This window comes from Apium graveolens, chromosome 3 (genome assembly GCF_009905375.1).
Source record: "Apium graveolens cultivar Ventura chromosome 3, ASM990537v1, whole genome shotgun sequence".
Lineage (NCBI taxonomy): Eukaryota > Viridiplantae > Streptophyta > Magnoliopsida > Apiales > Apiaceae > Apium > Apium graveolens.
In genome coordinates this window covers 169,162,333-169,234,421 of record NC_133649.1, presented here as the reverse complement: position 1 = coordinate 169,234,421, position 72,089 = coordinate 169,162,333, and the positions used below count along the sequence as shown (strand labels likewise).

At 35.6% G+C, this 72,089-nt stretch overlaps 3 protein-coding genes and 1 non-coding gene across 7 annotated transcripts; 3 read left to right on the top strand and 1 right to left on the bottom strand.

The window, feature by feature from the left end:
* Positions 1–39,825: 39,825 nt before the first annotated feature.
* On the top strand, positions 39,826–41,516 carry LOC141714709 (uncharacterized). The gene is made up of 2 exons (XM_074518211.1): positions 39,826–40,075; positions 40,669–41,516. Exons 1-2 carry the CDS (start codon positions 39,826–39,828, stop codon positions 41,514–41,516), a joined length of 1,098 nt encoding a protein of 365 aa, XP_074374312.1.
* A 218-nt stretch (positions 41,517–41,734) lies between these two features.
* LOC141714708 (uncharacterized) lies at positions 41,735–42,220 on the top strand. The gene has a single exon (XM_074518210.1). The coding sequence runs from the start codon at positions 41,735–41,737 to the stop codon at positions 42,218–42,220; it is 486 nt and encodes a 161-aa protein (XP_074374311.1).
* A 2,261-nt stretch (positions 42,221–44,481) lies between these two features.
* Positions 44,482–44,588, bottom strand: LOC141715933 (small nucleolar RNA R71). Its single transcript, XR_012572673.1, has one exon. It is a non-coding gene; the product is annotated as a small nucleolar RNA R71 (small nucleolar RNA).
* Positions 44,589–53,794: 9,206 nt separating this feature from the next.
* Positions 53,795–56,777, top strand: LOC141710919 (uncharacterized). 4 transcript variants are annotated; one of them, XR_012571140.1, is made up of 9 exons: positions 53,795–53,896; positions 54,026–54,890; positions 54,975–55,071; positions 55,205–55,436; positions 55,537–55,653; positions 55,730–55,878; positions 55,952–56,034; positions 56,284–56,489; positions 56,578–56,777. XR_012571140.1 is itself a non-coding variant. In XM_074513407.1 (9 exons), exons 6-9 carry the CDS (start codon positions 55,609–55,611, stop codon positions 56,325–56,327), a joined length of 321 nt encoding a protein of 106 aa, XP_074369508.1. In that variant the 5' UTR covers positions 53,795–53,896; positions 54,026–54,196; positions 54,784–54,890; positions 54,975–55,071; positions 55,205–55,436; positions 55,537–55,608; the 3' UTR covers positions 56,328–56,777. The 4 variants fall into 4 exon arrangements, 3 of the variants coding, with proteins under 3 accessions (XP_074369508.1, XP_074369509.1, XP_074369507.1); XM_074513407.1 differs by having other exon boundaries at positions 54,026–54,196; positions 54,784–54,890; positions 56,284–56,777; XM_074513408.1 differs by having other exon boundaries at positions 55,205–55,289; positions 55,356–55,436; positions 56,284–56,777.
* The last annotated feature ends 15,312 nt before the right edge of the window (positions 56,778–72,089 follow it).

Below are 72,089 nucleotides of genomic sequence, written 5' to 3'. Positions count from 1 at the left end.
TCATTGTGGCAGCATTCTCCTAATACATATGTATAAAATGTTTAGAGCATTCAATTTTCTTATACATTACTGCTATGTTTCAGGAGAATGCCACCTAAGAAGAATCCTCAACCCAACTCTTCTAACAACGGATCTGCTAGGGATCCTACCATGAGTGAATTGATAAATCTATTGGGTCAGCATTTCACTTGCTTTAGCAACAACAATAACAGAAGCAACTCATACAACAACAGCGAATCCAACCGCAACAGCTGCAGATCCAACAGCAGCACCAGTCGAGGGGGTCAACCCAAGCTGTCAATTTTAAATATTTTCAGGCCGTGAAACCTCCAAAATTCAAGGGTGAAGTAGATCTTGTTTCTGCCAGGATCTGGTTGAAAGAGATGGAAAAGGATTTTGCTCTCACCAAGGTAAGTGGTGACTTAAAGTCGGTCTATGCTAGTTACTTCCTGAAGAATGATTTGAATTATTGGTGGGAGTCTATGCGAGCCTTAGAAAGAGAAGGTCCTATTCCCTGGACCCGATTCATGGAGTTATTTTTGGAAAAATATTTCCCGCACTGTCTCCAGAATCAGATGGCGAATGAAATTTTAGAATTGAAGCAAGGAGATATGAGTGTTACGGAGTATGAAGCCAAGTTCACGGAATTGGCTCGAATAGTACCGGAGTATGTAAGCTCAGAAGCCCAGAGAGCGAAGCTATTTCAATAGGGATTGAAGCCAGAAATTAGGAGTAGAGTTGTAGCTTTGCAACTCAAGACATATACTTCGGTAGTTCAAGATGCCTTAGTGATAGAAAGTGACCAGAAGATGGCTGCTAAAGAAAGAGGTGAAAAGAAGAGGAAGTTTGAAAGTGGGCCTGATAAGTGAAAACAAGGAGAAGCGAGTCAGAAGTTTCAGTGACGGTTCAGAAGGAATAGAGACAGGAAATTCAGAAGACAAAATTTCCCACAAGCTAGGCCCAGTACCACGTCAGTCAGTTCCACTCCGATGAAGTCAAGCAAACCAGTGATAGATTGTAAGACATGTGAAAAGAGGCACAGTGGCCAGTACAAGGAGAATGTTTATTATTTCAAATGTGTCCAAAAGGGTCATTATTCCACAGAGTGCAAGACTGAGAACCAAGGAGTTACCTGTTTCAGCTGCGGTAAAGTAGGATACATGGCTAAGAATTACAAATCAGCTACCAAAGGCAGTGTAGGAGGAAGTGCGTCTCAAGGGCCAGCAACAAGTACAACTAGAGCCAGAACTTTCAAAATGACCAAGAAATCCATGGATCAGGATTTCGACATAGTTGCAGGTACGCTTTCTCTTAATTCCGTGCCTGTTAACGTTCTATTTGCTTCGGGAGCGTCTAAATTTCATATTCTTGAACTGTGTAAATAAAATGCAATTAATGTTGGAAGACTTAGATGAACCCTTGACCATAGAAGTGGCCAATCAAGATAAGGTACTTGTAAGCCAATTTTTCCCTAAGTGTTTAATAGAGGTTTCAGGTCACTCTTTTCCAGCTGACCTAATACCTTTTGAGTTAGGAGAATTTGATATCACTCTAGGCATGGATTGGTTGTCTCTATATAAGGCAAGTATTGACTACAAGAAGAAGAAAATTGTCATGTATACTAAAGATAATGCAAGAATAAGTTATTAAGGACAGAAGCAGGACAAGAAGTTTCTCTCAGTATTGCAGGTAAAGAAATTGTTAAGACAAGGATGTGATGTAATATCCGGGACATGACGTGTAATTATTTTTATCAATAAATGATTATTATGTGACTATTATGCGATTTTTGGTGAATTATTTGATGATTGGTAATATTATTTGAATGTTCATATGTGGTAAAGTCTAGGTATGTTAATTTTATTATGTCAAGAATAAAATATAGATAATTAAGGTATTTTTATGGTAATTTTTGGAGTATTATATTATTTTATATTGATTTATGAATTTATTAATTATTTTTTGAATAATTACAAAATTATCTTATAAAGCAGGGAATCGTCCAACCTCACCCGTTTTTACGTTTTTGTAACCCGAAACTCTTCCGAAAACTTCTTCCTAACCTAATATGGTAATTCCGGACATTTTCCATGTTTCGACTTTTTCGATTCGGATTACGGTTTGACTCGTGTGCGTCCCAATGCACAATTTTCGATACGATAATCATTTCGATATATTAGCAAAACCCGTATTCTCAAAAGATGAGATATTATTACATTATTTTCATATAAAGTGTTTTATAAAAAGCCCGGTTTGGATAATTATCCAATACGGGTATCAAAACGGATCGTTTTTGCAGTTACTTAGCGGTTAAACAACTAATTTAACGATCCAACACGATCCAATATTCTATAAATATATATACCCCTTTTATTATTTCATTTTAATCGTTTAATCACAATCAGTTAGTCAGAACCAGTAATTTACAGAAAAAACCCTAAACACGATACGTTCCTGAGAATCAATCATACAAACGAAGGCGTTATCAAAATCTAATTCGGGCGTGCAGCATATCAAAACGAAGCTCTCGAAATCTTCTTTCTAAATCAACCATTTGTTTTTGCCCAGAAATCAAGGTATTTTTCTGATTAATTATTTTATTTCGAATTAATTACGGATAAAATTATGAATTTTTGTTCTTGATATTTTTGATATGATTTGATAGCATAATTATGTAGATAATAATTTTCTGGTCAATTTGGTATATTCTATGTCAAAAACTGAGTTCAATAACATGGTTAAATTTGAGTTTGATTTCCGGATTATGAAATTAGGGTTTTAATACTTTGAATGTTCTTGATTCGATTTGGGTATTTCGTTTTGGTTGATTCTGGGTTTGATTAAGTTACATCAACTGAAAGATCGTGTTATGGGAAATCAAAACATGTAAAAACATCAAGGATTGGAGGCCTGGAACAACTCGTCGGAAAACCTCGAATTCGTCGACTTTAATGGCGACGTTCGCCAGACTTCGTGTTAGAAGCAGTTTCTGCTATGTTTAATGATGTTAATGGCTTCCTGGAAGAGTTTAGAGTACGAACCACACCAGAATCAAGCCGAACGATCAAGTTTTGATCATTGTCGGAGCCTCGTCGGAGTCTAGTTCCCGGCCACCGGAATCTACACCGGCCAATTTGTTCTTGAACGACCCGGTCGGGTCAGTTTCGACCCGGGATACAACCCGGTTTCAATCCATATTTTCCCTAAATCAAAAATCAAAAATTGTTTCTGATTTTTTTTATTTTAAAAATTATTTTAAATTCTGTTTTAAATTCGAAAATTCATTTTAAAATTCTGAAAATTTAAATTTAGTTTTGGAAAATTATTTTTAAATTCAGAAAAAATTATTTTCAATTATTTAAAAATAAATCTGATTTATTTTAATTTATTTTAATTAGTTTTTAATTATTTTAATTAATCGATTAATTTGATATTAATTGATTAATTAATATAATTAATTATTAATTGAATTTAATTAATTTAATAATTAGATTTAATTATTTAAAATTGATTTAAAAATCCTGAAAAATAATTTCGAGCTTTAAAATATTATTCTAAATTATTTTCAAGGCTCCATAATTATTATAAAATTATTTTAAAGCCAGATTCGGGTATTCGAACCCTATTATTTAATTATAAAATGATTCGGAGTCCCGTTTAAATTCCGAAAAATGTTTAAAAATTCGTAATAAATACATGGAACATCATTTTAACCCCGAATCTTCTTTGATTAAATATTTTAATTAAATATCTTACATGCTACGTGTTATATGTGATCTGATTGATGCGTAATATGATTGTACGTGTATTATTTGACTATTTCTGCTATAACTTTTAATCCGTACGTCGGATTTGGGTGAAACGAAGGGTAGATAGAAGCTTGTATCGAATAGAATGAGTTGAGAAATAGTGTTGATGAGTATATATGATGTTTAACAGAGGAAGCGAGATGTAGAAAAGGAAAGCAGGTAGTCAGTGAGTGGGAACCAATTGACAAGTGCTAGTAAAATGAAAGCACTATTTTAAGGCAAGTATCCTTGAACTACCTTGTACCATATTTGCAAGTATTCTCAAACCCTCTTCTTTATGTTGCAATTATTCAAAAAAAAAGTGATTCTATATTGCAAGTACTTTGAAGTACTTAACCCTAACCTTGATTCTTATTGATCTTGAGCCATAAGCCTTTTTATTTGTAAACCATTAATTATTGAATTCTCAAATATAAAGCACACCTATACGATACTACTCCATAAATACATATATACAACGCATTGATTCTTGATACTGAATTGCTTGATATACCAACCCTTTTGCTTTGTTCAACAGAAGACCACTCCTTGTAACCCTTGAACCCTTGGTCTTCTACTTTTGATTCCTCCTTTGATTGAAAGCCAATTCTTATAATTCCATTGTATACCTTCTTTGAAATCTTGAACCACCTTACACTTCGAGATAAAGATTGTTTATGATTCAGTTATTGATTTACATTGTTTATCATATTGTTATTCTGGAATTTGATTGTTTTCAAATATGGACCAGATTCGTGGTCGGACCAGATTCATGGTCATAGTAGGCCAATATGTGCCTTGGATCCACTATATAGAGCAAAGCTAGGGAGTCTTGCTCGGGGGTTAGTGCGTGACTGATCAGCAGCCTAACCTTGGTTTTTAAAATAAAAGTGAATATCCAATTCTAATCATTATTTATCGGTAAACTTGATTTCTTATATCATTTCAGTTGATCATTGTTAATATCAGTTACTGTCATTGTGACTTGCTGAGCTAGTTAGCTCACTCTTGCAAATCTGTTTTATACTCTTTTCCAGTGAAAAAGGAAACTGGTGGTAGCGAGGATCCCCAGACAAGTGTGCGAGCTAGGTATCCAGGTTGAATGGAATAGACTAGCAAATGATGTTTGGCTTGGTTATGTTAATAGTTTGTAATAAAGTTTGAACTTCAGTTGTAAGATAAAATAAGTTGGGATTTGGAACGTTTGTAATATAAATAAGGTTGTGGCTTATGGACATACTTTAAACTACGTCGATCCGTGGAATATGGTAAGTAGGGTCATTGCATAGATATATCCTTATATTCATAAACATGTTTAAATATAGTGAGTGTGTGTGTTGTGGACCCCCAAACTTCTGACCCGGGTTTGGAGGGCATTATATGTGAGGCATATTTAGCACATGTGGTGGATACCAAGAAAAAGGCACCTACTCTGGATGAGATTCCAATAGAAAGGGAATATCTCGACATCTTTCCAGAAGAATTGCCAGGATTACCACCTGATCAAGAAATAGAATTCTCCATTAATTTGTTACCAGGGGCATTGCCAGTTTCCAAAGCAACTTCAAGTGGCTGCTAGACAAAGGAGTTATCAGACCAAATATTTCTCCATGGGGTGTGTTAGATATATTTATGATGTCATGTCTAATCTGATTTGTTTAGTTTCAGAACTTAGTATCAGAACTTAACTGGAAATCAGAACTTACTGAAGACAGGAAGTTATCAGAACTTAAGTCATCAGAACTTATATCATGACTTAAGTACAGGTACACTTCAGATAAGAAAAGCAGCTGATTTACAGGAGAGGATCTGGATTAAACAAGTAAAGATATGCATGAAGAATTGGACAGCTATAGGACTGCAGTAGATAATCTCTGATTAATATATTCTAGGAAACATAATTATTATCATATCAATTAGGAGATATCTTGTAATTGTGTAGTATATAAATACAGATTAGGGTCTACACTATATGTGTTATCATTCACAGGAATATTATTCATTGTAACCCTAGTAGCTCTTAGTGATATCATACATCACTGAGAGAGTAGATAAAACCTACTGTAACAGAGTTTGATATATTGAATAAACTTGTTTTCTATTACATACTTGTGTTTATAATCGAATTGATTGTACATACTATATTCAACCCCCTTCTATAGTATCATTGAGTCCTAACAAGTGGTATCAGAGCCAATCTATTAAGCTTATAAATAGTTAAGATCCAAACAAACAATCAATCATGTCTGATCAATCAAAAACACAAGACCCTCATGAACCTGCAAATGTTCAACCCATTCAAAACACCAGTAGATATGAAACCATCAGGGTTCCTATGCTCAGGGTGTCTGAGTACCCTGTATGGAGTGTGAAGATGGCCATGTTTCTGAAAGCTACAGATCCAGAATATTTAGACAAAATTTATGATGGTCCACACCACAAAGCTTTCTGTTGCAGTTGGGAATGAGCCACAAAAGATAATTCCAAAAAAAAGAGAGAACTCACCACTAAAGACATCTCTTCACTAGGCAAGGATGCAAAAGTAAGACACTAGCTTCATAGTGCACTTGACAATGTCATGTCAAACAGGGTGATTGGATGTAAGACTGTAAAAGAAATCTGGGATGCATTGGAATTGAGATGTCAAGGAACCAATGCCATCAAAAAGAACAGGAAGACAATCTCTCAAAATCTGATGATTCACTAACTGATACATATGATAGATTCACAAAGTTGTTGAATGATCTGTCACTAGTGGATAAAGAATATGATCCAGAAGATTCAAATCTGAAATTCCTACTAGCTCTTCCTGAAAAGTGGGATTTGAAAGATACTACAATAAGAGACAACTATAAACTTGCTGATATGTCTCTTGATGAAATCTATGGGGTGCTCAAGACTCATGAACTTGAGATGGAGCAAAGAAAGAAGAGGCATGGAGGGAAGTCTAAGACAGTTGCTTTAAAGACTAAAGAAAAGCCAATTATCTCTAGGAAGGCAAAATGAAAGGCTCTCATCATACAGTCTGATTCAGAGACATCGGATTCTGATAATGATGATTCAGAACCTAAAAATTTATCTGAAGTGGATGTTGATGCAGAGATGATGCAACTGTGTGCTCTTATGGTGAAGGGTATCAGAAAGATAGCCTATAAGAAATTCAGAAAGGGTAAGAAGTTTTCCAGGAAAGGTGGAAGTTCTGACAAGAAAGGGTTCAGAAAGACTGAAGGCAAAGGAGGAAAGTCTGACAGAGGAGACAACTCAAATGTCAAATGCTACAATTGTGGTGAAAGAGGCCACATCTCTCCTGATTGCAAGAAAGGAAAAGGTGATAAAGGCCATGCACTTATCACAAAGAAGAAAAAGTGGGCAGACACTTCAAAATCTGAAGAAGAGGTGAACTATGCCTTAATGGCAAATACTGATAGCAGTGCTGATGCTGTTGAACTAAAGCTACCTCTATCAAATATTGCTTTTGATACAGAAGATATTACTGAGTTGAGATTATTTCTGAAGAACATTTATATTAGCTATAGAGATTAGACTTTAGAGAATGAAAGATAAAAATCTGAAAATCTAAAGTACAAAAACAGAAATTGCTATCTTGAAGAAGAGTTAGTCAAGATGAACACTATTCAGACAGAGAGAGATAATGCTGTGTATGTTAAGAATGAATTGTTTAAACAGAATGATTATCTAAAAACTGAATTAGAAAAGGAAAGAGAAATCATCAGGACTTGGACTAACTCAGGCAAAACAACTCAGAATATTCTAAGTAGTGGAAACTGGAAAGAAGGGTTAGGTTATAAAGATGGTAAAAGTGAGAAAGGGACTTTGCCAATTAAGCCAATTGCTATCAAACAGACTGAAAAGCTAAAGGTAAATCCTGTTAAATTTGTTACAAAAACTGTTGTGTCTGAAGAGATGAAAGACTCTAAAACAGAAGTCAAAGAAGTCAACTTCTGACAAATTGAAACAGGATAAACCAGCTTTGGTAAACATTGACTTAATGACAAAGAAGCAACTTAAATATAAGCTGAAAGAGATTAAAAATGTGAACAAGGTAAAGGAAGCTAAGAAAAATAGGAATGGAAAGGAAGGTGTGAATAAAAGTAATAATTATATGCCTGTTCCTAATGCTCCTAGAAAGAAATGCTATAATTATGGAAACTCTAACCATCTTGCTTCTTTTTGCAGGAAAAATAAAGATGTAAAATCTTTACCTCCTAGATCAGGAGTTAAGAGTCAGTCTGTTAGGTTTAAACTACAAAATCCTTGTTTTCATTGTGGTAGTTTATGGGATTCTATTTATACTTGTAAGGAATATCATAGTTTGTACTATGATTATTATGAAATAAAACATTCTTTAAAGAAAGTTAGTGTAATTCCTTCTAGTGTAAATTATGATGCAAAGTCTGATAAAAAGCATGTTAGCATAAACTCTGAAACTAAATCCGCTGCAAATGCTAACAAACTTAACAAGGCCAAAGGATCCAAGCAAGTATGGGTCCTTAAAACTAATCAATAGTGGTCTTTGTGATTACAGGGCAATAGGAAAAAATCCTGGTTCTGGACAGTGGATGTTCAGGACATCTGACTGGAAATAAAGCCCTGCTATCAGATTTTGTGGAGAAAGCTGGCCCGGGAGTTTCTTATGGAGATGACAACATGGAAAAGACTCTAGGATATGGAAATATCAATCTTGGGAATGTCATAATTGAAATAGTAGCTCTTGTCTCATGACTTAAACACAATCTGCTAAGTGTAAGTCAAATCTTGTGACAGAGGTTATCATGTGGATTTCTTTGAAGAACATTGTGAAGTTGTAATTAATTCTACAGGCAAAGTGGTTCTGAAAGGTTACAGACATGGTAACATATATGAAGCCAGACTTTCAACAAATTCTGATGGTTCTACAATCTGTCTATTAAGCAGAGCATCAATTGAAGAAAGCTGGAATTGGCACAAGAGACTCTCTCATTTAAATTTGAACAACATAAATGAGCTAGTAAAGAAAGATCTTGTGAGAGGACTGCCAAAATCAATATTTGCTCCTGATGGTCTTTGTGACTCATGTCAAAAGGCAAAACAAAGAAAATCTTCATTCAAGAGCAAAACTGAATCCTCAATTCTTGAGCCTTATCACTTACTGCATGTTGATCTATTTGGTCCAGTCAATGCCATGTCTATTGCAAAGAAGAAATATGCTATGGTTATAGTGGATGAGTTCACAAGATACACTTGGGTGTATTTCTTCCACAAGAAGAATGAAACGACATCTACTCTAACTGATCATGTCAAACAGTTGGATAAGTTAGTCAAAGATTCTGTTAAAATAATAAGAAGTGATAATGGCACTGAGTTCAAGAATTCAATCATGGAAGAGTTCTACAAAGAGCAAGGAATAAAGCAGGAATTTTCTGCACCTGGAACTCCACAGTAGAATGGAGTTGTAGAAAGAAAGAACATGACTCTTATTGAAGCTACACGAACTATACTTGATAAAGCAAAGCTACCGACCTATTTTTGGGCTGAAGCTGTGAATACTGCTTGTTTTACACAGAATGCTATACTCATAAACAAGCATGGAAAACACCATATGAGATGGTGAAGAAAAAGAAGCCAAATCTGAAATACTTTCATGTATTTGGATGCAAGCATTTTGTTCTTAAGACTCATCTTGAACAGCTGTCAAAATTTGATCTAAAAGCTGATGAAGGAATTTTTGTTGGATATCCACTTTCCACAAAAGCCTTCAGAGTCTACAATTTAAGAACAAGGGTTGTCATGGAATCTATCAATGTATCTTTTGATGATAAAAAGATAATTGGACTTGAAGATGAAGATGTAAATTCCGATTCTGTAAATTCTGATGACCTAAATCCTGATCCTGTAAGTTCTGATGGGTTAAATTCTGATGTCATTGAAATTGCTGTAATTGCTCCAAAGGAAAATGCACCTGTTCAGGGGGAGCAAGCTAATGATCATAACACATCTCAAGACTCTCAAGAAGCATCAGAAATAGTCACTGGCTCTTCAAGTTCTGATTCATCAAGTTCTGATGAGCCAAATTCTGACAATTTTGGAAACTCTAACTCTTCCATTCCTGAAGGATCCAACTCAAATTCTGGAATCTCAGAGAGCATAACTTCAGGGGGAGCATCAGAAAATGCTGATGGAGATAGCATGGATCATGAGGGAGGATCCAGTTCAAGAGATCAACTTCCATCTGCAAGGAAGTGGACTAAATCACACACACCTGACTTAATAATTGGAGATCCTGAAGTAGGTGTCAGAACTAGAACAACAACAACAAATGAGTGTCTCTATCATTCCTTTCTATCTCAGACTGAACCAAAGAAAGTGGAAGAAGCTCTTTAAGATGCTGATTGGGTGCAAGAAATGCCAAGGAAGAGTTAAATGAATTTGAAAGAAATAAAGTCTAGACCCTAGTGCCAAGACCAAAGAACAGATCCATTATTGGCACAAAATGGGTGTTCAGAAACAAAACTGACAGTGATGGCATAATTACAAGAAACAAAGCAAGGCTGGTTGCTAAAGGTTACTCTCAACAGGAGGGTATTGACTATGATGAAACATTTGCTCCAGTTGCTAGATTGGAAGCCATAAGAATCTTTTTGGCTTATGCTGATAACAAGAAGTTTAAAGTCTTTCAAATGGATGTGAAAAGTGCTTTTCTCAATAAAGAATTGGAAGAAGAGGTATATGTTGAACAACCTCTAGGCTTTGTAGATCCAAAATTTCCAAATCATGTCTATAGGCTTGACAAAGCATTTTATGGCCTTAAGCAAGCTCCTAGAGCATGGTATGAGACTCTGACTCAATTCCTTCTAGAAAGTGGATTTCACAGAGGCACAATTGACAAGACTTTATTCTACCTCAACCATGGAAAAGACTTACTTTTGGTATATATATATGTTTATGATATCATCTTTGGCTTTACAAATACAAAACTTTGTGAAAGCTTTTCCAAGTTAATGCAGTAAAAATATCAAATGAGCATGATGGGAGAGTTGAGTTATTTTTCGGGACTTCAAGTCAAATAAACTGAAGAAGGTACTTTTATTAGTCAATTCAAATACACCAAAAATATACTCAAGAAATTTAGAATGCAAGACAGTTCTACTGCATCAACTCCCATGGCCACTGCCACCAAGTTAGATAAAGATATTGGAGCATTAGTAGATATTACTAACTACAGAGGTATGATTGGCTCTTTACTCTATTTAACTGCAAGTAGACCAGATATCATGTATGCTACCTATCTTTGTGCAAGATTTTAGGCTGATCCAAGAGAACCTCATCTAATAGATGTGAAAAGAATTTTCAAGTACCTCAAGGGTACAACTGATCTAGAATTGTGGTATCCTAGGAAATCAGATTTTAAGCTAATAGGTTACTCAGATGCAGATTTTGCAGGATGTAAAATAGACAGGAAAAGCACTAGTGGAGGCTGCCAATTTCTTGGAGGCGGATTGGTTTCTTGGTTTAGCAAGAAACATAAATCAATTTCCACATCAACTGCAGAAGCATAATATATTGCTGCAGGAAGCTGTTGTGCACAGATTCTTTAAATACCTATTTACTGTGATAATCAAAGTGCTATTACTATGATAGGAAATCCAGTTCAACACTCAATGACAAAGCACATCAACATTAAGTACCATTTCATAAGGGAACATGTGATGGAAGGTACAGTGGAATTGCATTTTGTTCCAACAGATCAACAACTAGCAGATATCTTCATAAAACCACTATATGAAGCTAACTTTACAAGACTGGTAAATGAACTTGGAATGGTTTCAGGTTCTTTCTCAAAATCTGTTTTGTTTTTGTTCTCATACATCAGACTTTATGATCAGTGTTTACAGATTTTCTTATCTCAATATAATCCGTGCTTAAATTGTAACATATTAAACACTGCTTATTATCCGATGTGGTTCTATAAACTCTGAAAGTGTTTTAAATGTTCTATGACTATTCAATCCAGTGAGGATTATCTTGTTAGATGCTGACTTAGTGGTCTTTAACAAATTATGTATCCCATGTTTGAATTAGTTATTTATGTGGAAATCAATGACACAAGCAAATTCTGATTTTGATCTTAGTCAAATTTACTTCCTGTATCTTATTACTAAGTCACAAACTAGATTATTGCTTCTTATCTGTCAAATTCTGATGTCAGTAAATCTTAAGGATGAACTATATGCTTGATAAGCCTCACTTATCTGAAGAAAATAAAAAAATTGAAATCAGGTACTCCTTTGAGATCTAGAGTAATTTATGTGAAAGGGAAGATCCAAGTGCATTGCTGGTATTAAGTTATATGCATTAGAAAAGCAAATTCATTTTTCTTGGAGACTTTTCACATTCTCTGATTACTGGAGAAATATTCTGATAACAGCATAAATTCTGATGGCAATTGTACCTCATTTACACTGAAAAGCCCTTGTCAAAAGAATTTCAAAAGATGCATAAAATAAGCACAAATAGTTGAGGTGGATTCTTGCATAACTTTATTCTACAGTAGACTTCACAATTCAAGACATATTTTAAGCATTTTTCTTAGTTCTGCCTTATTTTTAAGATATACTGAAGTTTATCAGACTTTAATCTTTATCTGATCATTTGCACATACACACACTATCACTCCATATGAATGATGAAAATTACTGTGGTGATTAAGTTGTTTCTGATAAACAGTTAAGTATTATTTACATAAATTCTGGGGACAAGTGATAATGTTCTGATGATTAAACTCTGAAGAAACCAATCAGTATTTGTATGAAGAAACACAGGAACAGTCATTCATTTTTTTTGAAGCAATGTTCTAATGACCGTTAAATTTTGATAATAGTTTTACTGTAAAAACACAGGAACAGTCATATATGATAATTGGTTGATTTATTATTAGTTTTTTACTGTAACGGTCATTTTTTTAGAAAATAATTAAGTGAGATAAAAACAGTGATAATCATTTGGTTAATGGGTTGCGTGTTTGTTTTGGTAACCGCATGTGAGCAATAATTACTGCACGTTTACCGTGCCTACTAATAATGTTTTGACTGTTTACATGTTGCCAGGTGTAAAATGTCTGTTCTGCTTCACAAATATAGCCGTTGTCACATGGAGAATATAAATACTAGAGTTAAAAGATTTTACAATCTTTTACCTACTTTTACTCTTTTCTAATCTCTCTTATTTTCTCTCACTCTCTATTATTCTCTTAAGCTATTTTCTCACAGGCATTTTATCAAACACTCTATACACACAAAAATTTCACTTAATTTTCACAGAAATGGCACCTAAGGATCTTATCTATGATGGAGCCAAGTTTTTCCCCAACAACTATATGGCTATTCTCAACAAGGACGAGGCTCCTTCAAAACTTCACTTCATTCAAGATTTTCTCGCTCGAAGTGAAGTTGGGTATGCTTTGACCCAATCACAGGCTCTCTCAGGCAAGCAAATTCTGGAGTTTTGGAGGTCTGGAGTCTATGCTAATGGTGGTGAAAGTGGGTCCCCAAGCATCATTTTTCCAACAGGGAAAGATAAGCACTTGGTAACCTTGTCAACTGTTCGACAAGCATTGCATCTGCCAGAAAACTGTACTTACAATTCACAAGTTGAGGAGCCAGTTCTTCAAAACATGATGGAAAATCTTGGCTATGAGAAGTCTTTGTCTAAGCTGGGACAACTAAAGAGGCCCTACATCAGAAGGGAGTGGAGCTTCTTTTTCGATTGTATTACCAAAGCCTTTGCCAACAAATGCTCCAATTTTGATGCTATTCCAATCATGAGTTAGCAAATCGGGTATGCTCTTCTTAATCAAACTCATTTTGATTATGCTAGTGTTGTGCTAGGGTTTATAGGTGATAGGATGAAAGAAGATAGCAACATAGTATATTTTGCTAGATTTCATCAGCTTATATATAGTTTATGTTGTTCTGATGCACCTCAAACATTTAGTGAGTTATTTGAACCCTTTAAACTTCACAAAAGGGCTTTCACAGACTTATTATCTGCTGATAATAAGAAGGATATACTAAGACCCCTCCAAATTCCCCAATCTGTCAAACAATTCTTAGTAAATTCTGATCCTCACACATACACAACCATATATCCTGATGTTGCACCTACACAACCTACTACTTCTCAACCTCCACCAAACCAGCCTTCCAATACTCAACCATCACAATCCTCTCAACCACAACCATCAACACCTACTATCAGAACCTCACCTCTCAAGTCCAAATCTAAACCACACTCTGGTACATCTAAACAAGTGCCATTTATGAAATCTGCTACACCATCTAGGCCCAAAACCAAAAGAACTATCTCTGTGCCTGAATCTCCACCAAGGAGAAGAAGAAAGTTGATTCTAAGAGATGAATCTGATGAGGATGAACAAGTCCAGGTTCCTGCATCAGAACCTGTGATATTAGAAGCTGAAAAGTCAACTCTTCAGAAGGAGAAAGTAGCTGAAGCTTCTGGCATTCAGAAAATAAAGAGATCTTCTCATTCTGATACAGATCATGTCACTCCTCCATCTAGAAAATCAAAATCAAGGAAGACTAGAGTAGGTGTGCATTTTGCATAAATTCAATCAGCATATGCTGAAGATGCCGAGGAAGGGGATCAGGAATCTCTGATCTCATCAGAACCCTATAGTGATTGAAGCCCTGCCAGCACTTGAAGAAGTTCTGATTCAGGAATCTGAAATTCCTGAAGTCCACAGATCAGAATTTGTACAAGAATCTGTGATTTCTCCACCTCACTCTTCATTCAAAGAAACTGCCTCAGTTGAAGATTCAGAGTTCAATCCTGAAATTGACATTCACAGGTTGAATATTCCAACTGTTTTGTATCTGGAAGCACCACCAGCAAAAGAGTCAACTCCACCTATTTCTCCAATACTAAATGCTGAAATTCCTACTACACCAATTCTGAATTTGAAACCCGAAGATCAGAATTTGGAAACAGATGAAGTTGCTTCAGAATCTCCTTCAGTTACACACACTCTGGTGTTATCAGAAGATAATGAGATTTTATCAAATTATGGAGACAGTGCTCCAGCAAGTGCTCCAGTCAATGCTCCGATTCTCGACAAGGAGGCACTGTTTAAATTTGATGAAGAAGATGCTCCTGTTCCTTGGGAGGACACTTATAGAGGAGTTGAATGGACAAAGAAGTGGAATGAACCAGACTTCATTCCCAGCCCAACTGTTCTGCCAGATCATGTTGCAAAAGCTGATGAGTTGCTGATTAATTCTGACTTCAAAACACAACTTAAAGTCACTGTTCTCAGTACTAAAACTCTTCAAGGTCTATACTCTAAGACTCATGCAAAGGTTGATAAACTTCAGGAAATAGCTGATAAGCTAGATATGATGCTCAAACTAGACAAGAAGAGGTTTATCAGACCAATTCAAGAAAGAGTGGATGCTATTGAGCTTGTTCAAGACAAGCAGGAGGCCCAACTGGATGAGGTCTTACAAAATCAAGCTGCTCAACAGACTCAGTTAAATGAGATCCAATCTTCAGTGGAACTTTTTCTTTCTCTACTCCTGACAGATGATGCCAAAAAGGGGGAGAAGGTAGTTAAGTCCAAATGCTCAATTAGCAAGGCACTGAATAAAAAGGATGATTCTGAAGATGACCAGGGAAACCCTAGCAAGGGCAAAGGTCAAAGTCAAGGAAAGCAAGTTAGCAGAATTCCTATTCAGAAAGTACCTGATAGTAAGATTTCTGATAAATCTACTATTCAGAGGAGTCATAAGGAAGGAAATAAGACTTCAACTACAGATCAAACTTTGTTGCTCACAAGTTCTGAAATTGAAGATCAAGTTCTGACAGCAAGCTCTGATAATCAAATTCTGATGACAAAGTCTGATGTTCTCATTCAAGGTGGAAGTCAAGACTCGAAGAAATTCATGCAAACCTTAAAGTTCAGGGGAAAAAGATAACCTTCTTTTACAAGGATCCTAAGATTCAAGACTTAGATGAGGAACTTGCAAATAGAGTGTTCCTTAAGGATAATCCAGGAGTGGATTTAGAGGAACTTAGAGAAGAAGAAGCAAGATTTAATGCTGAAAAGTCAAAACTACAGCCTAAAGCTTCTAATACAAAGAAGCCTCCCAAACCTAAGGAGAAAGGTATAGTAATAAGAGAAAGATCTGCCACAGAGATTCCTAGATCAAGAACTAGATCTCAAACTACTACTGATCCCAAAGACAAGGGAAAAGAAAAAGTTCGGGAGACAGTCAAGAAACAGAAGATGAAGATTCCTCAAATTCTGATGGATCCTGTGTGCAAGATGGTTCAAGTCTTTGATGATACTGCTGCTGAAGATGAAACAGTTGAAACTCTGAAGAGAAAGAGGATGCCAGAAGAATCTATGACAACCTTTGACATAGCTCAAATTGTTCAGAGTGAAGATATTTCAGAATAGCAAGCTACAGATGAAACTGCAAATCCTGACCAATTCATCAAGACATAAACCTCTGACACTGCTCAAGTTGACATAGACAGCTTAACAACTTGATCAGAAAAAGAAGCTGCAATGGAACAAAGTTACTCCAGTGGAACCTAAGACCAATCTAATGTTGAATCATCTTGTATCTTTTGCTATCAGAAAAAGATTAGGTTCTGACAAAGAAAAGAGACAAATAGGAGTAGAAGTTACTCTCATAGATCCTTTCATTTTGACAGACAAACCATATGAAGAAATAAAAAAAAAGCACCTTGACAAAGTGCTGTCTGCTCAAATTGTCATGGATACTCATGATGAATCAGAAGTTAAAGAAAATTGATCATGTTTCTCAATGATGGCAGAACTTACAGACTAGCAGATTCTGATGTGCTAAAGAAGTCTGTCAAAGAGCTTCAACATATTCACTACCTTCTGGAAGTAAAATCTGATGTTACAAGAAGATGGTCAGATTACATTTTGAAGGCATAAGAGATCTTCTCAGAATTTTTGGTGCAAAAGCTTCTGGATACATTCAAAAAATTACTGAAGATGATGGAAGGGAAGTTTCTAAGAAGAAGAAGTCTGCCAAGATTGAAGTAATTCTAAAGGGAAAGTGTTTATGCTACAATGAAAACTCCTCACATCCTAGAGTTATCAGACTTGGAGATGGGCTTGAAAGAACATCAATTCCTGCACTCAGAGCAACCATTTATCAGATTGGTGATAATGAAGGTGAAGAACTGATGCAAGTCAAAGCACAGTTAGTTGAAGTTCTGAGAAATGCTGAGGACAAGCTGGTAACAGACTTTACAAGGAATCACTATGGATTCAGATTGATCCAGTGATATTGGTAAAGTTACATGTACTGTAAGTTACATTTAGCTGTTTAAAATAATATCTCATTGCATTTGTACTTAAATGTTTTTGACATCATCAAGTCTATTAACTTGTATATTTTTCATAATTTACAAGTTGGGGGAGATTGTTAGATATATTTGTGATGTCATGTCTAATCTGATTTGTTTAGTTTCATAACTTAGTATCAGAACTTTTCTGGAAATTAGAACTTACTGAAGACAGGAAGTTATCAGAACTTAAGGCGTCAGAACTTATATCAGGACTTAAGTGCAGGTACACTTCAGATAAGGAAAGCAGCTGATTTACAGGAGAGGATCTGGATTAAACAAGTAAAGATATGCATGAAGAATTGGATAGCTATAGGACTGCAGTAGATAATCTCTGATTGATGTATTCTAGGAAATAGAATCATTATCATATCAATTAGAAGATATCTTGTAACTGTGTAATATATAAACACAGATTAGGGTTTACACTATATGTGTTATCATTCACGAGAATATTATTCATTGTAACCCTAGCAGCTCTTAGTGATATCATACATCACTGAGAGAGTAGATAAAACCTACTGTAACAGAGTTTGATATATTGAATAAACTTGTTTTCTGTTATATACTTGTGTTTATAATCAAACTGATTGTAGATACTATATTCAACCCCCTTCTATAGTATTATTGAGGCCCCCCTTCTATAGTATTATTGAGGCCTAACAGGGTGCTCCTGTGTTAATTGTGAAGAAGAAAGATGGGAGTATGAGGCTATGTATAGAATACATGGAACTGAACAAATTGACAATCAAGAATAAGTACCCCTTATCCGGAATCGACGATTTATTTGACCAGCTTAAAGGAGCATGTTATTTTTCAAAGATTGACCAGAGATCTGGCTACCACCAACTGAAGATCAAGTTTGAAGATGTAACCAAAACTACATTTCGAACAAGGTGTGGTCATTATGAGTTCTTAGTGATGTCATTTGGATTGACCAATACACCAGCCGCTTTTATGGATTTAATGAACAAGGTGTATAAGGAGTACTTAGATAAGTTTGTTATTATATTTATTGATCACATCCTCATCTATTCAAAGACTCAAGAAGATCACGCAACACACTTAAGGATCGCCCTCCAAAGGTTGAGAGAAAAACAACTGTACGCAAAGTTTTCTAAGTGTGAGTTTTGGTTGAAAGAAGTATAGTTCCTAGGACATGTGGTGAGAAAGGAAGGTATCAAGGTAGACCCTGTAAATATTGAAGCCATATCCAAATGGGAACAACCAAAGACTCCGACAGAAGTGAGAAGTTTCCTGGGGTTGGCAGGGTATTATCGAAGATTTGTAAAGGATCTTTCTAAGATCGCAACTCCATTAACCAAGCTAACCAAGAAAAATAAGAAATTTATTGGACGGAGAAGTGTGAAGAAAGTTTTTGGGAACTGAAAAAGAGGCTAGTATCGGCTCCATTATTAGCACTGCTAGATGCAACGAGAAACTTTGTGATATATAATGACGCTTCTTTGAAGGGTTAGGTTGTGTACTGATACAACATGATAAAGTCATTGCCTATGCATCCAGACAACTAAAACCTCATGAGCAAAAGTATCTAGTTCATGATCTCGAGTTGGCAGCTATAGTTTTTGCATTGAAATTGTGGAGGCATTATCTGTATGGAGAAAAGTTTGATATTTACACGGATCATAAGAGCTTAAAGTATATATTCACCCAGAAAGACCTGAATATGAGATATAGAATATGGTTAGAATTAATCAAAGACTATGATTGTTCCATTTACTATCACCCATATAAGGAGAATGTAGTGGTTGATGCCTTGAGCAGAAAAGAGAGGCTGAATATGGTTCAGATTACAGAAGAGTTAACACGTGAATTGGAAAAGATGGAAATTGAAGTTCGAGTACCAAAGAAAGATGAGGAACAGTTGTATGAGATTATGTTTCAACAAGCATTGATGGATAAGATTAAAAGGTGTCAAGAGAAAGTTATGGAGCGATAATTGGATTATCTGACAGGAGAAGAACTTTGCACCCAAAAACATAACCAAGGTATATTTAGATTTTCTTCCAGAATTTGGATTCCCAATGTGACGGAACTAAAAAATGAATTTTTACGCGAAACACACAACTCTCGGTTTTCTATTCACCCTAGAAGCACTAAAATGTATCATGATTTGAAGAAGAACTTCTGGTGGCCAGGAATGAAGAAAGAAATTGCAAATTGGGTTAGTAAATGTCACATGTGCTAGACTGTAAAAGAAGAACATCAAAGACCGTGTGGATTTTTACAACCCTTAGAGATTCCCCAGTGGAAATGGGAGGAGATTGCAATGGATTTCGTAGTGGGTTTGCCAAAGACTAGAGCCAATCACGATGCTATATGGGTAATTATCGACGGGTTGACAAAGTCAGCACATTTCCTCCCAATCAATGAAAGATATTCTTTGGATAAGTTAGTTAAGTTGTATTTGGATGAAATAGTGACCAAACATGGAGTTCGTGTTTTCATTGTATCAGATCGAGACCCGAGATTCAATTCAAGGTTTTGGACCAAGTTTCAAGAATTTTTAGGAACAAAATTAAACACGAGTACCGCCTATCATCCCCAGACGGATGGTCAGAGTGAGAGAATAATCCAGACCATAGAAGATATGTTAAGAGTTTGCGCCTTGGATTTCAAGGGAAATTGGGATGACCACTTACCTTTAATTGAATTCTCGTACAATAATAGCTATCACGCCAATATTGGAATGCCACCTTATGAAGCCGTGTATGGACGCAAATATAGATCACCATTGAAGTGGGAGAAAAGAAAGTGTCAGGTCCTGAGCTAGTTCAACAAACCAAGGATGCATTGATATTGATTTGGAAAAGGCTAGAAGCAGCCCAGGATAGACAGAGAAAGAATACTGATTTACATCGAAAGGATATGAACTTCGAAGTAGGATCGTTGGTATTACTGAAAGTATCACCTTGGAAAGGATTGGTTCAATTTGGTCAAAAAGGTAAGCTCAGGCCAAGGTACATAGGACCATTTGAAGTTTTGAAGAAAAAAAGTCGCTTACGATATAGCGTTGCCGCCGCAATTGCAACATATTTACAATGTGTTCCACGTATCCATGTTGAAGTAATATATTCCTAATTCGAATCAAGTTATAGAGTATGAACCAATCGAGCTTCAGCTAGATCTGTCCTATGTGGAACAACTAATCCAAATTTTAGATCGTAAATAGTGAGTTCTTAGAAATAAATCAATCCCCATAGTAAAAGTACTTTGGACAAATCCTCGAGTAGAAGAGTATACTTGGGAGTTAGAGTCAGACATGCTTGATAAATATCCTCATCTGTTTAATTAGGTCAGATTCTGAGGACATAATCTTTTTAAGGGGGAAGGATATAACTACTCGTATTTTTGTATTATTAAAAGGGTAATTATTGAATAATTAAATAAATAAAATGTGTGTATTAGTTTTGTCAGCTGTGTGTTGCCCTATTATTAATTATGTGTGATTTATTGGTGTTCGAGGATTATTTGTATAATTAATTATTGAGTTGTATTGTCTTGTTTTTACTTTTAAAAGTGCTTTTATTGAAGATTTATTTTCATAAATACTTGGATTGTCTCTAAAATTATTTTTATGGTTTTATAATTTCAATAATTATTTTTGGGAATTTATAAAATTTAGAAATTAATATTTCATCAATTATTTAGCCTTAATTGATTTTTTGATTACATTTAAGTGTAAATTCAGTATTAAATTCCAGAATGCTTCAAAAATTATGAAACTCATATTTTCTTAAGTTTTTAATATTTCGAGAATTTTAAAATATTTCGGAAGTTTTTCGGATTAAATTCACCCGCATGTTTGTTTGTTTAATTATAAATTGCGGGTATATTACGCAATTTAAAAATGCTTCAAAAAATATGAAAACTTTATTTTATTGGTTTTTGATTATTCCGGGAATTTTAAAAGCATTTTAGGAATTTTTCGATGTATCCTCACGCGCACCTCAATTTGTTTAATTAAAGAGATCGAGTAAGAATATCAGTATAAATAAGTATAAGGACACATGTTAAATTTCTATAAACAGAAATTAACACGTATCAATTTGTTTGATGCGTGGCTACCTTGGAATTTTCTACCAGATTAATTCCTTATCATTTTTCTTCATAATCTCTATCTTCTACTCTCTCCTCTCTCTCTCTCTCTCTCTCTCTCTCTCTCTCTCCCACTATCTCTCTCCCTCTCAACTCTCGGTTTCTCTGTCTCTCTCTCAAAGTCTCTTTCTCTCCCTCTTCTTTCTCTCTTTTCCTTTTCTCCGCCCGGCGGAAGTGGTAAGTCGCCGGTTTCCTCTCTTTTTCCGGCCATTGCTCCTGTTTTCGGTTTGATTGCTTCAGTTCTATGATGTCTGATTATTGCTGATTATATATATACATGAGTGTATGTATTATGTCAACCCTGTTTCTTGTTCTTGGCGTTTCCGCCTCTCGGAAATTTTTGAGTGGTGTGGTGGTGCGTGCGATTATTGTTGTGCGCGTATACTTCATGTTGCCTGTTGCCTTAATTCGGTTGTTTTGATGATGTTGTTTTCATTTTTATTGAGTATGCTGGAATTAAATGGAATGGATTCGTGAAAATATAAATATATGTTTTCTTGCGAGAATTATTTTAATCGGTGAAACTCGTATGGAAACCCGATATTTATCGGGCACCGACAAATTTAACCGCCGTCGACGATGAGCCTCGGCGAGTCGACGGTGGACGGTGATAAATATTTACGAGTCCTAAATTTAGAAAATAAATAAATTAGTTCATGAAGTTATTTTTCAGAATGAAAATAATTTTTTTTTAAAAGTCGCATTGAGATTTGGGTTGCAGAATTGTGATTGTTGTGATTTTGGCGTCGATTATATTTTGACGGGTAGTCCAATAAATAGAGGAGTCACTGTCAAATTTTTCCAGAAATTTATTTTAAATACGAGAAGCTTACTATATCATATTAAATATTTTATCGTTATTGTAAGCATCAACTATGTGGATATTCATATAAGTATTATTTTACGAGTTGGGTTTATTGGATTCGGTTAGTTAGGTTCTGAGGATATCAAGCATGTCAGAATAACTAATTAGGGTATTCTGTTACTGTAGATCCCAGTCGAAGTTTGCAAGGACTAAAGTCAGATGAGCGAAGCTACCCTAGGATTTCTGAGAAATCGTTGTAAGGCAAGTACCCCTGACCATACGTTTATGGTTCAGTATATATGAATGAACTGTTATTTTATTTTCGAAAAGGAACATAAACGTTTTAAGTTACGTATCCCCTGTAGTTATAATTATTAGTTTAAAATCTATTTTAGGGAAAAGTAACTTCGAAAAGGTACCCATCTCCAATTGAAAATGATTTTTGTGAACAAAATTATATGTGCTATTGAATGAACTGTTTTAAACTGAGATAGGTACAAGTGATTTGACAAATGGATAAAAACGATCAGATATTGGATAGATAGAGGCCATAGTAATCTACTGTGGTGGTGTAAGCGGCTAACTCAGTTTTGCACATTACTTAACCGATTAGTCCAGCAAGCCAGAGACCTATCTAGTCTCTGAGTTCCAGAACAAGTTCGTGGGATGGCAGATGGAGCCGTCTAGTGTTGATAGCCTGATCAGGTATCTTCATACTTAATGTCCAATACGTATCTGATTTGGTTTTGTGGTTCCCGTAACGGAACAAGTGATTTATACAGTTGAGTTATAAATGTGAATAACATGCTAAAATTGGACTCTAGTGTTTACACAACACATAACTACATTTGTTTTATAAAGAGCATTCTAGTTAGTGGTATCTAGTTTAATTAAATTTTGATGAGTTTTGGCAGAGAATTGCCATGATTTACATGTTATTGCTTTCATACTGATTTATAATTGTGTTCCTATAATTGTTTAGTTTAAACTATTTTTACTATGTTATTCATATGTTGGTACTGTTGAGCGATTATATGCTCACCCTTCCAACCTGCTATATATATATATGTCACAGATGCCTAGGAGACCAGTTCGTCATGTTCAGGGCAGGAGTCCAGTACCACCAATAGCATGATCTGTTGAGGTAGTTTTGTGAGGCCTATTTTAGGTTTGTGAGTTGCTGTAATAAGTTAGTATGTCAGACTTTTAAATAAAGGGTTGTTGTAATAGTAAATAGCTTAAATCATACTTGAACCTGGAAAAGATCTTGGTATTGGGGTTGTGATTCATTTAGATAATGCATTAAGTCAATTCGTTAGATAATGCCGGTGAATTCACATCTGCAACCTTTGTCGACTATTGCATGTCTGTAGGAATCTCATTTGAACACCCAGTTCCTCATGTAAATACACAAAATGGGTTAGCTGAGTCTTTTATCAAAAGACTCCAACTTATTGCAAGATCGCTGATGTTGAAAGCAAAATTACCTACATCTATTTGGGGTCACACAATACTTCATGTTGCTAATATTATTAGGATTAGACCAACTTCCTACAACCAACATTTTCCGCTACAACTAGTACTTGGTCAAGTTCCTAATATTTCTCATTTCAAAATTTTTGCTGAAAAATGTTGGGTCACCGGTATTTAAGACTTGTGAGGTCAACTTCAGTGAAGAAGAATTGATTATCAAGCAAGAAATTGCAGATGAGGATAATGAAAAGAAGAATGCAGATTCAATTCAATCTTCCAAGGATGAAGAAAATCTCATGGACAACCAAAGTACCAAGACTCCTGTCAAAGAAACCAAGATTGAAGATGCAAGTAAGAAGAAAAAAATAGAAGGGGAAGAATTGGGAAAAACAAAAGCAACAATCTGAACTATGTTGCAGATATTCCTTGCAAGAAGTGTGGAATATGTAGTTCTACAAATCATCTAACCCATCTTTGTAAAAAGGGTGTTAGTAAGCCAACTCAAGGAATTTGCAAATACAATGAAGCATATATGTACCGATTGCTCCACCACAAAGAGCAAAGATGGGAGGTCAAAGAAGAGTAGGTATCTATGTTGGTTTTGATTCCATGTCTATAATTAGATACCTGGAGCCTCTAACCGTAGATTTATTTACCACAAGATATGCAAATTATCATTTTGATGAGTCTATGTTTCCTCCCTTAGAGGGAGACAAATATTCAAATAAAGTTAATTCTGACCTAACATGGAATGCATCAGGATTATATTTTCTAGATCCACGTACCAGTCAATTCAAACTTGAAGTTAAAAGAATTATCCATATACAAAATATCGCAAACCAAATTCCCGACGCATTTAATGATTCTAGAAATATAACTAAATCTCATATACCTGCAGAAACACTCCACCTAGAATAGATATACCAATTAAAAAATCAAATACAAAAGAATTGGTTACAAAATCAAATGCATGCCTGAAGCATGGTAGACCAGTTGGTGCAAAAGATGTTGCACCACGAAAAAGAAAAAAAAAAAAAATTGGTCCTGAAGTGACACATGCTCTAGAAGAAGAAAATACCCCTAAAGTGGTATTATCTCCTGAAGAGATTCCAGTCCCTGAAGAAAATATGTGCATGATATAAAATTATGGGATTGAAGTAAAGCCATAATCAATGATGTATTTGTGTATTCCGTAACATTGGACGTCGACATAAATTCTGATCCTGAACTACAAAGTGTGGATGAATGTTGTCGAAGAAAAGACTGGCCAAAATAGAAAGACGCAATTCAAACAAAATTATATTCATTGCTTAAAAGAGAAGTATTTGGACCTATTGTCCAAACACCAATTGGTGTGAACCCTGTTTGAAATAAATGGGTATTCATAAAAAATGAAATAAAAAGAATGAAATTATGAGATATAAAGCCCAACTTGTAGCACAAGGATTTTCTCAAAGGCCTGACATTAATTATCAAGAGACATACTCTCTAGTGAGTAATTACTTTTTGTTTTATATTAGGCATGGCATCTAAAAAAATTGGAAACACGTCTTATGGACGTCGTTACTGCATACCTGTATGGTTCACTTGATAGTGAAATTTTTATGAAAATCCCAGAAGGGTTAAAAATGGATGAGTTTAAGAAACCTTGTCATATATACTCCATTAAACTTCAACGATCATTGTATGGACTGAAACAGTCTGGTCGTATGTGGGATAACAGACTTAGTCATTATTTACAAAAGAATGTGTATATTAGTACCCAAATTTCTCCATGTGTTTTTATCAAAAAATCACAATCTGGTTTTGTGATTATTGTTGTATATGTGGATGATTTAAACCTTGTAGGAAAAGCTAGAGAGGTTGATGAAGCTCTCATATACCTAAAAATAGAGTTTAAAATGAAAGATCTTGGAAGGACAAAATATTGCCTTTGTATACAAGTCGAGCACTTGTCATCAAGAATTTTTCTCCACCAATCTACATATACAAAAAAGGTTTTGAACAGATTTTACATGGATAAATCTTATCCATTGACTACTCCAATGGTGGTTAGATCTTTAGAGCCTGATAAAGATCCATTTCGACCACAAGAAGATGATAAAGAAGTTCTTGGTCTTGAAATCCCATATCTAGGTGCAATTGGTGAACTTATGTATCTTGCAAATAATACAAGGCCATATATTACATTTTCTATGAATTTATTGGCTAGATTTAGCTCTTCTCCGATGGACAGACATTGGAATGGGATCAAACATATATTCTATTATCTTCGTGGAACAACAGACTTTGGATTATTCTTCCCAAAAAACTCAACATCTCAGTTGATCGGATATGCGGACGCTGGATATTTGTCAGATCCTCATTTTGGGAAATCATAAACTAGATATGTATTTACATATTGCGGTGCAGCCATTTCCTGGAAATCCGTGAAGCAAACTACAATGGAAAACTCAACAAATCACTCAGAACTCATTGTAATTTATGAAGCAAGTAGATAATTCGTTTGGTTGTGGTCTATCATCAAGAATATTCAAGAATCATGTGGATTACCAGACATCACAAGAAGTCCTACTGTCATGTTTGAGGACAACACTGCATGCATTGATCAATTCAAGGAAGGATATATCAAAGGAGACAGGACGAAACATATTTCACCAAAATTCTTCTACACTCATGAGCTTCAAAGGAATGGCAAAATTGATGTTCAACAAATTCGCTCATGTGACAACCTTGCCGATTTATTCACGAAATCATTACCAAATTCAACATTTGGGAAGTTACGACATATCATTGGAATGCGTCGACTCAAGGATTTTGTACAACACAATTCAGAGAATGATTAGTTTTTCCAAGGGGAGATTGTACTATTTTTCCTTCGTCAAAGTTTTTATCCCACTGGATTTTTCTTTGAACAAGGTTTTAACGAGGCAATCTATGATCCATGTTAAATGACAATCAAATGGGAGTGTTATAATTGATTGTTTATTTCTAAGTCAATGGTAAAATAGTAAAGCTAGTCACAGGAGTAGAAATTTTGATAATGTATTGAATGCTTTTGTTCTTCACCTTGGCTATAAATATATGACCTTGGTGAATATAAAACTTGCACCAAGAATTTCTAATATATGCTCTCCACCTTCCTCTGATTATCATTTTTCCTCTCAGATTTAGTAGCCCCTTCTAATATTATTACAGCTAGTATATTACAACAATATGTACTATATACATATAATTCATAAATATTATGGACACCCGTATTTAAAACAATTCCACCAATAAAAATTTACCAAACTCATAATATTTAATTCTTAATGTGTGCTCTTGGGTAAACATTAGAAAGATCTTTTAACTAATAAATGGAAATTTTTATGTATACACGGATCCATCATTATTTATAAGACAAACAATAATTAGAAAATGACATCTAAGAGCACTCCAATAATAAAATCTAAAGATTTGGCTATAATGGTCATCTATTATTACTATGTAACTTAAAATTTAAGTGAGAAGTTTGATATATACTCCAGTGATATTATTTATTTTTTGATTATATAAAATTATGTTGTTTTTGTTGGAAAAATATAGCCAACTAAAAATGACTGTATACAATATGCAGTGTAAATTTTTTACATATTCTCTGAAAATGGCACATATATGACACCTAAATGTAAACTAAATTAAACCCGTTTTTATCACTATTGTATAATCTTCTAATAAATGGCACATTTTAAATATGTCAATTTTTTTGCTGGCACATTTTAAATATGGTTACTATCATTAATACACAACAATCAGCACCTCCCTACGTCTATTCTAATTAATTTATTTTTTGATTTTTTGAATTTTTTTGGGATAAAAAATATTAAATTTATGTATTTTTTCGAGTTGGCTTATTTTTGGTGGTTTGTCAAAAGAATGAGTTTTTTTTTTTGAGAAAAGAATGAGTTAGAATTTGTTACCTCACTCATTATTGTGTGCCTATGAACACATCATAAATATTTTTATTAGTGGAAATTTTGTGTATATAGTGATACATAGATTCATCATTATTAATAAGACAAACACCAATTAGAAAATGCCATCTAAATAAATTATAGAAAAACTGTTTTTATTACTATTGTATAATATTTTCGGAAGAAATAATCTCGTTTTATTAAGAATTAGAAATTATTATATAAAAGTGTATCACACTTTACACACCATAATTTTTGAAAACACTCAAACTTGTTCGTTTACATTCATACACTTTTTTGAGGAGTATGTTTATACAATTAATCTTAATGTCACTTTCACTTTGTATCCTTCTATTTATTTTGCTCAGTTAACACTAAAAATTATAAAATTTAATTATTGATTGTACCTAAAAAAGTGTGTTTGTAGTTTAATTCAATTGACAAAGCAAAATTTTCTTGAATATTAATACTCCATGTTGTCTTTACTCGGAAAAATTAAATATAAGAATTTTAATCACATATTCTAGACTCATGACTATAATTTGTTTCTTAAAAAGGATTAGTTTTAAATAATCTAATCTCATATTACATTTGCATAATATTATATAAATTCATAAATACATCATCCTTTATTTAATCAAATCAAATTATGTAATAATATTTTAATATTAAAAGATATAATATTTTTTTAATAGAAAATTAAGTTATAATATAATTTTATTAGGTAAAATTGTTATGCAATTATGAAAACGTTCGTAAAGGTATAAAATGAAACTGATACTAAAGGCAGGAGTGTGAAGTGGTAGTGCAAAATGTGTGAGTACTTTAACACATTTCTTCAAAAATTATACTATAGTGTAATAAACTCTATTTAAATATAATTAAATTAATCAATTTAATTAATAAAGCCTGAAGGCTAATTTGAAGTAAAATTACCGATTTGCCCACCTCTTCTTGCATGAAAAGCCATTTCTGCCCTCCTCCCCTATAACCGTTCGCGCGTTGTTTTCTCCTTCCCGCGACTTTTGCCACCTTCCCCTGCTGTCCAGCTAAAAAATGCTCTGCTACTGTGCGACACCTGTTCTCGATCGCTGGCTACAAGGACGGTCGATTTGAGCTACAGAAATGGTGATTGCCAGCTACAGAACCGGGTATGTACCGTGTATGACAGGGATGTTAAGCTCTTCTTCTTTTGGTTGTCACCTTTCCTCTCCTTTTCTTTCTTCATGGTTTGATGTCTGTTGCTCTGTTCATTGATTCTGGATTTAGTTCTGTACACGTGCCTTTGCTGTGGAGAGAGGTTTGTTTTTTTAATCCAGCTGATCTGATTGATACAACCTGAACTTTTCCTTTTTGGTTTGTGTTTTTTATGTTTTGATTGACTGTTATTGACTGTGTTTTAAGTGTGTTTATCATTTTTCAGTGTAGTTACTGTTCACATTATTTATTTTTTGGCGTTTGTTTTGTGTTATGTTGTTGGTGGGGTTGGTTTGATCACTGAATGCAGATTAGTGAATAGGTTTGATTGGTGAATAGTCCTTTATTTTGGATAAACATTCTCTACGTTCTCTTGGTTGGCACTGTGCTGAATGTCAATTCTGTTCACATTAATTTTTTATGCATTCTCTGACATGGTTGACTAGCCATTTAATTTGGACAAACGTTTTCTTGCTAGGCTGTGTATTGGATGTAAATTCTCTTCGCATTGTTTGGCATCTTTATATTTTTGCTCCTTCATGGTTGTTTTGGTTTTTCATGAGTTTTTTTATGTTGGGTTGGTGGTTTGGTGGGTTTTATCGGTAAATGTGGTTTGGTAAATATGTTGTATGATGAAATCTATTCACCTTATTTTTCTACGTTTCCAGTGGTTTCCGGTGACATTATTGTATTTATTGGTATCTCTTCAAGCCGTGCTCTTGATATTTAGTGTCGTTAATGTGTAGCGCATTTTGGAATTCAGCGTCACAACTTAAAAGGTGATGTGTGCGTGGTGTGGATGAGTTATGTTGGTGCATTAGTGAATTTGTAAAGTTGTTGTTTTCTTATGCTAGGTTGGGTTGGTATGGCTGTTACTGCTCCCATGAAGGATTTATGTGCAGCGCTTTAGGGGATTCAGCATCGCAACTTGAAATGTAATAAATCGATTGTTGTTTTTCTTGGTATTTAATGCCATTGTTGTTTTTACTTGGTTGTTGCCATTATTGCTCTTCATATTTTATGATGATGTGTTTAGTGATTTACAGCTAGCAGGTTATGCGGCTCAACAGGCATCAGTGGGGCTTGGGATTGAGGAGCCCGACTTAAAAGGTAATGTGTGTGCTGTGAATATATAATGTTACATTATTATTATTTTTTTACTTGGTTGCTGCCATTGTTGTTGTTCATCTTTTGTGATGATGTGATTAGTGATTTACTGCTGGCAAGTTATGCGGCTCAGCAGGCATTGGTGGGGCTTGGGATTGAGCATCCCGGCTTAAAAGGTAATGTGTGTGTGCTGTGAATATATAATGTTGTTACATTATTGTGTAGGCATGTGGTTCCCCTTTGTAGCACTGTATTCGTTATGTGTTTGCTTGCGATCCAGGATGTGGATGACCATATCTTTCGATAGGAAATACTCTGGATAAATATTTTAGATCAACAAAGAGGCATGGTGGTGGTTGTGTGCGTCGTGAGGAAAATTTACTGCTTGCGCTTGTGTCTCTCGATAAATAACTGCTTCTCCTGTTACTCATTGATGGTTGGTGCCCTATTTTTTTGTTTTGCTTGTTCGCTGTAAATTTGTTAAAAGGCTGTGTTTTTCATCTTCAGGAAAGCCTACCCAGGGACAACAGCCCATGGATGAGGGGCGTAAATCGCTGCTAGATTATTGCTCGGGTGATGGGAACCGTGTTCCCGGTCAAAGGTGCAATTGTACTCCACCTGGTATGCATGTTCTTTTTGGGTATTATTTTTGTTTGCTTGGTTGGAGACCTTGCTTTCTGCTGTTTAAATTAATAATTGAATTTTTCGTATTTTTGGCGACCGTGCTCTCCGCTGTTTAAATTTATGATTAAATTCTTCAGGTTTTCGGGCCAAGCTTCCTTCAAAAGAACCGCGCGTTGATAAGGGGGAGAAAGCCATGAAAATTTTCGGGTTTTCATGCCAGCTTTCCTTCCAAACAACCACTCCAAGGTTATTACGGATGATAGGAACAATGTTCCCGTTCAAAGGCACTGCATGTCTCGCGTTGGTACATGTCTTGCATCTTGGGTGTTTTTGGGTTGTTTGTTTGATGACTTACTGACCGGTAAATATTTTTCAGGCTGTGATATGAACTTGGACAGTTTGTGTGCTAACACAGGCAAGCATGGTCAGGGAGAAAAGACTATCGATAAGGGGAAGAAACTGCTCCAGGATTATTGTACAGCTCAGGGCAATAATGTTCCCGGTAAAAAAAGTAGCGTGTCTCCGATTGGTATGCGTCTTGCTTTCGGTATTTTTTTGGTTAGTTGGTTGATCATTTGCTGACCAATATATTTTTGTTAGGCTGTGATGTTAACTTGGATAGTTCGTGTAAAGACCGGGTTCAAGGGACTGTTGATATGGGGAAACAACTGCTCCAAAATTATTCTGCAGCTCATGGGAACGGTGTTCCCGGAGAAAGGCGTGGGATGCCTCCAATTGATGAGTTCATCCTGGGAATTTTTTGGGTTTGTTCGTGGATTATTTACTTACCAATATATTTGTGTCAGGCTTTGATTTGAATTTAGACAGGTCGTGTGGGTGTCGGGTTGGTCAGGCCGCGACAAACCTAATGTGGCAGCTGCGGCTCACGACATAGGTGTCTTTTTGGTTTTTTTGGTCGGTTGAGTTATGGTATACCTTTTTACGAGGTAAAAATTCTTAAACTGTTGTTAACTTTTGTGTAGAGTTTTCCTATATTGCTGATTTTGAGACTGATCAAAGTGATGGTGACTCGGGTGGCGGTAGGTTATTTAATATAAATGATTTTCATGAGAGGTTGGTGGTCATGGTGTTATCTTTATGATTTATTATTTTTTTGGTTGGCTTGCTAAATCCGATGAAGAGTTTAATGGTGGAAGTTATGAGGAGTCATTTGTGACTCATCATAATGATGGCTTCGGCGGTAGTAGGTTAATTTATGCGCTATTATTTTCACGGGTGATTAGTCCTCATCCGTTTGTTTTTCGCTGTGATATTTTTTTGTTGGTTTGCAGAATCCGGTGAAGAATTCGCTGATGGAAATTTGGAGAGGTCATCCGCGGCTCATCGTGGTATTGTAAAGTTGTAATAGCATTTTTTGTTGCGATATCTGTTGGCGGGGAAATTATTTGGTTTAATTTTTTAGAGTGTCCGTGTTTTGGATTTCGTATAATATTTTGCAGTTGTCGAGGAATATGCAAGCCTTGTATCTCCTGATGTTTAGTGTGAGCATTGTGAGGCTTGGATGTGGAAAGAGGAGTGGGTCAGTAAATCTGTTACTCGTGGTCGCCCAATTTTCTCAATTTGTTGTGCCATGGGTAAGATCAAACTCCTGAAAGAGAATCCAACCCTTGCATTCCTTTGGCAATTGCATAATGACAAAATAAGGGTAGAAGATCAAGGATGGGATGCGGCTTTACAACAATCTTTTTGCCTTCACATCGATGGGGGCAGAGTTGATCATTCTATCAACAATGGACAAAACCACCATCTCTTCGGTTCGTTGCTTCTTAAAGTTGGGGAGGATCCCAGATTTTGTCAGTTGTATATTTATGACATAGAGAACAAAATTGAAAATATGTTGCGATGGGTGAATATTGTTGGTGGCGGCGAGGTTGATGCCAAAATTGTTCAATGTTTATTGGATATGTTTGATGATACTAATGAGTTGGTGAAGGAATTCCGTTCTGCGAGAGACCATTATGGGGAACATGGTGCGGCGGATTTGGAAATTAGGCTCAAGGTTTCCAGGTCTGAGAGTGGGCGAGAAAATTATGTTGGGCCTTCTGATGAGGTGGCTGGGATTATGGTTGGTGACATGGACGAAACTGATGGATCCCGTGATATTATAATTGACTGACATGTCAGAGGCTTGGAGAGGATATCCAATATTCATATGAAGCTAATGGCTTTGAAATATCCCCTGCTATTTCCTCATGGTTATGACGGTTTTCATAAAAAAATACCATTTGGCAAAGTGGACGGTGTATCAGGGAAAAATGGTAGATGATCATAATGAAGGAATATTATTCATATAGGTTCCAGGTGCACACGAATCAAGGTGGGTTCTTACTTTATTTTTCATGTGAGTTTGTTGTTTAGTGTTGGGAGATATTAATGTTGTTTGTCTGCTGATTGGTGATGTTTTGTGTTGTAGCTATGACCCCGCGTCTTGGTGGCCGTCTTTACCAGCAATACGTTGTTGATGCTTTCTCAACAATTGAACATGCACGTCTGTGGTGGTTTCGTACTAATCAGACTACTTTGTGGACTGAATTATATAATAATATATAATAATTAGTTACACGTGGTAACTCTGAGTCATCGAATATGGGTAAAGGATTTATTCTTCCTGCCGGATTTGTGGGATCACGGAGGTACATGCAATAGAACTTTAAGGATACCCTTGATGTTTGTTGTTATATAGGTCATCCCAATATTTTTATTACAATGATTACAAATTTATTATGGGATGAGGTTATTCATATGATGAAGCTATTGCCCCAGTGCTCTCCGTAGAACTCTCCTGATATAATGGCGCATGTTTTCATGTTGAAACTTGACCAACTGATTGATGCCATTAAGAAAAATAATTTTTTAGGGACGTGTCTTGGAGGTAAAGTTTTGGATCACCTATTCACACCAATTTCTAGTGTTATTTCTGTAGCTCTGCCATTTTTTTTGTTTTTTTACAGTGATGTATGCGGTGGAGTTTCAGAATAGGGGCTTGCCACATGTGCACATGTTGATATTGTAACGCCCCCAAATCCGAGGTCAGAGGATTTGGTCGTCACAATGAAATCTCAATCCAAAATAACATGTTTAATAATAAAGAAATGCCGGCAAAATATATTTAGCATCTATGACCCCAAACTAATCCAAGATCTCTTAAGGTTATAGTTCTAGAAATAAGAAATCCAAATTCCATAAATAAATATTTTACTTTCTTTTAAAACTCTTTTCAACCAATTCAAAACTCAAAGCTAAACCCCCTAGTATAACTTTGAAAGGAAGTATACTAGGCCGAACTATATAATACACAACTATAAAATAATATAATATAATCAACTTTACACAACACAACTTACACTAGTCCGCAAACCCTGGAACAACCACCTTCCAAAAGCTTCTTCTTTGCTTTCTGAATTACGCGGCTAAACAGTGCAAGCTAATCCTCACTGGAAGGTTAAATTTTAAAATAGGAAAGTATGAGCGAAAGAATTGCTCAGCAAGTTCAGTATGACATATAAATGGTCTTTTGATATAAAAAATGACATCAGCAATGAAGCAAAACATTTAAACTCATAATTGTTGAATTAGAAAATTTAGTTAAGGAATCCCAAAATTGGTTCCTCATTTTTATTCAAAACCCTTTTGATATTTTTGAGCGAAAATGATTCAATAATACTTTGAATTTTGACGAGAATAAAACTCGTAAAACAATGTTTACGGAAATATCTTAAACAACAATATGAAGCGGTGATTATGGACTGAATCATAAACTTCATATCCAATTTACTCAAAACCCCAATCATGATATCAATACTTATTTTGCTGTCACATTAAATAAGATATCAATACTAACTTAGATGCTCACAACATCCCACACTGAAGTCAACATTAATCATATATATTAATACCACCTTTGATATTTAACAGCAAACTAAGTATCAACTTCAATCAGAAACTGAATTTCAAATTTTATCCAAAATAAAAACACTTGATAAATCATTTATAATATGATTAAAAAAAACAATTTAGCAATTTAGACTAGAACCAATTATGCACTATGTTGTTTCTGATGTTCAGTCACGAAACATCACCGATATCCCGCATCCATACCATAAATATAAGTACCGGTATCCTGCAGCCATACCATACCTATAAGATATCCACAAAAGGCATATATTCACCTTGCAATATATTACACTTCAGTATAATATCTCACGCTAGACCGGTGCCTTGGCCTCTTACGCAACCAGTAACCATCCAATCTAATATATTTTAATGAAATGGGTCATAATAATCGACACCCTTAATAATTTTATTCCTTATTCACATGGCAGGAATATTCGCAACAAAGCCATTTTTTTCTCAAAGTATAAAACATTTTTAAATCAATATTTGGATAAGTAAAAACACTTAACTATTATGAACTTAGAATATCAGAGAGTACTTGCATGATAAAAATTTAACCTAGCGATATGTAATACATTTATCTACTATGAACATAGAATAAAAAAGCAATACTTGCATCATCACAAACAGTTGGATATGTAAAATACTGAACTATTCTAAAATTAGAATAACTTAGAAAACTTGCATAATATGGTTCAAAATAAACATCACTTGAACGATAAGTGAAGATAGGGATACTTGTCTTTGGTGTTTAGAAGTTAGTCACGCTCGCAATAACACAAATAACAAAATTATTCTGTCATTCTGCCTCAAGACATCAGCATCGTTTACTTTTCTAATTCTCTGGTCTGCTGCTCATGCTGTTGGTACCATCCTGATATGCAATACCATGCCATTTCACTCTTTATCCAATATCTGGTTCTGATCATCTCGAACGACCTGCATCTATAATTTAAAATATAGTACTTTAATCATCTAAGCGATAATTATCCGACGAATTTCACATCAAAACTCTATCGTCTACCCATACGATAGCCCGCGTATAAAGATAACAGTCAAACACAAGACCCTTGACCCACATACACACGTATTTCACATAGCACATAAACACATAATTCACGTATCACATAATTCATGTAACACATGACTTGGTTCTTCAAAATATTTGACTCGGTAGGTTTAAAACTGAAATCGAGTCAAAATACAAATTTTCGATAAACGCGCGACTCAGAACTGACTTGCAAAATAAGAAAACTTTCAAAACAAAAAGTATTTGAGTCTTGAAAGTATTTTTAATGAAAGCGGAATATTTTTCTGAGTCTAGACGCATTCGTTTCATATTAAACGGATAAATGGTCAATTTATTATGAATAAAATAAGAATAAATCAAATAAATAATAATATTGATTGATTTTTAAATACTCAAAAATAATTTTTTAAAGCATAAAAATAAATTTTAGGATTTATTTGGATTAATTATAAATAATTACTCATAATAAATTATAAATAATTAAATCAAATAATGATTTTTGAAACTAATAAAAGATAATAATTTGAGTTTGAAATAAATATTTCACAATTTTTTTTGAAATAACATCTTTATAAAACGGACTTTTCCCGGGGTCAGAGCCCCTCAAAATCAATACCAAACAACACAATCCAACTATTCTCTAATAAAATTTATAAATTTAAAACACATAACAATTCATTTGCACGTATAAACATGTCAGAAACGAAAAACACGACCACCTGAACCAAAATTCGGACCAAAAGTGACTCTGCAACAACTTCTAAAAATTATGAAATAAATAAATAAATACTCACATGATATAATATACCCAAGTACAAAAGTGGCATTTATGTCCACTTAGATCGTTTCGTAAAGGCTCGAATTGTTGTTTTGTACTCAAGTTGTTTATGTTTTTGATATGTTTTTATAGTGTTTTGCATTTCAGGGCATAATCGGAAGCATAAATGGTTTTACATTATTTTTATGCTAGAAGAGTGTTGGGATGAAGCCTCAGTTGATTGTGCGGAAGAAGCCAGCAGTTGAAGTCAAGAAAAGAAGAAAAATCAAGTTTTTTCTAGAAGGCCAGGGCGACCGCGCTACACTTAGGAGCGGCCGTACCATACACAGAACGGCCGCGCAGAATCCCAGGGTGGCCGCGCTAGGTCATTTTCCAAAATCCTGATTCTTCTCTGATTTTGAGATTTTGAAGCCCAACTCGATTTTGAAGCCTATATAACTCCTAAAAAGACGTTTTTCATATACGAGAGCAAGGAGAGAGCAAGAAGAAGACCTAGTAGCACAAAGCAACGAAGGAGAAGAAGATCTAGTTTTTACTTGTGATTCTTTGTTTAAGTTGTAATTTTGGATGCTTGTTTTCTCTATTTGTTTGAACCTAATACTCTGGTTAACGTACTTTGTTATATTTATTCAGTTTATAAAGACCTAGTTATTTGTAGTTTATTTACCATGCTTTCATCGGAACCCATGGTGACGATGAGTTCAGTTATAAACTAATCATTATCGTGGGGTTCTAACGGATTTATTTATGGATTTCTATAGTTAATTGTTTCGATACCTAAGTGTGTGGTGATTGTATGATATCCTAGTATTGGTTGTGCTTATTCGTCTTATGAGCGTCGCGAACTTATAAGATAGCGTGTTAATCTCTATTGAAGCGACAGTGAATATAGAGGTTTAGAACTTGCCATGCTAGCATAGGTTCATGTATTATTATGAATGATTAGTAGGTAATTTTAACCATCTTACTTGCCCTATATAATAACGATAGATAACTTGCGCATTAAACCTTTATGTTGTCAAATTCTATAGACATATAGGGTCTCAATATAATTGGTGTCTATTCAGCTTTAATCTCTTTTTTGGATGTCTGGTAGTAGGGTATTCGTGCAACGAAAGTTGGCGTTTATCACTTTCGTGTTATCTGATTAGTTGTCATCACCATTGTATGCTAAGGGTAAGAATAATGATTTTGAATGAAGTAGTAATGAAGTTAGAATCCCATGTTTGTCTCATATAAGTAATTCAACCTCAATTCTCTTAGTTAATTCTATTTAGTATAATCTCTTAGTTTAATGAAAACCCAATTTGCTATTTGTCTTAGGATTGAACGATAGCCATATCATTGTTGCAAAAGTGCATAAATTGAACTTAATCTAAACCAGTCTCTGTGGGAACGAACTAGAAATAATTCTATATTACTTGCGAACGCGTATACTTGCGTGTAATTTTAGCGCATGTTTTCGTCCTAACAGGAATCTCGAAATCCTTACCAAAAATAAATTCTGATCATCCTAAGAGATTATTTAATGTCCGGAAAAAATCTCCAGAAAAATCCAAAATTAATAGCCTAGACATACACACGCTGAAATGCCATGTGGAGTAATTAACACCGTCAAACTCCTTTTCTATGCCCCGAAAATAAATTAAAACGGAAATATGCCCAGCAAATTTGCTTTTCAAAATCTCGCAACATATATACCTATGCATAGGTATTGAAGCGCTGATCATTTTCATATATAGCATTTGAAATATAGATAAATGGTTTATGAGATATGAATTTTTGAATATTTGAAATATATACTGATGGGAGAGAGAGAGACAGAGAAGATGAGAGGCGGTGAGTGAGGGGAGAGATCAGGTTGGGGGGAAAGGGGCGCAAGTGGATAAAGACTGAGGGTGCGTGTGTTTTTTTAATAACTCAGCAGCAATTGCCACGTATCTAATGAGGAATATAAACAAAACATGTGTCCAAAATTCTGTTCCGTGTTTAGCGATTTAACGAACAAATGTGCGGGTAAATAAATATCGAAAAATTACCAAAATAATTCTAAAATTCTCGAGATAATTAGAAACTAGTAAATTAAATTTTCATAATTTTTAAAACATTTTTGAATTGTGCATCAGACCCGCATTTTGCGATTTAATGAATAAATATGCGGGTAAATATAACCCGAAAAATTCCCGAAATAATTTTAAAATTCTTGAAATATTTAAAGCTTAAGAAAATATAAGTTTCATAATTTTAGAAATATTCTTAATTTAATATTAAATTTACACTTGAATATAATCAAAAAATCATCCAGGGATAAATAATTGACAAAATATTATTTTCTAAATTTTATAAATTCCCAAAAATAATTTTTGAAATTATAAAGTCATAAAAATAATTTCAAAGATAATTTAAATATTTATGAAAATAAATTTTCAATATAATAACTTTTAAAGACAAAAATAAAATGATACGACTCAATAATTATTAATACAAATAATCATCAATCACAACTGAGTCACACACAATTAATATTACACATAACACATAGCTGACAGAATATCCGCTCAGTCCCTAATATTATAAAACGAGCTCAATTTACCAATATTAATAAAATGACCGGCTTTCAAACAAACATTTTAAAACAATACATTTAAGTAAATATTTTCAGAAATTAACAAGGATCGATACAACACTTAAAAATTAGCACATTACTCCCCCCGTCCCTTTTAATTGTTTACATTTTTTAGAGAGTGTCCGACACGCATTTTAAGGTGCATATAAAGTATAGTTATGTAATTTTTCTTTACAATTTTATTTTTCTGAATAAAAATTCAAACATTCAACTTTTATTCATAAAAAGAAAATTATAAAAGTAAGTTACATAACTATACTTTTTATGTATATTAAAATGCGTGCCGGACACTTACTCAAAAATGTAAACAATTGGATGGGACTGAGGGAGTATCATTTAATAACATGAGCTCGTCAAACAGGAATAAATTATCCACAATTTTATTCCTTCTAAATTAGAAAATCAAATAAATATATTAAAATAATAATAATACTAAAAAATATAGGATATCACATATATGACCGGATTCTGCCTCGAAACATGAGCTACAGGAAAATGTTGATAAATATGTTTCGACGGAGATTCCTGATCCAGATGTGGATTCAGTTGGCTATGCTGCAGTGATAGAATTCATGATGCACGATCCATGTGGGAAAGATTGGCCAAAATCTTCGTGTATGAAGCAGTATAAGTGCATGAGACATTTTCCAAAAAGGTCAACTGTAAGTTTCCGCTGTATTTTACTATGCTACAGTTGGTTACAATTCCTTGCCTGACCATTTTATTTTGTAGGTATTGTGAGTCAATAAAGTTTGACTAGTGAGGGTTCCCCATCTATAGGCGAAGGGAGACAAAAATAACAATGAAGAGCGGGAGAGCTGTTTTGGATAACCAATGGGTTGTTCCTTATAACCGTGATTTTTTGGTCAGATATCAGTGTCATATTAATGTTGAAATCTGTGCTCATGCACGTAGTCTTAAATATCTTTTCAGGTATTGCCTTACAGGGCATGACAGGGCGACAATGGAAATTAGGGTACGAAAAAGAAAGATGGCCAGTAAATAGGGGATGGATGAATTTGATGATGAGATACAGTCATACTTTGATGGCAGTTACATTTGTGGGTGTGAGGCTGCATACAGGGTATTTGGATTTAATATTCACTACATGTCCCTTGTGGTTGAGCTGCTGTCGTTCCATTTGGAGGGAAGAAAACCGTGCACGTTTCGAGCCAATGAGCCGTTGCCAAAGGTTATAACCAGGGAAAGGGAAAAACACAATCAACTGGAAGCTTATTCTACACTAAATGCAACTGATAGTAATGTTTTGCAATATCTCTATGATGAAATACCACAACATTATGTTTGAAATGATGCTGATAGAACGTGGCTTCCGAGAAAGAAAGGGAAGAAGATTAGGAGATTGGCTTATATACATCATACTTCGGGAGAAATATGGTATTTGCATCTTTTGCTGATAAAGGTCCACAGTGCGACCTCATTCGAGTCATTGAGGACTGTAAAAGGGAAATTTTGTTCTACCTATCAAAATGCGTGTAGGTATTTTGTCCTTCTCGATGATAATAATGAATGGCATCAGGTTCTCAGCCAGTGTTCTGAATCCAGATCCCCCATCAAATTCGGCAGTTATTTGTTCATATTTTAGTTAAATGCAAGGTTAGTGATGTGAATGGTTTGTGGAATAATCACTAAATCAACATGGTTAATGACCTTGTAAAGAAATAGCGAGAGATAATAGGTAATCCATATCTAATTCTCAATGAGAAGCAATAACAGTTTTATACACTTGCTGGTATATATTTCTGATGTTTTATTCTATGTTGTCAAGTATTAGGTGTAGCTGTGAAAAACTTTTTCTTTGGTCTTAAATATTTTTTCTCTTTACTTGTAGAGATCCACAATATTTTGAAGAGTATTGGTAAGTCCCTTGAGGATTACAGTCAAATGCCACAGCCGCCGCACAATTATTTGGATTGTGGTCTTAACAATCTGATCGTTGAAGAGACAAGCCATAATATTGCCGAAATGGACAAAGAATTTTTGGACCTGTACTCGCGTTGTAATGATGAGCAGCTGGAGATCTATAATGCTTTCATGCATTCGGTTGAAAACAGGGAGCGGGGGGGGATGTTATTTATATATGGTAGTGGTGGTTGTGGTAAAACCTTCCTGTGGAGAAAAATTATTTCCAAGCTAAGGTCTCGCTGTGATACTGTTCTTCCGGTAGCCTCATCCGTGATAGCGGCGACTTTGATGCCTGGGGGTCGGATGACACATTCAAGATTTAAAATTCCTATTGTTCTAGATGAGCATTCTATGTGTTCAATATCTCATACGTCGGATATAGTGGAGTTGATTAAACAGACAAAACTGATTATATGGGACAAGGCTCCAATGCAGCACCGTTACTACTTTGAATGTGTTGATCAATCATTGCGGGATATCATGAAGGCGGTGGATCCAGGATGCTTTCATATGCCTTTCGGGGGGGATTATAGTTGTCCTTGGTACGGTGGTGATTTCCACCATATTTTGCCTGTCATTACACGAGCGTCGCGTGGTGAAATTATTTCTTTATGTATAACACGATCAAAGCTTTGGAAGATAGCAGAGGTGTTCAAGATGAGGCATAACATGAGGCTCTCCGGAGGGAACAGTTTGGGGGAGGTACAGGATTTGAGAGATTTTGCTGAGTGGGTTTTGGATATAGGTGATGGGAATATAGGGACACCAAATTGAGGAACTGATGGTGAAGGTGAAGATGATGTTTGTGTCCCAAAAATAGTTTTCCACTTAACTTCTGAAATTACTATTGAAAGTATGATGGAAAGTACATTCCCGAATTTCATGCAGCATTATCAGGATCCAGACTACTTGAGTGGACGTGCAATATTAACTCCTACTAATCAAACGATTGGACATGTTAATAGTCTTATTTGGAGAAGCTTCTAGGTGTGATGTCATCGTATTTTAGTGTTGACATAGCCGATGATTTCCCCGATTTAGTTTCTGATCAACTTACGTCCTTCCCTCTTGAATATCTGAACTCTATAGCTATCCCTGGTTTGCCCCTTCATGAGTTAAGAGTGAAAGTGGGTGTTGTCGATATGTTGATGTGCAATTTAAATCAAACGTTGGGCTTATGTAAAGGCACAAGGATGAAGGTAACTAGGTGCCTGGATCAGTATATTGAATGTGAGGTAATTGCTGGTCAGTTTAAGGGTACAAAATATTTCATTCCAAGGGTGGAATTATGCCAAACTGAAACTCGATTGCCATTCAAATTTTGTAGGAAACAAATGCCCCTACAGGATTGTTATGCTATGACCATCAATAAGGCTCAACAGTCTCTTGAGAATGTGGCTCTCTTTTTGCCAAAAAGGGTGTTTACTAATGGACAATTTTATGTGGCGGTCAGTCGTGTGACATCCCCCAGGGCCTGAATTTTTTTATTCAAGATAAAGATGGGAACAACACAAATATTATCCAAAATTTTTTATATAAATAAGTCTTCTAAAATTTACCGGTTATTTAATCTGTGTTTGCTTCTTTACGCATTTTATATATACTATGTTGATAAGTGGCATTTTATACCACTTAAAACGTCTTAAAAGGGCTTAAATTGGTGTCTTGAAATCAAGTATTTTGTGTATTTGATGCGTTTTTCTAGTGTTTATGCATTTCAGGGTATTAGTTGCATTTCGGAGGAGGAATCATCAAGAATAAGCCTTGGCATGTGTTCACCATTGAGAGAGGAAAAGAACGGGCAGATTACGGCGAAGAAACGGAGCAAACCTGGAATTTTTCCAGTAGGGTCCTGCGCGCCCGCGCAGCAATGCTGAGCGGCCGCGTAGCAGCCTTGCGCGCCCGCGCAGAAATGCTGAGCGGCCGCGTAGGGTCGGGGAAAAAGATATATTATTTTAGACTTCTACTTCTGTTTGGCTTCCAACTTCTATGTAATCTGAGTTTTATGGGACTATTATATAGGTAGATTTGAGACGTTTTTCACAGATTATTAAGAGGAGATTATGTTTTAGATTGTTTTTTGCAAGAAGCGAAGGAGATAAGGAAGAAGACCGATTTAGCACACAGCAACGAAGAGGAAGCATATATTCTTGTGATTCTTGTTTCGTTGTAACGTTGGATGCTAGTTTTCTTGCTTTGACTTATTTACTCTTGTGACGTACTCTGTTTTAATATAATCAGTTTAGTTATTATTTTCTTGTGTTTGTTTATCATGATTTCATATGAACCCATGATGGCGATAAGTTCTATTATGGGCTAATCGTGATCATGGGGTTGCAACGGATTTATTATGGAATTCTTTAGTTAATTGTTTAATACTTTAGTATGTGATGATTGCATGATATCTAGTATTGGTTGTGCGTATTCGTCTTATGTGCGTCGCGAACATATAAGATAGGGTGTTAATCTCTTGTGAAGCGACGGTGGATCTTGAGATTTAGAACTTGCCATGCTAGCATAGGTTCATGTACGTTGTGCATGATTAGTGGGTAACTCTAACAGTTTTATTTGCCCTATGTAATCAAAAAGGGATAACTTGTGCTTAAATCGTTGTGTTGTCAATTTCTGTAGACATATAGGAACTCAACATAATTGATGACTATTCAACTTCTATCTTAATTGTGGATGTTTGGTAGAATGGTATTAGTACAATGAAAGTTGGCTTTTATCAGTTTCGTGTTATTCGATTAATATCATCACTGTCACATGCTAAAGGTAATAACAATGGCTATAGAAGGAAGTAATAATGAAGTTGTGATCTCATGAGTGTTTTATTATTGATAAATTGAAGTGTTAGTTAAGTGGTTAATTAAGTAGTTAATTATAGTTAATATTTAATCAACAATTTTAAGTGTTATTATCTTAACATTGAGAAGTAATCATACATTGGTGAGTAAGTTTAATTAGACAATAAATTAGTCTGAGTCTCTGAGGGAACGAACTAGAAAGTATTCTATATTACTTGCGAACGCGTATACTTGCGTGAATATTAGTGCGTGATTTCGCCCTAACAAGTTTTTGGCGCCGCTGCCGGGGACTCGGCGTATTTGTTTAGTTTATGTACTTACCATCATTGGTCATTAGGACTCAGTGATTAGGACGTAGTAGTTAATTACTCTTTTCGGTTGTGTTTCAGGTACTTTAACAAGCGTTTATGCAAACTCGTTCTCGTGCTCGCAAGAGGACCTTAGATACAGCTGAGGAGAAAGATGAAGTTCTTGATACACCGGAGAAGTTAGATTTTGAGGATTCGGATTCAGGAACTGAGCAGAAAGAACCAGTAAACATGGGAGATCGTATTGTTCAAGCTGATCCAGCTCTTATGGATTTTTCTCGGCCTAAAATTGATGACATTCAGTCAAGCATCCTTCATCCGGCTATTCAAGCTAACACCTTTGAAATCAAGCCGGGCACTATTCAGATGGTGCAGAATTCTGTTTCTTTTGGAGGAGCGGCAACTGAAGACCCCAACATGCACATAAGGAATTTTGTCGAGATCTGCAGCACTTTTAAGTATAATGGCGTGACTGATGAGGCTATCAAGTTGAGGCTCTTCCCATTCTCACTGAGGGATAAGGCTAAAGACTGGTTACATTCTGAACCAGCTGGGTCCATCACTACGTGGCAAGATCTTGCGCAAAAGTTTCTGATGAAGTTTTATCCAATGGCAAAGACTACTGCTATGAGGAGTGCTCTTACTCAGTTTGCGTAGCAACCTACAGAATCTATGTGCGAGGCTTGGGAACGCTACAAGGAAATGTTGAGAAAATGTCCACATCATGGAATGCCGGATTGGATGGTGATCACTGGTTTCTATAATGGTTTGGGGGCCCAATCTCGGCCCATGCTCGATGCAGCAGCTGGAGGCGCCTTATGGGCTAAAAGCTATACTGAGGCGTATAATCTTATCGAGACGATGGCTGTAAATGAGCATCAAAACCTAACTCAGAGGATGACGTCAGGCAAGGTAGCAGGTATTCTGGAAGTTGATGCAGCTACCGCTATTGTAGCCCAGCTCCAAGCGCTATCAATGAAGGTTGATTCTTTGGCTCCGTATGGAGTTAATCAAATAGCTATTCAGCCACCATATCAGCAATGAGTAAGTAAATAGTTTAACCCACCTGGATTCCAGCAACCACAGCAGTATGCTACAAGGCAATCATATCCTCAACAGGGAAGTACAGCTGCACCTACTAGTGCTGATTTTGAGGAACTTAAGCTGTTGTGCAAGAGTCAGGCGGTTTCTATCAAGACCTTGGAAAATTAAATTGGTCAATTAGCCAATGCAGTGCTCAATCGTCAACCTGGCACTCTTCCCAGTGACACGGAAGTACTAGGCAGGAAGGAAGCTAAAGAGCAAGTCAAGGCTATTACCTTAAGGTCTGGAAAAGTAGCTGATGCTGAAAAGGCAAAAGAAGTCGAAGCTGAAGTTAGAGATGAAGAATCTAAGCAAAAGGAGAAAGCTGGCGGAACCAAGGAAGACTACTGTTGAACACACTCTGCCTGAGGCTAATACAGGGGAGAAACAGCTCTATCCTCCACCACCTTTTCCTAAGAGATTGCAGCAACAAAAGCTGGATAGACAGTTCGGGAAGTTTTTGGAGGTGTTCAAGAAACTTCACATCAATATACCTTTCGCTGAGGCTCTGGAACAAATGCCTAGTTATGCGAAGTTTATGAAGACTATTCTTTCAAGGAAGGTGAAACTGGATGACCTTGAAACCGTTGCTCTCACGGAAGAATGCAGCGCGGTTCTGCAACAAAAGTTACCACCAAAACTGAAAGATCCAGGAAGCTTCACCATTCCTTGCACCATTGGCAATCTAACTTTTGACAAGTGCCTTTGTGATTTGGGAGCAAGCATTAATCTGATGCCCTTGTCGATCTTTAAAAAGCTGGATCTGCCTGATCCAAAACCCACATACATGTCGCTACAATTGGCGGACCGTTCCATTACTTACCCAAGGGGCATAGTTGAGGATGTGCTCGTCAAGGTGGATAAGCTCTTCTTTCCTGTAGATTTTGTTATTCTGGATTTTGAGGAAGATAAGAAGATTCCCATAATCTTGGGGAGGCCTTTCTTGGCTACTGGCCGTACCTTGATAGATGTGCAAAAAGGGGAACTTACTATGCGGGTCCAAGATCAGGATGTGACCTTCAACGTATTCAAGGCAATGAAATTCCCTACAGAAGATGAGGAGTGCTTAAAAGTGGATGTGATTGATTTTGCGGTTACTTCGGAACTCGATCACATGCTAATGTCTGATGCATTGGAAAAGGCCTTAGTGGGGGAATTTGACAGTGATGATGAAGATAGCAACGAGCAATTACAATATCTGAACGCTTCTCCCTGGAAGCGAAAGCTGGATATACCATTTGAATCTCTTGGTACTTCTGACCTCAAGAACGCTGAAGGGAAGCTCAAACCATCAATAGAGGAAGCGCCTACCTTAGAGCTCAAACCATTACCTGAACACTTGAGGTATGCTTTTTTAGGTGATTCATCTACGTTACCTGTTATTATTTCAGCTGACCTTTCAGGTAGTGAGGAAGACAAGCTCTTAAGGATTTTGAGAGAATTCAAATCGGCTATAGGATGGACCATAGCAGACATCAAGGGGATAAGTCCTTCATATTGTATGCATAAAATTCTGCTAGAGGAAGGAAGTAAGCCAACTGTGGAACAGCAGCGAAGACTGAACCCGATCATGAAGGAGGTGGTGAAGAAAGAAATTCTGAAATGGCTAGATGCAGGCATCATTTATCCTATTTCTGACAGCTCGTGGGTGAGCCCCGTGCAATGTGTACCTAAGAAAGGAGGTATCATTGTGGTCGCAAATGAAAAGAATGAGCTCATCCCTACTCGAACAGTTACAGGATGGAGAGTATGCATGGATTATAGAAAATTGAACAAAGCCACAAGGAAGGATCACTTCCCTCTCCCATTCATTGATCAAATGCTTGACAGATTGGCGGGACATGAGTATTTTTGTCTTCTGGATGGTTATTCCGGGTATAATCAGATTTGTATTGCACCAGAGGATCAGGAAAAGACTACCTTCACTTGTCCATTTGGCACATTTGCTTTTCGTAGAGTTTCGTTTGGGTTATGTGGCACCCCGGCCACCTTTCAGAGATGTATGATGGCTATATTCTCTGACATGATTGGAAATAACGTCGAAGTGTTCATGGATGACTTCTCCATCTTTGGACACTCATATGATGAATGTTTGAATAATCTGCGCGCCGTACTCAAAAGATGCGTGGAAACTAATTTGGTGCTTAATTGGGAGAAATGTCATTTTATGGTGCGTGAAGGCATTATCCTTGGGCATAAGGTCTCTAGCAAGGGTCTGGAGGTGGACAAGGCCAAGGTGGGAGTCATTGAAAATCTTCCCCCACCTAATTCGGTTAAAGGAATCCGTAGTTTTCTCGGTCATGCGGGTTTTTATCGGCGATTCATCAAGGACTTTTCAAAGATATCGAAGCCGTTGTGCAATTTACTTGAGAAAGATGTGCCTTTTAAATTTGATGATGAATGTTTGGCAGCATTCGAGACTCTCAAGGAGAGTTTGATCACGGCACCAGTTATTACAGCACCAGATTGGACAGAACCGTTTGAGATGATGTGTGATGCGAGTGATTATGCGGTAGGTGTAGTTTTGGGACAGCGCAAGAAAAATCTCTTCCATGTGGTCTACTATGCGAGTAAGACTTTAAATGGGGCCCAATTGAACTACACCACTACTGAGAAGGAGCTTTTGGCTATAGTCTTTGGCTTTGAGAAATTTCGATCTTATCTGCTTGGTACGAAAGTGACAGTATTCACTGATCATGCAGCTATTCGCTATCTGGTTTCTAAGAAGGATTCGAAGCCGAGACTCATTCGTTGGGTGCTTTTACTTCAAGAATTTGAGTTAGAGATCAAAGATAGAAAAGGTACTGAGAATCAAGTAGCTGACCATCTCTCTAGGTTGGAGAATCCCGATTCTACTTCACAAGATAGGACGTTAATCAATGAATCTTTTCCGGATGAGCAGTTGTTTGCAATTCAGGAGGAAGAACCATGGTTTGCAGATATTGTAAACTATCTTGTCAGCAATATAATGCCTCCTACTTTGACATCCGCTCAAAAGAAGAAGTTTCTGCATGAGGTGAAGTGGTATATGTGGGATGAACCATATTTGTTTAGACAGGGAGCTGACTAGATCATCAGGAGATGTATCCCGTTCTGTGAGACGGAGGGGATATTACGAGACTGCCATTCCACGGTTTATGGTGGACACTATGGAGGTGAGAAGACGGCAGCTCGTATTCTGCAAGCAGGTTTTTTCTGGCCTACCTTGTTCAAGGATGCTCATCAGTTTGTTTTAAGGTGTGATCGTTGCCAAAGAGTGGGAAATTTGTCAAGGAAGGATGAGATGCCATTAAAATATGATGCTTGAAGTCGAGGTCTTTGATGTATGGGGAATCGATTTCATGGGGCCTTTTATCTCGTCTTGCAATAATCAGTACATCTTCCTGGCAGTCGATTATGTCTCAAAATGGGTCGAAGTTAAAGCTTTACCGACAAATGATGCAAAGGCAGTGCTAAATTTTCTTCATAAGCAAATTTTCACAAGGTTTGGAACACCTCGGGTAATCATAAGTGATGAAGGATCGCATTTTTGCAACCGTAAGTTCACTTCTATGATGCAGCGTTATAATGTGAATCATCGAGTAGCTACTGCCTATCATCCGCAAACAAATGGTCAATCGGAAGTGTCTAACAGAGAGATAAAGCGCATTCCAGAGAAGGTTGTTTGTCCGTCAAGGAAGGATTGGTCTTTAAAGCTCGATGAAGCTGTTTGGGCTTACAGAACAGCATACAAAACTCCACTTGGGATGTCACCGTTTCAGTTGGTGTACGGTAAGGGATATCATCTACCGGCGGAGCTTGAGCATAAGGCCTACTGGGCATTGAAGAAATTGAACCTGGATTTAGATGCAGCTGGTAAGAAAAGAATGCTTCAGCTTAATGAACTTGATGAATTTCGACTTCAAGCGTACGAGAATAACAAAATGTATAAGGAAAAAGGTGAAGAGGTGGCACGATAGGAAGCTACATCCTAAGTTATTTGTGCCAGGGCAACAAGTTCTGTTATTCAACTCTCGGCTCCGACTTTTTCCTGGGAAGTTGAAATCAAGGTGGTCTGGACCTTTTATTGTCAAAACTGTGTTTCCACATGGAGCGGTGGAAATTTTTGAGAATGATTCGGACCAACCATTCAAGGTTAACGGTCAGCGGTTTAAACACTACTATGGGGACATGGCAAACCGAGAGGTGGTTAGTGCCATTTTGTTGACTACGTGAGAAAGGTACGGAACGTCAAGCTAATGACGAAAAAAAAGCGCTGCGTGGGAGGCAACCCATGAATTGTTATTACAGGAACCCTTAGAAGTTAATAACCTATCCAAAAACACAAAAAAATCAGAAAACAGGGGCTGAAAAATTTTTTTCCAGAGACCCTCTGCGCGCCCGCGCAGCTATGCTGAGCGGCCGCGCAGCTTTCTGCGCGCCCGCGCAGAAATGCTGAGCGGCCGCGCAGGGGTCGAGTTCCAGAAAATTTTTTGCAGTTCAGAAAAAAAAACAAAAAAAAACAAAAACACAAAAAAAACCATCACAGCCCATAAACCCACGAATTCTTTTCCCATTATCCCCATGATTTTATCCCTCAACCCCACTCCTAATCTAATTTAACCTACTTCACACCCTATATATATACATACACCTATCCTACATATCTCCCACAACTTCCTACACTTAAACCCTCTCATAAACATCAAAAATCAGTTCTTACACACTTTTATTCACAAATCAATGGCACCCAAGAGAGCACGCACTATTGACAGCAGCAGCACAGTTCCTACTGCTGATTCATCAAGGGGTACTGCTGCAAGGCCTCGGTTAACTGACAGAGCTGCGGAGGAGGAGTACACTAGGCTGTTGGGGAAGCCGATTCTGAAGGAGAGGGGGTTTTTACCATCAGGGAGGGATGGTGAGTTGTTGCCCATGATTGCAGAGAAGGGGTGGATAGCTTTTTGTGAGTCACCCGAAGCAGTACCGATTAGTGTTGTTCGCGAGTTCTACGCGAACGTGAAGGCTGAAAAGAATGGGTTTTCTGTAGTTCGTGGGCTGACAGTTGATTATCATCCTGCGGCGATTCGCCGTGTGATTGGACAGCGAGAGAGGAAGCCCGAGGAGGAGAACTGGAATGAAAAGACTGCTGAGGACTTTGACTTGGATTTGATTTGTGCGACTCTCTGTCGACCGGGCACAGTTTGGAACCGCAGTCCAGCCAATAATGAGTATCGTCACTTTCCGGCGATCGCCATGAACAGGTATGCCCGTGCATGGAATGCATTTATATATGCTAATATTTTGCCTTCTTCACATGCACACGAGGTCACAGTTGAGAGAGCATAGTTATTGTGGGGAATTCTGAATGAGGAATACTATGTGGACCTTGGTGAGTTTATCTACCAAGGAATTCTGAAGTTTTTGAGGGGAGCAAAGCATATGAACATCCCTTATGCATCCACGGTTACAAAGCTATGCCGAGCAGTAGGAGTGAACTGGCCGGCTCATGAGCAGTTGCAGTTGCCAGCAGCTCCGATAGATTCTGGCACTCTGAATGGGATGCAGGAGTGGACCGGTGGTGAGCCTGAGGAGCATGGGCTGGGTTATCGTCTTCCAGGAGGGCGTCCAGCACGAGGTGCTACTATGGCCAGGCCAGGGCGTGGTGAGGCTAGTTCTTCGAGAGCTCAGGAGGGTGCTGGGATGGGTGATGCCCAGTATAGGAGGCTTACATGGCGGATGGATGCCATGTATGAGACGCAGAGCAGGTTTGCTCAGGAGCTCACCCTTGCGTTAGGGACTGCTTTTCGAGGCCTTGGAGCTGATATCCAGTGGCCAGTTTTTGGTGAGGACTCTGCATACCCGCCGCCTGATACTCCACCCACTGAGGGTGATGATGATGATGACTCCGAGTAGGTATACCCTGTGTTCCTTTCTACTACCTTCACTGGGGACAGTAAAGATTTTAAGTTTGGGGGTGGTAGTTAAGGAATATTTTGTGTGTGTCATATAGTTGCATAATTTTTTTCTATAGAGTTTTTTTTAGCTTTATTTGTTTGTCATATCATATAGCTCATGCATATACCATGATCCCTTTTGCAATGATTTATCGACTGAATTGTGATATTGATGCGAGTGTAGTGATAGCATTAAAGTGATATTAAGTTGTGTAGGTTGATATGCATGCTAGAAGCACTTGTATTTTTACTAAGTCTTAGAGAATGCTTAAGGACTAGATTGTTGTTATGATCTGATTATTTTCGAGGATAATCTATTTATTATGCTTAGAATTTGATAATAGGTTCTTAGTGGTAAAGGCATGAAAAAGAAAAAAAAATGGAGTAAAAATGGAATTTGTTGCTAGTTGTGGCTAGGCGTCAAATGGCTAGTAGTCGGCTCGCATGTTATGCGAGTAGTCTAGGGTTGAGCAAGATGGAGCGAAACACACTTGCTCAGAAAAAAAGAAAAAAAAAAAAAATTTTTTGCATAATTGATCAAGAGTGGGCTCTTTGGTATTCGAGTTATTAAGTTCTTAGGGGACTTTGTGCCTAGTGACCTAAGGCTTTTAGAGTCTGGGATCCGCTAACCTAACACTCGTTACATGGATACCATTGTATAAGTCTTTTGTGGACCTCACTCATTGCACGGTCAAATAAGCATTTGAGTTGTAAATAAAAAGCACGATTCCGTAGTAAGCTCCAGAGTTCTTGTAGTGTTGTATATCACTTTGTGCCTAGAATTTTTATTCTTTGTATAATCGTAGGATTGCCTTGAGGATAGTCTAGTCATAGTAATTGGTCTAATTCCAAAGCATATCTGTTAAGCATTTGCACACACCACATTTCTGGCTGTATGTCTGTTTGCATGAGTTTATTGATCTTTAATGTCTAACTGCATTCGTTGAGACGTGACAATTTGGTTGGTTAATTGTAGTAAGGGGCATTTTATACCACTTAGAACGTCTTAAAAGGGCTTAAATTGGTGTCTTGAAATCAAGTATTTTGTGTATTTGATGCGTTTTTCTAGTATTTATGCATTTCAGGGTATTAGTTGCATTTCGGAAAAGGAATCATCAAGATTAAGCCTTGGCATGTGTTCACCATTGAGAGAGGAAAAGAACGGGCAGATTACGGCGAAGAAACGGAGCAAACCTGGAATTTTTCCAGTAGGGTCCTACGCGCCCGCGCAGCAATGCTGAGCGGCCGCGCAGCAGCCTTGCGCGCCCGCGCAGAAATGCTGAGCGGCCGCGCAGGGTCGGGGAAAAAGATATATTATTTTAGACTTCTACTTCTGTTTGGCTTCCAACTTCTATATAATCTGAGTTTTATGGGACTATTATATAGGTAGATTTGAGACGTTTTTCACAGATTATTAAGAGGAGATTATGTTTTAGATTGTTTTTTGCAAGAAGCGAAGGAGATAAGGAAGAAGACCGATTTAGCACACAGCAACGAAGAGGAAGCATATATTCTTGTGATTCTTGTTTTGTTGTAACGTTGGATGCTAGTTTTCTTGCTTTGACTTATTTACTCTTGTGACGTACTCTGTTTTAATATAATCAGTTTAGTTATTATTTTCTTGTGTTTGTTTATCATGATTTCATATGAACCCATGATAGCGATAAGTTCTATTATGGGCTAATCGTGATCATGGGGTTGCAACGGATTTATTATGGAATTCTTTAGTTAATTGTTTAATACTTTAGTATGTGATGATTGCATGATATCTAGTATTGGTTGTGCGTATTCGTCTTATGTACGTCACGAACATATAAGATAGGGTGTTAATCTCTTGTGAAGCGACGGTGGATCTTGAGATTTAGAACTTGCCATGCTAGCATAGGTTCATGTACGTTGTGCATGATTAGTGGGTAACTCTAACAGTTTTATTTGCCCTATGTAATCAAAAAGGGATAACTTGTGCTTAAATCGTTGTGTTGTCAATTTCTGTAGACATATAGGAACTCAACATAATTGATGACTATTCAACTTCTATCTTAATTGTGGATGTTTGGTAGAATGGTATTAGTACAATAAAAGTTGGCTTTTATCAGTTTCGTGTTATTCGATTAATATCATCACTGTCACATGCTAAAGGTAATAACAATGGCTATAGAAGGAAGTAATAATGAAGTTGTGATCTCATGAGTGTTTTATTATTGATAAATTGAAGTGTTAGTTAAGTGGTTAATTAAGTAGTTAATTATAGTTAATATTTAATCAACAATTTTAAGTGTTATTATCTTAACATTGAGAAGTAATCATACATTGGTGAGTAAGTTTAATTAGACAATAAATTAGTCTGAGTCTCTGAGGGAACGAACTAGAAAGTATTCTATATTACTTGCGAACGCGTATACTTGCGTGAATATTAGTGCGTGATTTCGCCCTAACATGTGTACTAGAGTAGGAAAAGTGGGTTGTATTCTACATTTGTAATCCTTTTAACAGTTAACAATAACCTGCTTTTAATGATATCCCCTTTTTTGTCATGCAATCTATTTTTGGCTTTTATAATTGATCGCTGGTTTTTGTTTTGCGTTTGCTTTCATTGGGTAGGATGATGAGGCAGGGTAATGTAGGAATTTTCATGGCCCCTAATTTATAAATTATGAGAAAACAGTTTAACTGTTTGGAGGATGGCCTTTGATTTAGGAAGTGGGCTGAACAGAAAACATGAGACAATCCAGTTTTAAACCTTTCTTTAAGTAAAATGTCTTTATTAACTGCAAGAGTAGCAATAATTGAGTGCATAAACCAACCATGGTTACCTAAAAAGAAGATATTCCCTACCTACTGTAGTATGATTAGGAATTAGAAAGATCTTGCTTTACTAGAAAATATAAACCACTACTTATTTGGTGTCACAGTCTGGTGGCAGGAGAACTCAAACTCTTTCTTTCCTTTTAAATCTTTGTTACATGACCGTTTGCTTGGGTTAGGTTTTGAAGCTGTTGTTAGGGGGCTGTGAGGTAAAGGTACTATATCCTTTTCTTTTACCTTATTTGAACATTTATTTCTCTTCAGATATATTGTTGTTCTATGGTTTGATTCTAGAAGATACCCCCATTGAAAGTTTTCTCTACCCTCTTATTTATGTTTTATAGGCATTAGAAAATTACATTTAAATGGCATTCTACAAGTATGATACAGTACAGGACCTGAATGACTCGACCGATGAATGGAGGCTAAGAGTAAGGGCGCAGGATGTTTGGAAAGGTATCACGAGACAAACAAGAGAGTTCAGGGGCTTTAATATTATCTTCGTTGACGACTATGTGAGTTGGATTAAATATAAGATGCTGCTTACCGCATATCATTTTCCAAGTTCTGTGTTTTTGAAATATTGTAAATTTTATTTATTTTTAAATTTCATTGGCATCAGAGTTTACACAAATTATAGTTCTAGGCTACTCTTTCTTTTTATTATGTTCGCCTAATCTTATTTCACATTATTTTTAAATTTTATTAGGTTCGTCTTATATGATGTGGTGTTCTGTGTTTGGCATGAAATTGTGCATTTTGTTATTGACATAATTTACGGATTTTATGATTTTACCTACACATATAGTTCTAGGCTGTTTTTTCTTTAAATTCTGTTGGGGTAATCTTACCTGGTGGAGGGTTTTACATTTGACAGAAGTTTGTGGAGTTGGTTTTTTATATAAGTCGATGCATTTAATGAAATGTAAGGCTGTAGAATTCATGCCTTCATATCAGCACAGCTGAAACATGTATTTGAGGAAAAACTAGAAGAGGGGATGGTCTACAGTCTAGAAAATTTTAAAGTTAAATTCTACAATGGAGATGAGACCAGCAGGGCCGTTAGGAAGAATAAGCAGATATTTTTTACATTTGACACCAGGATGGAGAAGGATCTGGAAACAGACGTGAAAATACCAAGTCATAGCTTTGATTTTTTCAGCTTGGCATAGCTGGATGGATTGAAAAAGGATAACAAATACTTGACAGGTCCTTTATTTCATTTTTGTTCAATCCGAACAGTCATATTCTTATTAATAACATTTTCTGAGTTTATATGCTTATTCCTTGAAGATATTGTTGGTGTAATACATGACGTGCAACCAAGATCGGTTTATGTAAAAGACTCAAGTGAGAAATCACATGTAGCATTAACAATTTCAGATGGAAGGTAATACTGTAAGAATTGAATTATGTGCCCACTGTTGTGCTGATACTGAACCAAACTTGACATATTAACGCTATAATACATAATTATGTGATCGCAAGAGTGCTATTAATATAACTTTCTTTAATGAATTCAGTGACGAATTTCAAAAAGCTATGACCAGATAACACAGAAACCGGTTTTCATTGTTATCGCTTGTGCAAAAATCAGCGAGTGGAAAGGTAAAAAAATTGTTCTCTTTTAAGTACACATCATGATGAATTATGTAATGCTGGAAAAGAATGCAGATGTTTGTACGTGACCAACTTCCTTGCAACGCGATTTTATCTGAACCTTAATCATCCTGTTGTCAACAGACTGAAAAATAGGTAAATGTTGTTACTTTCATTTATTTATACGTCAATTCCCTGGATGGAGAGATAACCATTTAACATAAAATTAATATTAAGTATTGTGTTGTTTCAATAGATATAAGGATCCGAATTTCTATGTCATGGATATGGATGATGATAATAATGACGAACAGCTGACATCCTTGCTATGAAAGTTAGTGATATTCAGAAAGTAGATGAGCACTATATCCAGGTGAGGCGTTGTTCAAGATTATGAGTGACGATGACGTTTTATGCTTGGTTTATAATTTGGGTGCTGTGTGTTGCAGAAAATAGTTAGTTGCCAGGTATCAGTCAAAAAATTTGATGAGAAGAAAAATTGGTATTCCCCTTTTTGTATCAGTTGCGAAAAAGACTTGCACGAGGTTGCATGCCTGTATTGGTGTTGTGGGAGGACATTTGAGTATCCAGATATAAGGTATTGCATATTTATTTTCTGAATTGAATTATATGTTTGGGCATCATACAACTTTTGTTTATTTTCTATTCAGGTTCCGGCTGTACAACCTATGTTTTGATGAGAGTGGAATGATACCAATTGTATGGCCTGATCACGAGATCAGCCGTCTGGCAGGCAAGACTGTATATGATGTTGATGCAGATATCACACTGGTTAATCTTATTGTTCAGTTTTCCTAGCTGTTGTACATGGACTGAGACATAATATAGGACTCTACTCTATGATGCTATGTTATTATACTTTTTCCTATTTTTGTAACTAATATTTATAATAAGTTTGGTTTCTTTTGGCGGCTTACTCCCTCAGTTCCTTTCATATATAATTGTTGTAGTAATTTAACACGATTTTTGTGTTTTTGAACAGGTTTCGGGTGTGCTGCAGATCCCGCCTATACTCAGAGCGTTTGAGAAAACGGAATAAAAATTATGATTCAACTTAACGAGGAAAATTTAAACTGTGGATCAAAGGTATATTATGCAACACGCATTTCAAAACCTTTGGAAAGGTCGGATACTCATTCCCCCACTACTCCGGTTCAGCTTCCAGTTCAGACACCTGCGAGTACTAATGTAGGCATTCATTGTGTTAATAACCTGATTTATGTTGCATATCAAACATATTAAAATATTCTGAATGTTTGCCGGAGAAAAATGACAGCGACTATTGTCTCTCACTAATTCTCCACCAACGGAAAAATCAACAAATCGCACTAGACAGAGGACCAGGGATGAGGCTTTAGGGAAAAAGGCCCAGATTGAAGTGAGACAACCAAAATTCCGAAACATCAATGTAATATCTGGGAAATAGTGTGTAATTATTTTTATCAATAAATGATTATTATGTGATTATTATGTGAATTTTTGGTGAATTATCTGATGATTGATAATAAAATTTAGATTTTTATATGTGATAAGATATGAGTATTTTAATTTTATTATGCTTAGAATAAAATATAGATAATTGTGATATTTTTCCGATAATTTTTGGATGGTTATATGATTTTAAAGTGGTTTATGAATTTATTAATTATTATTCTGTATAATTATAAAACTGTTTTATAAAGCCGGGAATCGTCCAACTTCAACCGTTTTTACATTTTTACAATCCGAAACTCTTCGGAAAACTCCTTCCTAACCTAATATGATAATTCCAAACATTTTTCGTGTTTTGACTTTTTCGATCCGGATTACGGTTTGACCCGTATGCGTCCCGACGCAAAATTTTCGTTACAATAATCATTTCGACAGATCAACAAAACCCGTATTCTCGAAAGACGGGATAATATTACGTAATTTTTGTACAAATTGTTTTATAAGAAGCCCAGTTTGGATAATTATCCAATACGGATATCAAAACGGATCGTCTTTGCAGTTACTTAGTCGCTAAGTAACTTATTTTTTGATCCAATACGATCCAACACGTATTAATATTCCATAAATATAAATAGCCTATTTCTTATTTCATTTTATTCGTATAATCATAATCAATCAGTGGAAACCGATAAAATACAGAGAAAACCCTAATTAATCGTCCCGTTCTTGAAAATAAAACTCACAAACGACGGCGTTATCAAATTCGGAATCGAGCGTGCCATATATCAAATCGAAGCTCTCAAAAATTTCTTTCATAACCAATCATCCATTTTAGTGCAGAAATCAAGGTGATTTTATTATATAATTATTTTAATTAGAATTATTTAATGATTAAAATATGAATTTTTGTTCTTAATAATGTTTGTGATTTGATGCTTGAATCATGTAGATATTTTCTTCTTAGTCATTTTGGTATATTATATGTATGATTTGGAGTTCAATAACATTTTCAAATTCCTGTTTGATTCTCGAAATTTAAAAATTAGGGTTTATGTGTTTGAATGTTCTTAATTGGAAATTGGGTATTTCTTTGTTTGGGGTTATAGATTAAAATTGATTGTACCAATTGTAGATCGTTGAAAAACAAGTCGAATGATATATTTGAAATCAACAGACGATTCCGGGAAGGGGTTCATCGGAAAAATGATTCGAACGGCGGCGTTTTTTTCCGATTGAAACTCCGGCTTATTCAGTGATTATTCGATCAATCTGTTACTGCATATGTAGTTATGGAAGCTTGGGCATCGTATTTTGTGATTTTGGTATCGATCTGGGCTAGTGGAACGGTGGCTGGAAAATGTTTGGGACGGCGGAAGTCGCCATTAATGGCTTCTCGGCCGTCGCATTGAAGGAGGAAAAAGAAGCCAAACTTACAGTTTAGTCATCCTTCTTTCTCCCATTTTTCAGAAAACATCTTGTAAATTACAAATATTACAAATTCAGGATTTCTATTTTAATTGATTTCAAAAAAAATATTTTCATTTATTTTTTAATTCAAAAAATGTTTATTCAATTATTTTAAATTCAGAAAACTATTTTTAATTAATTAATTATTTAAAAATAAATATGATTTAGTTTATTAATTAATTTTAATTAGTTTTTAATTATTTTAATTAATCAAATAATTTAATATTAATTTATTAATTAGTTTAAATAATTATTAATTAGTTTTAATTGATTTAATAATTAGATTTAATTATTCTCTATGATTTAAAAGTTTTGAAAAATAGTTTCGAACTTTAAAATATTATTTAAAATTATTTTCAAAACTCGATAATTATTATTAAATCATTTTAAAGTTAGATTCGGGTGTTCGAACCCTATTATTTCATTTTAAAATGATTCGAAGACCCGTTTTAATTCCGAAAAATGTTCAAAAATTTAGGTTAAATACTTGGAAAAATCATTTTAACCCCGAATCTTTTTCGAATAATTATTTTAATTGAATATCTTACATGCTATGTGTTATATGTGAACCGATTGATGTATAATATGACTATACGTGCATTGTTAGACTATTTTTGCTATAACTTCCAATCCGTACGTCGGATTTGGGTGAAATGAAGGGTAGATAAAAGCTTGTAATGTGTGGAATGAGATGAGAATTAGTATTGATGGATACATATGACATTTAATAGAGGAATCGAGGCGTAGAAAGGGAAAGTAAGTGATTGGCGAGTGGGAACCGATTGACAAGTGTTAGTAAAGTAAAGGCGGACTGATAAGGCAAGTGCTTCTGCTCTTTCTTGTGATGTATTGTGAGTACTTTTGAACTCTCTTCATTATATTGCAATAATTCCCAATAGTTCTTAATCTATATTGCAAGTACTTTGAAGTACTTAACCCTAAACCCTGATTCTTATTGATCTTGTGCCGCGAGCCTGATTTCTTGTAAACAATTGATTGTTGAATTCTTGGATATGAACCACACATATACGATACTACTCCACAAATACATATCTACTACAGACTGATTCTTGATATGAGATTGCTTAACATAACAACCTTTATGTCTTGTATAACAGAAGATCAATTCTTGTAACTCTTGAATCTTTGGTCTTCTATTTTTTGATTATTTCCTTGATTTAAAACCAACCTTTATGACTTCCTTGTTATACCTTCATGGAATTATGAATCACCCTATGCTTCGAGATAAGTGTTATATATGATTCAGCTTATTGAAATTTCATTGTTTATCATGTTGTTATTATAAAATTGGATTATTTTCAAATATGGACCAGATTCGTGGTCGGACCAGATTCGTGGTCGGACCAGATTTGTGGTCAAAATAGGCCAATGTGTGGCTTAGATCCAGTATATAGAGCAAAGCTGGGAGCCTTGCTCGGGGTTAGTGCGTGACTGATCAGCAACCTAACCTTGTTTTTAAAATAAAAGTGAATATCCAATTATAATCATTGCTTATCAGGAAACTTGATTTCTTATATCATTTCAATTAATCATTGTTTAATCTCAGTGTTGTCATTATGACTTGCTGAGCTAGTTAGCTCACTCTTGCAAATCTGTTTATGTTATTTTCCAGTTGAAAAGGAAACTGGTGGTAGCGAGGATCCCCAGACAAGTGCGCGAGCTAGGTTTCCAAGTTGAAATGGAATAAGCTAGTAGATGATGTTTGTACTAGTTTTTGTTGATAGTTTATAATAATGTTTACTTCCGATGTAAGATAAATAAACAGGGATTTGGAATGTTTGTAATATAAATAAGGTTGTGGCTTGTGGGCATACTTTAAATTGCTTCGATCCGTGGAAAATGGTAAGTAGGGTCATTGTATGTATATTATTATATTCATAAACAGGTTTAAATATGGTGTGTATATTGTGGAACCCAAACTTCTGACCCGGGTTTGGAGGGCGCCACAGGTTTGGTATCAGAGCTACAGTTTAAAAGTCACTACCACAAGCCTAGATTGTGGGGAATGGGTAGAGGGTTAAGATTAGTATTAGGAAATAAAGTTATAGAATGTCGAGAGGTTGAGTGCGACTAAATAGTAAGTTTTATTATGATTCATGATGAGATTCGAGATTCTGATTTAGTAGCATAATTTTCAGATAGCAGCGATGGAAGATTCCTTTATCTCGATATTATCTGATCACTCAGAGCCTTTAGTCTGAAGACCGTCATCTCATCCACGTCCTGCTCTTCCACCAGCGACATCCATAATACTAGTTATGACAGTTGCACCGCTACAAGCTATTCCACCTCTTGGAGTGAGACCACCTATTCGAGGACCCCCACCTACTGATTCTGACTCTACTGAACATTCAGTGGCGGGTGCATCTTTCCAGTTTACTCCACACCTTGTTCCTACCATAAGTATAAGGCTCTTCTTTTGGAGTGAGAAGCCCTATTGGCACAGATCCAGGAGCTACAGCACATTATTAGGACTATAGATGTTGACATGAAAGTGAAGGTGCTTTGAAATGAGATTCAGGTGACCCGGAGGATACTTGAGGCCAGACTTCATGGAGCTACTTACGAATATACAGCCCCAGATGCTCTTCTGAGATGGGCCAGAGAGGTATTAGAGGATTTTACAAGGCTTGGTGGACCATAATTTCCCCGAAGCTAAATGACAAGAGATGATGTGACAACTGATATATGTATAATAGTGTGTAATATGTATCATCAGACTTTTGGTGGGTATATAAATAAACTAGACTTGTTGAGTAATGGATAGGCCTGTTGTACCTCTGCCTTCAATAAAATGTTTCATGTTTGTACCACCAAACTTTGGTATATATATTAGTACCTTTCTTTTCCAGCATTATCATTTACCTTACCATACCTTTTTTATCTTACTGCACCAGTTATAAAACTCTTGCGATAACATGTACCCTTTTCTCTTTAACTATTTACATTCTATAAAGAAGCATGCAATTTACTTAGTTCAATGATTGAAAATGTTTCAAAAAGAGACATTTATGTTTTACGAAAGCTTTTCATAAAAATGATTTGATTTAGGGGCTAAATAAGTTGTTCAATTCTTTAAAGAAAATGCCTCCTAGAAGAAATACCCGTTCCACAAACCAGAATGAAGAAACCAACAACAATAACAACATCACCCAAGACAACAATAACTAGAATGCCATTCCAGGTCCCATAGACCCAACTGTAGCCCATATTTTTCAGAGCTTGGCCCAATAAAAATTTACCTGACTCAACAACAACAGAGGCAAACCAACCCTCAGGTTACCTTTAAGACTTTTCAGGCGGTGAATCCACCGGAATTTAAGGGTTCTGTAGATCCTATTGAGGCAAGAGTCTGGTTGAGAGAAATTGAGAAGGCATTTTCCTTAGTTAAGGTGAAAGAGGAGCAGAAGACTGAGTTTGCGAGTTACTATATGAAGAATGAAGCCACCTACCGGTGGAAAACTGTTAAAGTGTTGGAAGGTACATATGATATTACATGGGATAAATTCAAGGAGTTATTTTTCGAGAAGTATTTCCCTCAGTTTATTCATGATCAAATGGAATTGAAATTTCTGGAGTTAAAATAGGGAAATATGTCAGTGCCAGATTATGAAATTAAGTTTGAGAAATTGATCATATGTGGAAACTGATGAGAAAAAATCTAAGAGGTTTCAGCAAGGACTCAAGCCATGGATTCGAGGGAAGTTGGCCATATTCAAATTGGACACGTATGCGGGAGTCAGTGCAAAAAGCTATGATTGCGGAGACAGAAAGTGAAATGTCTCAAACGGAGAAGGATAGTAAAAAGATGAAGTTTGAGGGAAGTGAAGGACAGTCCCAAGTAGGGAAGTTTCCAAATTTTAATCAGAGGAAAGGCAATTTCCAGCCCGGAAGAAATTTGAACAGACAGAATATAGGCAACGGAGGACAAGGTAACAGTCCAGCAACTGGGAACCAACCAACCCAACAGAGGCCAACTCTACGAGATTGTCAAGTATATGGAAATAAGCATGACAAGTTGAATATGGTCTGCTACAGATGCAACCAGATGGGGCACTATTCAAGGGAGTGCCATAATCAGCCAGCCAGAGAGCCAGTCAACAAGGATCAGCCTACCAGGAATCAGACAATCAAAGTTCCAGTAATTGGGTATACATGTTTCAAGTGCGGAAATCCATGACACATCGCAAGGGATTGTAAGACATCAGTTCCAGTCAATAATACACTGCGAATCATGTGAGCTCCTCCAACAGTGAATGAACCTCCCAGAGCTAGAGTTTATGACATGTCTATGAATGATGCTATCATGGACACTGATGTTGTGGCAGGTACGCTTACTGTGAATTCTTTATGTGCTAAAGTGCTAGTAGATTCGGGAGCAACTCGATCATTTATTTCTCAAGATTTTATTGCTAAGTTGAATTGTTCAGTTGAATTGTAAAGTGAGATTATGATGGTAGAATTAGCAAATCAGGAACGTGTATCTATTAACCAAGTGTGTAAGAGCTATGAGATTGAGAATTCTGACAATAAGTTTGATGCTAACTTGATACCATTTAAGTTAGGAGAGTTTGATGTTATTTTAGGAATGGACTGGCTATCTAAGCATGATGCTCATATAGACTGTCGTAATAAGAAAGTAATCTTGAAGATGCCAGACGAGAAAGGGGTGACGTTTAAAGGTCAGAAGCAAGCAAAGAAGTTCTTGACGCTGATTCAAGCTAAGAAGTTACTACGACAAGGATGCGAGCATTTCATTGCGTATATGATAGATAGAAGTCAGGAGCCATCAAAACTGGAAGTCATTCCAGTGGTAAATGAATTTCCAGACATGTTTCCAGATGAATTACTAGGTCTTCCTCCAGATAGAGAAATGGAGTTCGCGATCGACTTAGAACTTGGAACATAACCGGTATCTAAAGCCCCGTACAGAATGGCGCCTATTAAAATGAAGTAACTAGCAAAGCAATTGCAAGAATTAAGTGAGAATGGAGTGATTCGACCCAGTGTGTCCCTAAGGGGTGCGCCGATACTATTTGTTAAGAAGAAGGATGGAAGCATTAGTTTATGCATCGACTATCGAGAACTTAATAAGCTTACAATCAAGAATAAGTATCCATTATCTCGAATCGATGATTTGTATGATCAGCTGAAAGGAGCCAAGTATTTCTCTAAGATTGATCTGAGATCCGGATATCACCAGTTTAAGGTTAAACCTGAAGATATACCAAAGACAGCTTTCAGAACAAGGTACGGTCATTATGAATTCTTAGTGATGTCTTTTGGATTAACCAATGCCCCAACATCATTTATGGACTTAATGAACATAATTTTTAAGGAATATTTAGACAAGTTTGGAATTGTGTTTATCGATGATATTTTGATTTACTCTAAGTCAACGGAAGATCACACGGAGCACCTAAAGATATCTTTGGAAATTTTAAGAAAGAAGAAGTTATATGCCAAGTTTTCAAAGTGTGAGTTTTGGTTACAGGAAGTTCAATTTTTAGGGCATATAGCCAGTAGCAAATGAATCAAAGTGGACCCAGCAAAGATTGAAGCCATTATAAATTGGGAAAGGCCAAAAATACCAGCAGAAGTGAGAAGTTTCTTGGGATTAGCGGGATATTATCGATGATTTGTTCAAGATTTCTCAAAGATTGTGATGCCTTTGACGAAGCTTACCAGGAAGAATGAGAAGTTTATATGGAATGAGAAGTGCGAAGAAAGTTTTCAAGAATTGATGAATAGATTAATCACAGTACCTATTTTGTCACTTCTAGATGATCAAGGAAATTTTGTAATTTATAGTGATGCTTCGCATAAGGGATTAGGTTGTGTCTTGATAAAACATGATAAAGTCATTGCATATGCATCTAGACAACTGAAACATCATGAGTAGAAGTATCCTACTCATGACTTAGAGCTAGCAACAATAATATTCACCTTGAAGATTTAGAGACATTATTTATATGGAGAAAAATGCAAGATCTATATGGATCAGAAGAGTTTGAAGTACATATTCACGCAAAAGGAACTCAACATGAGACATAGAAGATGGCTGGAGTTGATCAAGTACTATGATTGTATGATTAATTATCACCAAGGTAAAGCAAACATTATGGCAGACACGTTAAGTCAGAAAGAAAAGTTGAATGTGTTGACAGTACCTGAAGAATTATACAAGGAATTTCAGAAATTAGAATTGGAAGTCAGAATTTGCAAACCTGATGAAGCAAAGATATATAGTATGACTTTTCATCTAGAATTATTAGAGAAGGTAAGAAAATGTCAAGAGGAAATAATGGATCAGGATATCAATCGTTTGGCAGGAGAAGAGTTATGCACTCAGAAGGACGATCAAGGTATTCTAAGATTTTCTTCCAGAATTTTGATTCCACCAATAACAGAGTTGAAGAATGAAATTCTACAGGAAGCTCACAACTCAAAGTATTCCATTCATCCGGGGAGTACTAAGATGTACAGAGACTTAAAAGATAATTATTGGTGGCCAAATATGAAATGAGAATTTGCGGAATGGGTTAGTAAATGTTACACGTGTTAAAGAGATAAGGCGGAGCACCAGAGACCAAGTGGATTATTACAGCCACTAGAGATTCCAGAATGGAAGTGGGAGCACATCACAATGGATTTTATAGTTGGATAACTGACGATAAAAGCGAACCATGATGTCATTTGGGTTAGAATGGACAGACTAACCAAATCAGCTCACTATTGCCCATCAATGAAAGATTTTCACTGGACAAGTTGGTTCACATGTACTTGAAGGAAATAGTAGTCCGTCATGGAGTCCTTGTGTTTATCGGATCGAGATCCATGATTCAATTCAAGATTTTGGAAAAGTTTTCAAGAATGTTTGGGGACTATATTGAATATGAGTACAACTTATCATCCACAAACCGATGGCTAAAGGGAGAGTCTGATCCAGACTATTGAAGATATGCTACGTGTTTGTACCATTGATTTCAAAGGAAATTGGGACGAGCATTTACCCTTAGTGGAATTTTCTTACAATAACAGTTATCATGCCAGTATCAGAATGCCTCCCTACGAAGCTCTTTATGGACGCAAATATCGATTACTAGTATATTGGGACGAAGCTGGAGAATGTAAAATGCCCGGACCTGAACTAATACAATAGACAAAGGAAGTTGTTGAGGTTATTCAGAAAAGGCTAATTGCAGCACAAGTTCGTCAAAGAAAATATGCAGACCAATCCAGAAAGGATATGGAATTTAAAGAAGGAGATCCAGTGTTACTGAAAGTGTCACCGTGGAAAGGATTATAGAGATTTGGAAAGAAAGGGAAGTTGAGTCCTAGATACGTTGGACCTTTTGAAATTGTGAAACGTATCGGCAAGAGTCAACCTGGGAACTAGAATATACAAGAAAAGTACCCTCAGTTGTTTATTTAGGAGATTCTAAGGACAAAATCCTTTTAAGGGGGAATGATGTAATATCCGGGATATAGCGTGTAATTATTTTTATCAATAAATGATTATTATGTGATTATTATAAGAATTTTTGGTGAATTATCTGATGATTGATAATAAAATTTAGATGTTTATATGTGATAAGATATGAGTATTTTAATTTAATTATGCTCACAATAAAATATAGATAATTGTGATATTTTTTTGATAATTTTTGGATGGTTATATGATTTTAAAATGGTTTATGAATTTATTATAGTTTTTTGTATAATTATAAAACTGTTTTTTAAAGCCGGGAATCGTCCAACTTCAACCGTTTTTACAACCCAAAACTCTTCGGAAAACTCCTTTCAAACCTAATCTGATAATTCCAGATATTTTCCTTGTTTTGACTTTTTCGATCCGGATTACGGTTTGACCCGTACGCATCCCGACGCAAAATTTTAGGTACGATAATCATTTCGATAGATTAACAAAACCCATATTCTCGAAAGATGGGATAATATAACGTTATTTTCGTATAAAATGTTTTATAAGAAGCCCAGTTTGGATAATTATCCAATACGGATATCAAAACGGATTGTCTTTGCAGTTACTTAGTGGCTAAGTAAATTATTTTTTGATCCAATACGATCCAATGCCTATTAATATTTCATAAATATAAATAGCCTATTTCTTATTTCATTTTATTCGTATAATCATAATCAATCAGTAGAAACAGATAAAATACAGAGAAAACCCTATTTAATCGTCACGTTCTTGAGAATCAAACTCACAAACGAAGGTGTTATCAAATTCGGAATCGAGCGTGCCATATATCAAAACGAAGCTCTCGAAAGGTTCTTTCATAATCAATCATCCATTTCAGTACAAAAATCAAGGTGATTTTATTATTTAATTGTTTTAATTTGAATTATTTAATGATTAAAATAAGAATTTTTGTTCTTGATGTTGTTTGTGTGATTTAATGCTTGAATCATGTAGATCTTTTCTTCCTGGTCATTTTGGTATATTATATGACTGATTTGGAGTTCAATAATAATTGTTGTTTGATTCTCGAGATTAAAAAATTAGGGTTTATGTGTTTGAATGTTCTTAATTGGAAATTGGGTATTTCTTTGTTTGATGTTATATATTAAAATTGATTGTACCAAATTGTAGATCATTGAAAAACAAGTCGAATGGTATATTTGAAATCAATAGACGATTCCGGGAAGAGGTTGATAGGAAAAATGATTCGAATGGCGGCGTATTTTTCTGATTGAAACTCCGACTTATTCAGTGATTATTCGATCAATCTGTTACTGCAGATGTACTTCTGGAAGCTTGGGCATCGTTTTCTGTGATTTTGGTGTCGATCTAGGCTGGTGGAAGGGTGGATGGAAAAGCTTGGGACGGCGGAGGTCGCCGTTAATGGCTTCTCCGTCCGTCGCAGTGAAGAAGGAGGAAAAAGATGCCAAACTTACAGTTTGGTCATCCTTCTTTCTCCCATTTTTCAGAAAACATCCTGTAAATTACCAATATTACAAATTCAGGATTTCTGTTTTAATTGTTTTCAAAAATTATATTTTCATTTATTTTTTAAATTCAGAAGATGTTTATTTAATTATTTTAAATCCAGAAAACTGTTTTTAAAATATTTAATTATTTAAAAATAAATCTGATTTATTTTATTAATTAATTTTAATTATTTTAATTCATCGATTAATTTAATATTAATATTAATATTAATTAATTAATTTAATTAATTATTAATTAATTTTAGTTGATTTAATAATTAAATTTTAATTATTCTCTTTGATTTAAAAATTTCAAAAAATAGTTTTAAACTTTAAAATATTATTTAAAATTATTTTCAAAACTCGATAATTATTATTAAATCATTTTAAAGTAAGATTCGGGTGTTCGAACCCTATTATTGTATTATAAAATGATTCGGAGACCCGTTTTAATTCTGAAAAATGTTCAAAAATTCCTATAAACACCTGGAAAATTATTTTAACCCTGAATCTTCTTCTAATAATTATTTTAATTGAATATATTATGTGCTATGTGTTATATGTGAATCAATTGATGTATAATATGACTCTACGTGCATTATTAGACTATTTTTGCTGTAACTTTCAATCCGTACGCCGAATTTGGGTGAAACGAAGGGTAGATAAAAAGTTTGTAATGTGTGGAATGAGATGAGAATTAGTATTGATGAATACATATGATATTTAGCAGAGGAAGAGAGGCGTAGAAAGGGAAAACAAGTGATTGACGAGTGGGAACCGATTGACAAGTGTTAGTAAAGTAAAAGCGGATTGATAACGCAAGTGCTTCTACTCTTTCTTGTGATGTATTGCGAGTACTTCTGAACTCTATTCATTATATTGAAATTATTCCCAGTAGTTTTTATTCTATATTGCAAGTAATTTGAAGTACCTAACTCTAAACCTGATTCTTATTGATCTTGAGCCGCGAGCCTGATTTCTTGTAAATAAGTGATTGTTGAATTCTTGGATACGAACCACACATATACGATACTACTCCACAAATACATATCTACGACATACTGATTCTTGATACGAGATTGCTTAACATACAAACCTTTATGTCTTGTATAACTGAAGATCAATTATTGTAACTCTTGAACCTTTGGTCTTCTGTTTTCTGATTCTTTCCTTGATTACAAGCCAACCTTTATGACTTCCTTGTTATACCTTCATGGAATTATGAATCACCCTATGCTTTGAGATAAAATTTATTTATGATTCAGCTTATTGAAATTTCATTGTTTATCATGTTGTTATTATAGAATTGGATTATTTTCAAATATGGACGAGATTCATGGTCGGACTAGATTCATGGTCATAATAGGCCAATGTGTGCCTTGGATCCAGTATATAGAGCAAAGTTGGGAGCCTTGCTCGGGGTTAATGCGTGACTGATCAGCAGCCTAACCTTGGGTTTTAAAATAAAAGTGAATATCCAATTCTAATCATTGCTTATCAGGAAACTTGATTTCTTATATCATTTCAATTGATCATTGTTTAATCTCCGTGTTGTCATTATGACTTGCTGAGCTAGTTAGCTCATTCTTGCAAATATGTTTATGTTATTTTCCACTTAAAAAGGAAATTGGCGGTAGCGAGGATCCCCAGACAAGTGGGCGAGCTAGGTTTCCAAGTTGAAATGGAATAAGCTAGCAGATGATGTTTGTACTAGTTTGTGTTGATAGTTTGTAAAATGTTTACTTCCATTGTAAGATAAATAAACTGGGATTTGGAACGTTTGTAATATAAATAAGGTTGTGGCTTGTGGGCATACTTTAAAATACTTCGATTCGTGGAAAATGGTAAGTAAGGTCATTGTATATATATTATTATATTCATAAATAGGTTTAAATATGGTGTGTGTATGTTATGTATTATATTCATAAACGGGTTTAAATGTGGTGTGTGTGTGTTGTTTATTATATTCATAAACAGGTTTAAATGTGGTGTGTGTGTGTGTTGTGGACTCCAAACTTCTGACCCGGGTTTGGAGGGTGCCACAATCAAGATGGAAAAGGTGTGTTCCCGCCGCTTACGACATTGACAAGTCCATACTGAATATCAACTTCAATACATAAATGTAAATCTCATACTATTTTTAAATGTCATTTACAGGGTCTGTGACAAACTCAGCGGTGACCGTATAAACGTCTGGTGCCATGCTGTTTGACATTATTATATTAATTTTGCACAACATTTAGTCATATGACTCATTTTATAAAATACCTGGGCATTGTATGCTCATTTCGATATATTTTTTTTGTTATTTTAGTACTTCTACCTTTTTATAAATTGGTTAAGTTGTGTGTCATTTTTGACTATGAAAACAATGACAACCATGTCATCGCTATTACTGTGGTAGTTCTTGCATGCAAACATTTAATTTAGTGGTATGGAGATATTGACAAAGAAATTTGCTCTAGACGATCAAACCACCTAAAAATTATCTAATTTTATCTTTGTTGTTGTTATACTTAAACAAAATGATTAATTACTCTAAATATATGCTTTTTCAGAACACGCTAGAGAAAATGTAGATTTTTGATTTTAAAAAGATGATGAAAAAAATATCTCATCCATAATTAATGTTATGGATGCAGTTACCACCAACCAGGACAGTGCTGTAATTGCCCAAACAACTTACTTTATTTACAGTAAGATAATATCTGAGCTAGCTCTATCAGATTGTTCATAATACCTTCAATGTCAACAGCAAGCTATGAAACTCTGAGGAATGTTCAGAACGGTAGGGCAAATTGGAAGGTTAAGGTTATAATTATCAGAGAGTATCAGGATATCAGGGTATCACTACAACATGCATAACTTTTAGGGGTTACAACATCATTCTATTGGATAACAAGGTGAGTATTTGTTACATTTTTTGTTATATTTTTTTATGCTGAACATTATCAAGTTATATTCCTCATTTATGTTTAACACTGGCAGAATTATATGATGCATGCTTATGTGCCTCAGAATCTCACAAAAAAAATGTCCAGCCTCATATAATTGGGGAAAATATATTTATTTAAGAATTTCCAGGTCAGAGAATATAGGGAGAGTGATAAGTATAAACAAGTACAGATGGATAGACAAATTATCTTTACTTAGGATACCAGGGTAAAGGAGTTGGATGGAAGTGAAATATTTATTCCTCTAAATTGCTTTGATCTGTTTCATTATGGCGACCTCAAGGAAGTAGCTAAGGAAAAGCTTTACCTTGCAGGTTTGATGCTCAAACAAGATGAAATATGTATGCCCTATCTTCTGTAGATGATTAAATCCTTTTTTCAGATGTTATTGGAATACTGATAACGTACCTAAATGTAATCATCCTCTAGGCAGACAAGTCCACATTAAGTTCAAGATAATGAATAGAAGGTTGGTTACGCTCTTAATATAGTATGAACCTTGACCCCTTATAATACCCTTGATTCATAAGATTTATCTGTGTTTTAGCAAGAATATCAATGTTACATTTTGAAACATATTTGCGGAACAATTTGAGATTGTTGTTTCCCAGGACTTGAAACAACCAATCATAATCATCATTACTGGTGGCAAAATTATAATGTGGCAGAGTTAGTGTTTCGTTTAATCTAACAACTTTATTTATTAATATATTACGGATACAACACTAACAAAATTATGAATCAAACGAGCTGGATATTTGCAACTACTAGCCAACTCAATTTCACCTGAATTTTGAACATCACAGTGTTTCTACACTGTGGAAAAGGTGTATCTTTGTTTATTATTTACGTTCAGAAGTATTAGGTCTATGCCATTGCCGTTTACCGCACAGGATGGAGGAGTCTAATTTTACATGCCTAAGGTTTGCCCAAAAAAATTGTTGTTGTATAATATAGCTGAGATTAAGCTTCTGATGCACGATTTCGTGCAGGTATGTAGTGAAACCATTATTTTTGCTATCGTCTGAGTTTAGATTTGTTTGATATTAATTTACATGGGAATTTGCTGTAGCGGGAGGTTTTATTGCAAGGAACGGTAAAATTGGTAGAGTCGACAAAGAATTAGAAAGTAAACATATGCACTTCATGCTACTTAGGCACGAAATTAAAAAAATGGGGTTGCCTTTTGTACCACCTGTGACAGAGAAGTAGCCGAGGTTTTGAAGAGGTGTGTGGTGTTAGTGTTTGTGCCCTAGAGACAACACTATGATGTTTTAGTTTAAGACATTAGGATTATTAATGTTTATGTTCTATCAATTATTCTCTTTATAATTTATTAATTCTTAATTTACTGCGATATAAATGTTAGATTAATAAATGTCCTTGGAATATGATATTACGCCCATTTCGTCGAGTTAAACAAGACGTATTCGCAATTCTATATCTCTAAGTATGTGACTTAGAAATGAGATTATGAGAATAGTATCAATATTCCTAAAGGTCCCTAGTCAAGTATTATTATTAAGGGACAATAATAATGCATTAAGACTGGTGTGTTTGTTGACTGATGATCATATCTCATTGATCATAGGTATAGTGATACTAAAGCCAAAAACACAGGCAGATGTATATGTACCTAGTGCTGGAAAGACCCAATGTGAGATTCTACATGTCTGTTGTGTCATAAGTAATTCTCACAGTGAAAATGATGTAATGGTCCTTAGACCTGAAGTCATTATATTTCTATATGAGAATTAATATACATTGATTTCATTAAAAGTTATCCTTGACCGGGTAATGATAAAGTGGACATTGGGTATATTATGAATCGTATGAGAAATAGAATGATCTAGATGAGATTTAACCCTCATATTTTAGGAGTGATATTATTGGCCTCTTGTGTGAGCTAGACTATGAAATGCGTGGCCACGCTCAAATGTTGATTTGATATGATAGTCTACTC

Bases quoted from the DNA above. Each gene is read 5' to 3' on its own strand.
- LOC141714709 (XM_074518211.1), top strand. From the start codon at position 39,826: ATGGATGAATTTGATGATGAGATACAGTCATACTTTGATGGCAGTTAC. The intron at 40,076-40,668 runs GTAATGTTTTGC...CTTTACTTGTAG, and splicing joins TACACTAAATGCAACTGATA to AGATCCACAATATTTTGAAG.
- LOC141714708 (XM_074518210.1), top strand. From the start codon at position 41,735: ATGTCATCGTATTTTAGTGTTGACATAGCCGATGATTTCCCCGATTTA.
- LOC141710919 (XM_074513407.1), top strand. From the start codon at position 55,609: ATGAAAGTTAGTGATATTCAGAAAGTAGATGAGCACTATATCCAG. The intron at 55,879-55,951 runs GTATTGCATATT...TTTTCTATTCAG, and splicing joins TTTGAGTATCCAGATATAAG to GTTCCGGCTGTACAACCTAT. The intron at 56,035-56,283 runs GCAAGACTGTAT...GTTTTTGAACAG, and splicing joins CGAGATCAGCCGTCTGGCAG to GTTTCGGGTGTGCTGCAGAT.